The 59,821-nt window shown below is 56.2% G+C and overlaps 2 protein-coding genes across 2 annotated transcripts; both read right to left on the bottom strand.

Annotated features, from left to right (window-relative positions):
- Positions 1 to 16,444: 16,444 nt before the first annotated feature.
- OPTC (opticin) lies at positions 16,445 to 23,704 on the bottom strand. The gene is made up of 6 exons (XM_088180259.1): positions 22,310 to 23,704; positions 21,587 to 21,719; positions 20,064 to 20,222; positions 19,272 to 19,474; positions 18,493 to 18,588; positions 16,445 to 17,533 (listed from the first exon to the last, which is right to left on the bottom strand). The coding sequence occupies exons 1-6, from the start codon at positions 22,529 to 22,531 to the stop codon at positions 17,363 to 17,365; spliced, it is 984 nt and encodes a 327-aa protein (XP_088036385.1). The 5' UTR covers positions 22,532 to 23,704; the 3' UTR covers positions 16,445 to 17,362.
- Positions 23,705 to 27,400: 3,696 nt separating this feature from the next.
- PRELP (proline and arginine rich end leucine rich repeat protein) lies at positions 27,401 to 37,428 on the bottom strand. The gene is made up of 3 exons (XM_014872700.2): positions 37,295 to 37,428; positions 31,214 to 32,165; positions 27,401 to 29,092 (listed from the first exon to the last, which is right to left on the bottom strand). Exons 2-3 carry the CDS (start codon positions 32,148 to 32,150, stop codon positions 28,914 to 28,916), a joined length of 1,116 nt encoding a protein of 371 aa, XP_014728186.1. The 5' UTR covers positions 32,151 to 32,165; positions 37,295 to 37,428; the 3' UTR covers positions 27,401 to 28,913.
- Positions 37,429 to 59,821: the final 22,393 nt, after the last annotated feature.

The raw sequence follows: 59,821 nt of genomic DNA, 5'->3' as shown, positions 1-59,821 counted from the left end.
GGATCCCAGGCAGCCTCGCTGACACCAAACCCCCCCCCCCCCCCGGCCACATCTCCGGCTCCGCTCTCCCCAGCGCACGAGCCCCAGCTTAATTAACTCCTCAATTGCTCATTAAGAAGTCCCCAGGTTGGAATCCTCGAGCAGAGGCACCGGCAGCCAACGGGAGCTCTCCCAGCGCTCATTCCCTAAATCTGCTCCTAATTAGGAGTAGACTCACCCCTACAATTAATTGCTGGAGTTATTCACCAGCGCCTGGATACCAAAATCTGTTTGGGAGCGGAGGCAGCAGGGTAATTAATCAGGTTGTAACTAACGAGGGGAGCGTCCAATCCCGCGGCAAAGTCCCTGTACCTGGCCGGGGGACAGCTGGTGGCTTCCAGCGGAAAGTTGGCTTTGGGACAAGCGGGATTTTGGGCATTTTTTCCGGGCTCTGGCGGTGCTGCGGAGCCGTTGTTCGTGGGCGCTGGCAGCCCCAGGGGCTGGAGCTTGGCGTGACACAGCTCCGGTGTCCCCGCTCGCCCCGGCCCCGTGTCCCCGCCTGCCCGCTCCTTGTCACCGCGCCTGGAACTGGAACTGGCGGCTCTGATTCCTCTCCAGGAGCCTTTGGGGCAGCAGGATCCAGTTTTCCCCATTTTCCCCCGTGATTTTTTTCCCCCATGATTTTTTTCCCTGTGCCCTGTGTGTTCTGCAAACCTGGGAAAATCCGCTCGGGGAAGGACAGGGAATATTTATTCCCCATCTTATAACATCTCCATCACCCTCAGAGCAAACACAAAAGGATCTCAACGCTTTCCAAAACCTCCTTAAATCCATCTCAGCCCTCCCGTGCCTCAGTTTCCCACCCCCGCAGCCTGCACGAGGCTCGGGGCACCCGCTGAGCCCGAAAGCGCTGCGTGCTATAATTAGGATTTAGGGAAGTGAGAGTCTTTCTGTGCCTCAACGTTTTCATTTTCCCTCAGCATGGAAAGAAAAAAAAAAAAAAAAAACAACCCAAAAAAAGAAACCCTCCACGTACACCCAGACCCCTCAGGAAATCACCGGTGAAATCATCTGGGTGAAGTGCAGGGTCATTCCCGGGGGTTCGGAGCAGCTTCCAGAAGGTCAAAGAGGCTCTCGGGGCTTTTTTTTTTTGGCAGCACTTTGGCCATAATTGGGCTGGTTTGGGCAGGCTGGGCTCCCGCCTCTTTTGCCGGGTCGTGCTGAGGGTCCCAAAAAAACGTGAGGATTTTGCTACCAAGGCGAGATATTTAGGGGGGAAAAAAAACCCGGGGGAAATGTAAGAAAAAGTTGGGGGAAAAATTAGGAAAAAAAACCGCTGTGAAGTGAAGGAGGGGCTGAGCTGCGTTCTGGGCTAATGGCTGGTGAAATTACATTAAAAACTGGAGCAAAGCAGAGCCTGGAAGGCAGATCAATGCAAACAGCACGAGAATCTGGGACGCGGCTCCTAAGCCGGAATGTTTATGGCTGGATGGCGGCGAGGCCGCCGTGACTCACGCTGGGATCGCCCAACTGGTCCCAGTCCTCCCGGGGACTGGTGCAGCTCCAGGGAGGGCTCAGATCTCGGTGCTATCCTCACAAAACTGCGTTTTCCCTGTCAATATTCGGATTTTTCCAGCCGGGATGGGGTGCAGAAAATTCCCTGGGGCGGGCGGGCTCTGCAGGCCGTCCCTGAATGCTCGGGGAGGATCCCAAGGAGGGATTTCCTTGGGTCCTGAGGAGGGTGAGGATAACCCAGGAGAGGGAGAAATGCCCTAAAAAATCCCTTCTTTATGGGAGGATGCCTTTGGGATAGGGGGGCAATGAGAGGGATAAATGCCAGGAAATCCATGGACAATGGGCACAGCTGGGCACGGGCAGGCAGCGATGGATGTGCAGGGTGCCAGGGCCAGCGGGACGGTGCCAAAGTCGCCTGAGAGCCACTGATGGCCGTCATTGCCACGTATTCACGGCCATAATTGTGAATGTGATAATTGCCATCGTGCTCACCGCGAATTGGGATAATTAACAAACTCCGGGGCTCAGCAGTGCCGGGCTCAGCGAACAAGGTCGGTCCAGCCCTTTCTGCTGGCCCGGGGCCACCGGCAGCCCCGGGGCCACCGTGACATGAAGCTGCTGTGCCACCAGCGGTGTCGGGAGGCTCGGAAGGACAAGGAGCAGCTCCCGACAGCTCCGGGAATTCCCAATTCCCGCAGCCCGGCCGGGAAGGGCTGGGGGTGGCAGCGCCCGGGTCCGGCCGAGGGAGCCGGGGAAAGTTTCCAGTGGCGCTCCGTGCCCTGCTCGGGTGTCACCCGTGTGTCCCCGCAGGACATCCCGCTGGGAATGGGGCTTTAAGGACATCCTCTCCCAATTCCTGCCTCCCTGGAGCTCGCCCAGCCCGCCTGTGACCGTGCCCTGGTTGAAGAGCAGCCAGGCTGGGACAGAATCTGTCCCAAAACTCCGCTCCAGAGCCCCAAGTGATTCCGGGGATTTCTCTTCCCTTTCCTCCTCTTCGATTTCCCCCCTTTGGCTTCTCCTCCTGGGATCCCTGAGAGAAGGGGGAGCACCCACCCCTCACCCCCCTCCTCCAACGAGACCCCCCAGTTCCCCCCGGAGCCCCCCAAATCCAGCCTCTTGTGCCTCTCGGGGGAATTTGGCAGCAGGCGCCCGCTCTTCCCGGATTAATCCCGCTCCCCGTCACGGGCCAAGGGCTCCGACAGGAATAAACACATCCCAAATGCCTTTCCATAAGGGGAGCGAACCTGCTGGCCGAGGTGCCGCTCTCCCGGCTCCTTTCCAGCCCGGCGCTCACCGCGGGACAGGCGGGGAAAGGCTCCGCCAGATCCCGGCAAATCCCGAATTTTGGGATGTGCCCAAAGCCCCAAACGTGGGAAGGACGAGCTGGGGACAGCCCGGAATGCGGAGAGGCCGTGAATTAATGGATGAGTGTTAATTAGCGATAAGGGGGGGGTAGGAGCTGGCACTGAAGGGCACCCCCTGGCACCGCGCCGGGGCCACGCTGAGGACAAAGCAGGGGGTGGCTTTGTCACCGCGGGTCCCGGGTGCCACCTCAGCCACCAGCAGGGATTCCCCCGCTCCCAGCAGCTTTTCCCGTTCCCGTCTGTTCCCCCATCCTGGGGCGGAGATGCCTCCTTACATGAACCCCGCTAAGTAGGGCAGGGTTGTGGCTTTCATCTCCTGCTGCCACCGCTGCCCCCGCTGCTGCTGGCCCCGGGTCACCTCACCCAGGTCACCTCACCCGGGTCACCTCACCTGGGTCACCTCACCAGGGTCACCTCACCCGGGTCACCTCACCCGGGTCACCCCACCCGGGTCACCCCACCCGGGTCACCCCACCCGGGTCACCTCACCAGGGTCACCTCACCCGGGTCACCTCACCCGGGTCACCTCACCCGGGTCACCCCACCCGGGTCACCCCACCCGGGTCACCTCACCCGGGTCACCCAACCAGGGTCACCTCACCCGGGTCACCTCACCCGGGTCACCTCACCCGGGTCACCCAACCAGGGTCACCTCACCCGGGTCACCTCACCCGGGTCACCTCACCAGGGTCACCTCACCCGGGTCACCTCACCCAGGTCACCGCTCTGTCCCCTCTGCCTGCCCGGCAGCCCAGGAATGAGCTGGGATGCCCTGGTGCCCCTCCCCATGCCATGGATTTGGGGTGGCTTTGGGGACAGGCTGATTTTTGGGTGACAGTGGAGACAGGCTGATTTTGGGGTGGCAGTGGGGACAGGCTGATTTTAGGGTAACAGAGGGGACAGGCTGGATTTGAGGCGGCAGTGGGGTCAGACTGAATTTGGGGTGGCAATGGGGACAAACTGAGTTTTGGGTGACAATGGGGACAGGCTGAATTCGGGTGACAGTGGCACAGGCTGACTTTTGGGGTGACAGTGGGGACCGGCTGGATTTCGGGTGACAGTGAGGACAGGCTGATTTTGGCTAACAGAGGGGACAGGCTGATTTGGCTGACAGTGGGGACAATCATTTTTTGGGGTCACCCCCAGCCCGGCCACCAACAGGTCCTGGAGGGCCCTGGGATGGCTTTGGGGCAGGAATGTGGGATTGGGAATTCAGTGGAGTGGCTGCACCCTCCCCAGGGTGGGGGGACAGAGCAGGTGGGGACACTGAACAGGACTTGGTGGCACTGCCACACTCGGGTGGCTTTTGACCCTGTGTGGGTCCCATCCCCAGGACATCCCCCTGCCCACGGGACCACGACATCCCAAATTCCCGATCTTTTATGGCTCCCTCTGTCCTGTCCCCTCCCCGCTGTCCCTGTCACACATCTCTGTCACCAGCAGCTCCGGCGAGGGTAAATTTTTGATGAAGCAGGGATTAAATATTTGTGGCTGTGGCTCGAGATTTCAATAATTCATCAGGGAAGGGCAGGCGAGGCAGGGCCAGCTCCGGCCGTGTGGCACCCGAGGACACGGTGGCCACGTGGAGCTCGGATGTGCCTGGCTGGGAATCCTGGGCAAACCCAGAGAGAGGGAAAAACCTCCAGGAATGAAACTGCTTCTCTGGAAAACCATTGGAATTGCCAGGAAGGATCTCCCAGGGGAGTCACTGGAGGCAGGGAAAGCCTCGCTGGGATGGAGGGAATGCTGGGACACGCTGCAGATCCGAGCTGCTCCCTGATTTCCACCCTCACAGGTTCCCTCTGCTCCTCAGATTTTTTTTCCTAGCTGGATTTTCCTCCCCACGGCACCCAGGACAACCAGGGCTGCTCTCGCTGGGCTGGGAAAGGGGGAAAGCCAGGATTTGCCCAGGGTCTGGATTCCACCTTGGAATATCTTTGGGATCCGCTTCCACCCCAAAGCTGCGCCCCTGGGGTCAGCTCAGAATCCAGGGCAGCACCCAGGGCTCCGTCCTGGTGCCGCACCGGGATTGTCCCCAAAACAGAGAGGTGGGGACACGGGTGGGGACTGAAAGGAACAACCAGCGATCCCAAACGGGAGGACAGCCCTTGGAATTCCGCGCTGGATCACCACACGGGAATGTGGAGCAGGAGCGCGGGGCTCCCCCGCTCCTCGGGATGGGTTTGGGTTGGAATTTTCCCGGCGTGTTTGGGTGATTTTGTGTCCTTGAACACGCGTGGGAGCGGCGGCAGCAGAGCCTGAGCTTCCCACGGGGCTGTTCCCGCATTCCCAGCGCATCCCACGGCTCTGATCCCATCGCATCCCATGGGGCTGTTCCCGCATTCCCAGCGCATCCCACGGCTCTGATCCCATCGCATCCCATGGGGCTGCTCCCGCATTCCCAGCGCATCCCACGGCTCTCATCCCACCGCGGCCAGGAGCACAGAATTTTTTCCCTCGGAAGAAAGCGAAGCCGAGGATTATCCCGGCTCTCCCGTTGCCACGGCCACCCGCAAACTTCCATCGGGACAATCGCCCGGGGCCCGCGTCCTGCTCCGCTCCCCACCGCGTTTTCCCTGCCCTGTCCCTTCCCGGCAATTCCAGGGTGTCAAATCAACTCCAGGAGAGGCCAAGGAATGTCCCCAACACGCTCCTGTCCCCAGGAGAGCCAGGAAAAGCCTCCCGGGGGACAGGGATGCTCTCCCCATCTCCATTTTTAATACCAGGGGTATCCATCCCCCCTCTCTCTGCAGCGACTTGGCGGAAGCCGTGGTGGGAATGAAAATCCATTTCCAACATTTGATGATTATTCTTGTTAATAATAATTTTAAAAATTGGCTGGGAGAGGTGTTGCTGACCTTGGCACAAAGAGTGCGCAGGGGCTCATCACCGGGTGGGGTAAATGGGATTTTTGGCCTCATCCCAAATCACCAGCTCCTCGGTCATTAATCCCAGGAAACGCCCCGTGCCTCGGGGCAGCGATGATTTATTGCTGCAGGCTCCGTCCCCAACATCCCGGGGCCAAATCCTGGAGCTGTTCCAGGCAGAGCTGCCCTCGCGGGGCCGGGCTGGGGCTGAGGGGGCAGCGGGATGGGGGTGCTGTGGGGTTTGGGTGCTGTGGGATGCTGGAATTGTAGGGATGGGGGTGCTGTGGGATGTGGGTGCTGCAGGATTTGGGTGCTGGAGGATTTGGATGCTGCAGGATTTGGATGCTGCAGGATTTGGGTGCTGCAGGATTCAGATGCTGCAGGAATTGGGTGCTGCAGGATTTGGGTGCTGCAGGATTTGGGTTCTGCAGGATTTGAATCCTGCAGGATTTGGGTGCTGCAGGATTTGGGTTCTGCAGGATTTGGGCGCTGCAGGATTTGAATCCTGTGGGATTTGGGTTCTGCAGGATTTGGGTGCTGCAGGATTTGGGTTCTGCAGGATTTGGGTTCTGCAGGATTTGAATCCTGCAGGATTTGGGTGCTGCAGGATTTGAATCCTGCAGGATTTGGGTGCTGCGGGCGCTGCCGAGGCCGGTAGAAAATCACCCCTGCCTGGATCCAAGGATAAAATTTCCTTGCGGATTTGGATCATTCCATGACCAGGAACACCCTGTGGGGTGAGCACACCCCTGAGCAGTGCAGCACAGCGCCCCAAAAACGCCTGGAAACCCCCACACCTCCCACATTCCCTCCATCCCTGCAAGGAATCCTCAGCATTCCCTCCCTTCTCCCCCTCCCTCCCTCACCCCACCACATTTATCCCACAATTTTTCCCAAATGGAGAACTCAGCACCTCCTTTTCCCTGCTCCTTCCCGTGATCCCGCTCCTTAAAAGCGAAATAAACCCCATTTATCACCGTAACGATTTTAATTTCCCGGCTCTCGGGTGATTTATGGAGCTGCTTCCCGGAGCTGATGAAAGTTCAGGGATGGGCTGGGGGTGGCGGGGAGGGACACGCAGGGACACCGTGGGCTCCCGGAGAGTCCCGTGGCAGCACGAGCCGGGAAAAATCCTAAAATAAATCAGGGAAGGGACATTTCACCATCCCACAGCACGGAATCAAACCCTGGATGTGGGAAAATCGTGGGAGCAGCCGGTGCCACCCGGACTGTCCCCTGCAGCTGGCGGTGCCACCCGGCCACGCTGGCACTCGGTGACAAAGAGACCTCAAAAAAAACCCCAAAAAAACCCCAAAACCGGAGGGGTTTGAGGCCATAAATCCAGGTGGGAAAAGCTCCAAGCAATGGCACCCTGCCCTGGGCGTGCCCATGGTGGGCAGAGGGGATGCGGGGATTAAAAATCAGCGGGGTTTGGGTCAGGGAATGCCACCGGCTCCACCCCACAGCCCTCAGAACCTTTGGAACCTTTGGAAAAGCCCCTTTGGGGACAATTCTCACTCCAGGCCCTTCCCAACATTCCCATCCTTCGGCACATCCAGGCTGCCTGGATGTTTCTTTTTGCCTGCATTCATTATCCCACATCTCTCTTTATTTCTTCATCTTATTCCCCTTTTCCCCTTATTTTATTCCTCTTTTTTTCTTATTTTATTCCCCTTTTTCCCTTATTTTATTCCTCTTTTTTTCCTGATTTTATTCCCCCTTTTTCCCTTATTTTATTCCTCTTTTTTTCCTTATGTTTTTTTTCCCCTCTGTTTGTCCAAAGTCCCGGCTCCATTTCAGGACTTACAGAATTTATAAATCATTTACTCCATGCTCCACTTTCCTGAAGGGATCAAAGGCATCTCCCAGGAATCTCCGTGTCCCCCAGAGGAGGGAGGATTTACATCCCTCACCATTCCCACTTCATCCCTGCAAACCTTCCCGGGAAAGCCAGGCAGAGACTTTGGGCTGCTGATGTCACAGCCAGGACTTGTCCCTGCGGAATTTGGGGACATCCCCCGCACCGGGATCTGATGTTGGGAATGAGATGGAAAAAGGAATTTTTGGGGAATTGCCACCTCTGCTCTTGTCACCCCTTTTAAGGCTGTGCCTGCTGTCCCCGGAGCTTTCCGTGGAGCAGGGCTGGGAGCAGCTCCAGGAGTCTGGAATTTTGTCCCCGTTGCTCCGGGATATCCACGCTGGAGATCCGGGATTGTGCCTTTCCCTGCCAGCTTCCAGCTGGGATCGCCCCGCCCGAGCACCCTTGGGTGCCCCCGCTCAAGCCAAAGGTGCTGCAAGAGCAAACATTCCCAAAAAAAAAAAAAAATATCCCGAAACCTCCCTTCCCTCTCCGAGGCCTCCGTGGGTGCTCCCAGACAATTCCCAGCTGGAAAAGCAGCTCCTGATCCCATTTCTCCTCGGGCTGGGTGTTCCCACAATCCCAATTCCTGGAATTCTGGGGCTTCGTGGGGACAGTCAGAATTTAAATCACATCTTTGCCTCTCCCAAAAAATCCCCTTCAATCCTCGGATTTCAAGGTCCCCGATGCCCAGAATCCAAAGTTGGGATCTGGGATGGATCCCGGTGTGCCTAAAACGGGAAGAACCCCAAACCTCCAATATTTTCTGCAATTTATTTTCCATCCCCTCACCCCTCCCATCCTGCTTAAAGCCACAAACTCCCTGATTTTCCCCCCAAAAACAGGGACACCGGGGAAAACACAAGTTTTGCTGATTTGGGGTTTTTTGGGGGAAGTTTAAACTTTTTTTTTTTTTTTTTTTTTTTGAGGGAGGGTTGGTTCCTTCTCCCTCTCTCTCTGTCCCTGCCGGGGATGGAAAGTTTTGTTCCAGCTCACCCTTGTGACTGGAAAAAAGAGCCAGAGCAACCTCGGAATAAGGGGATGGTTCTTCTTTCCCAATTTTATTTTTTAATGTGGCAAAGTTCTCAGGAAAGTGATTTTGAAAGGAGGTTGAGGGCGAAAAACGGGAGTGAAACCCATGGGGAAATCCCTGGAAAAAAAAAAAAAAAAAAAAGAAAAATTGGATCCAGAAAAGATGAGGATTAAAATATGGAGGGGATTCAGGGGGAAAAGGGTTTGGGATGGGAACAGAACGATCCCACAGGAAAACCTGGGAATGTGTTTGGGAACGATCCCAGGGGTTTGGATCAAGGCCTGGAGCTGATCCCAGGTAAAATTCCCAGAGGGGTTGGAGGAATCCCTGAGGGTTTGGTTGTGCAAATGGGGCAGGGAATGGGATGGGATTGATGGGATTTATGGGATGAGATGGGATCCATGGGATGGGATGGGATTTATGGGATTTATGGGATTTATGGGATTTATGGGATGAGATCCATGGGATGGGATGAAAAGCTCTCCTGGAAAAGAAAGGGGTGACAAAAGTGACATAGCTGGAAAATCCCAGAGCCCAGCATGGAAGGAGTTAATCCCGGCCTGCCTGGGATCCTCCCCGGCCGTTCCCAGCAGGATTTCAGGATTTCAGCCCCTTCCAAGGGGATTTTGCAACACCCACACCAAAATGAAAGAGAAAATTTCGGGAGCTGAGGAATGGATTCGGCTCCAGAGGGGAAGTGCCCGCCTGGGATCTTTGGGCACTTTGGGAAGTTTTCCTTTCCCCCCAAAAAAACCCCCAAAATCCATTTGGAAGCAGAAATCTGTTGAAATTAATGTTTTGTTCCGTAAATACGGTGGGGTTTGAGCAAATCCCAATTTTCCCAGAAAAAAAATCCCCAACAATTTGGTTTTGTATTCCAATCTCTAAAAATTGATTTTCCCTGGGTTTGGTCTCCTTCCCGTGGTTTGATTTTTCCCCCCAAACCTTCCTGCTCTTCCTTGAGCTCCATCAGGCCATTCCCCATCTCTGGAAGCACTTCCAGGATTTTCAGCTGGAAAATTTTGGGGATTCAAGGTGGTTTTATTTTGCAATTGGAGGCTCCTGCTTCAGACCTCGCAGCTCCTACTTGATTTAAGGAAAAAATTCCCGTTTTATTTAAGGAAAAATTCCCTACTTTTCACCTGAAAAGTGCTGGCACCGTTCCATAACCCCAGCTCTGGGATTCTCCATCTGCTCCCAGTGCAGGGAAGAGCAGGAACAGCACGGATCGATGTGGCCACGATTATAAATTGATTTTTATTTTTTTTTCTCTCCCTTAATGGCACCGGAGCTTCCCCTCCCTCCTGTCCCTGCCACTCTCAATCCCCTCAGGAAAAAATCGGGATGGGTCAGAGCGGGAATTTCCCCTCATAATCTCAATTTTCACATTTTCTTCCTGCTTTAGGGCGGGATAAAGAATCCCCGTGAATCTCAACCCCTCTCCCATGTAGGGACAGCACCCACGAGATTCCCAAATTCCCATTAATTAAGGATTTGAAGCCAAATTTTCCAATTTGACGGCGAGCAGGGGGGAGGGGGATGCGTCCCCGCCATGGCTCTGTCCCCACATTTATCCCATTAATGGGGATTTTATCCCGATTCCCGGATATTTATTGATTTGGATTTCATCAGGAGGGGCGGCACAGCCGCGGTGACAAGGACAAAACGCGCGGGTGACATCGGGGGTGGCAGCGAGGGCCACTCGAGAGGCTGAATTTCCCCCAGATTGATGGAATTTTGGGGGGAGAAAATCGGCTTTAATTGCAGAGATAATTGCGGGGAATGACACTCGGGGGTCCACCAGAAATTCCTGATTTATGGAGCCCTTCCCAAAATCCGCCCCTCCCAAAAAACAGCGCCCGGCGGGAATCACTTCCAGCAGCTCAAACGCCAAACAAATCGACTTAAAAGACAAATAAATTGACTTAAAAGAGAAATAAATCGACTTAAAAGATAAATAAATGCAAGTTCTGGAGGCGCCGGAGCTGCACATTCCCGGCCCTTCCCGCTCCATGGGGAATTCAGCGGGAATCGATCCCCCAGGGATCAATAACTCGTGAGCGCAGCCATCGATTCTCGTCTGCCACGGAGGGGTTGGAGCAGCCCCGGTGACTCCGGGAGGGAGGGGACAGGGCTGGGGACAGAGGGGTGCCACCTTTGGTCACCTCAGGAGGGAGGGGACAGGGCTGGGGACAGCAGAGAGCCATCCTTTGTCACGTGGGAAGGGAGGGGACAGAACTGGGGACAGCGAGGAGCCAGCCCTAGTCACCTCAGGAGGGAGGGGACAGAGTTGGGGACAGAGGGGTGCCACCTCTGGTCACTTAGGGAGGGAGGGGACAGAGTTGGGGACAGTGGGGAGTCACTCCTGGACACCCCGGGAGGGAGGGGAAGGAGGTAGGGACAGAGGGGAGCCATCCTTTGGTCACCTCAGGAAGGAGGGGACAGAACTGGTGGCAGCTGGGAGCCACCTCTGGTCACCTCAGGAGGGAGGGGACAGAGCTGGGGACAGGCGGAGGATGAGGATGAGGATGAGGATGAGGATGAGGATGAGGATGAGGATGAGGATGAGGATGAGGATGAGGAAGGAGCGATCCCTGCGGGACGTGTCGCGATTCCCGCGGGGCCACTGCTTTAAAAAAAACCCTCACGGCCTCATGGCCACGGCCCGGAGCCCTCGGGGATGGCGACAGCGGGGCCACCGCGGTGTCACCAGCGGCCACACCACCCGCGGTGGGAAAAATCAATGTCCCGGCGGTCCTGGAAGGAAAATCCTCCGGGATGTGGGAATTCCAATTCCCCTCACCCTGCTCTGGGTGTGCAAAGGAACATCCCATTCCCCCCCAAAAAAAACCAAACAGCAAAAAGGGAACTCCCGGGGCTGGCAGTGCCCCTCAAATCCTGGCAGGGAATTGCATCCCAAAGGGCAGGGCCAGGAAAAGCAGCTGGAAGCATCAGGGCAGGGCAGGGCAGGAATAATTCCCGGAGCAGAAATTTGGGCTAAACGTGCTCTGCCCTCCCACAATTTTCCCTGTGGGGAAGGCGAGCCCTGGAGAAATGAGATTTCTCCTCAGCCAGGTCCTTTCCCAGCGATCTTCCAGCTCCAGCATTTCTCTGATCATAAATTAGCGATCCTTGCACTCGGCTCGCTCGGAGCTGTTTTTCTCTTCCCCCTCTCCAGGTTTTCCACATCCTACAGAAAGGGAAGATCCAGGCTCGGCGTGGTTATTTTAAAAGACGCCGATCAATCAGAGCTCCCCTCCTCCCGTTCGGCTCCCCCAAATCCCCTCCTGAGCAGAGCATCCCCCCCCCCCAAAACCAACCCAAATCCCGCTTGGAAGAGCTCGGATTTAGCTCAAATTAAAAAAAAAAAATCGAATAAAAATAAAAATATATATTAAAAAAAAAGAGGGAACTCTGAATTCCCAGTAGGGGAGAGCCTCGTGCCTATCGGGATGCTGGATGTTGGAAAAATCGGGATTGTGGCATGGAAAAGCCATTTTCCACTCGCCATTTCTCCATGGCCAGAGGGAGATGATCCCCCTGGGAATGGGGCTGGAGAGAATTTTCCCTGTTCCAGGACGCCCCAGAGCAGGATCCGGGAGCCCTTGAGTTGGGAGCACAGCAGGGTGGGAGAATATTCCCGATTTTGGGGAGCCACGTGCTGTCACCCCCCCCAAGGAGGTGACAGAAATTCCCGATTTTGGGGAGCCACGTGCTGTCACCCCCCCAAGGAGGTGACACTGCCACTCCTGGCTGCCACCTCTCGCTGCTGGGCGTCCTCCATCCCACCCCAGCACCCCTGAACCCCCTTTTCCCAAACCCAGCCCCTCCCGGAGCCGTTCCCTGAGTTGGAGCCGGGTTCATCCAGGGCCCCCATTCCCGGGAATTCACGCTTCTCTCCCGGAGCCTTTCCCAGGCGGCTCCTGTTGACAGCACCTAACGCGTCTCTGCTAAAAATATCGGCGTGGCGATCACATCTCCCAGCCCGGAGCCGCTCAGGGCACGGGATCCCGAGCCCAGAAAAAAATCCAGGAAAGCCCCGAGATGCTGCAGGAACCCCCAATCCCTTGGGAATGCAGCAGGGAGGGGGCTGAGGAGAAATCTGAATTTCTACGGATTATTTTTACACAATTCGAGGGGGAAGGGGAATGTGGAAAAAAAAAAAAAAAAAACAACCAAGGAATGTGTTTGCTGCATTTTGCTGCGCTTTGCTGTGTTTTTCCCTCCTCCTTTTTTTTTTTTTTTTTTTTTTTCTTTTTATTTTGTTTGTTTTTCCAGTGGAGAAGGGGGAAATGGGGAGAAGGGAAGCTCAGGCTGTTCCCCCCCATCCCGTTCCCATTCCCATTGTTGAATTTCCCTGGAGGGACCCCAGAGCTGTCCGCACCTCAGGGATAATTCATGGGTGGCTCTTTCATCCCCAGTCCCACCTAATCAATCCCAGAGCTGGGATATCCTGGGGAAAAAAAAAAAAAAAAAAAAAAAAAAGGAAAACTCCGGAATTGGAGCAGCACCATTAACAATCAGAATAATCTGTTAATTCCCAGAGGGAATTAATGATTCCAGCAACCACCCCAAAAGATCCCATTGGGATTGAGGCAGGGAAATGAGGTTTTGGTCATTCTGGGGGATCTTCCCAAATTTTCCAGGGCCCATGAGGATGAAAATTCCATCCTCCCTCCCTGTTCACATCCCTGAGCCAGCCCTGGGACAAACGGACACCAGGGGACGGCTCTGTCCCCACGCGGTGGCCAAAGGACACAGGGGGGTCCTGGTGGGGGGAAAAGGGAGAAGAAATTTGGGTGAGGAGCAGGGGAGGGAATTGGGAATGCGGGACTTGGAGATGGGAATTCCTGGACACACACAGGGTCCCCAGAGATGTCACACAGGGTCCCCCAGGGATGTCACACAGGGTCCCCAGGGATGTCACACAGGGTCCCCCAGGGATGTCATACTCTGTCCCCCAGGGGTGTCACACAGGGTCCCCCAGGGGTGTCACACAAAATCCCCCAGGGATGTCACACTCTGTCCCCCAGGGGTGTCACACAAAATCCCCCAGGGATGTCACACTCTGTCCCCCAGGGGTGTCACACAAAATCCCCCAGGGGTGTCACACTCTGTCCCCCAGGGGTGTCACACAGGGTCCCCCAGGGGTGTCACACAAAATCCCCCAGGGATGTCACACACTGTCCCCCAGGGGTGTCACACAGGGTCCCCCAGGGGTGTCACACAAAATCCCCCAGGGATGTCACACACTGTCCCCCAGGGATGTCATACTCTGTCCCCCAGGGGTGTCACACACTGTCCCCCAGGGGTGTCACACACATCTCGCTCTCCAGGGCTCGGAAAATCTGGAAAATTCCCCATCTGTGTTTTGGTGTCGGGGCTGGGAGGGGAGCGGGGAGGGCGGGATGGAGGAGGAGGAGGAGGAGGAGGATGAGAGGAGGAAGAGGAGGAGGAGGAGGGGGAGGGGGCCCATATGGAGCCGCCGGGAGCTGCAGGATGCGGAGCTGGCGGGGGCTCGGCCGCGCTGGCAGAGCCGGGCGATCAATAAGTGACAATCCAGCCCTGCCGAGGGAAGGTGACCTTGAGCGGCTCAGCCAGCGGGGAGGAGGGAGGCAGGGCCAGGAATTCCACACGGAATTGCTCCCCGGGAGAGGGAGGAGGGATGGAGGGGAGGACAGGGATGCAGGAGGGCTCAGTGCCCCCCCTGACTGCTCCAGGGCAGGATCTGTTTGCTGGGGACGGTCCCCAAGAGGGGTGGCCCTTCCCAGCATGGACACGATCAATAACTGCCCCAATAATCAATAACCGAGCCCCAATAATCAATTAACCGAGCCCCAATAATCAATAACCGAGCCCCAAACCAGCCCCAGCTCGGGGATCCCCTCAGGGTCCCTCCTGCCCCGTCCTGGTCCCTCCTCCCTGAGGGTGACAGGGACACAAAAGCCACCCAAGGCAGACCCTGAACCTCAACTCTGCCCCTCCAAAGCCGCTCCTTGCTCTGGGAAAATTTGGGATTTCTGTCAATCCAGGAGCCATCCCTGCCCTGCTCCCACCCTCCTGCAACTCCTCTGAACCCTTCCCTGATAATTCCGGAGCTGTCCCCAATGCCGGGGACATTCCCAAAGTCCCCCGGAGCCAAGGGAAGCTCCAGGCATTCCCCGCACTCTGCCTTTGCCCTCTAGCGGGACGAACGCGAAGGACCCGCTCGGGAAAATTTGGCCAATTCCATCCCGCTGGAGCCTGGTTTGCACAAATCCCAACTTTTCCAACAGAAACGAGTCGCTCTGAGGGGGGATTCGCTGGAGCAGAGTGGAGATTTAGGGGCGTTGTTTTGCTTTGGGTGGCTTTGGGGTCCCCTCACCCCCGAAGGTGGGATGGGGGGGGGGGTCCCACATTTTCCAGGGCTGGATTTGGGTTTGGGGGCTCCATCCCATGGGATCAGCTGGATAAAAGCTGGTGGGAAGGTGTTGGAAGGGTGGATGGGGATGGAGGAGGATGCAGGGACAGCGGAGGCAGAGCTGTCTCAAGGCTGACACGACAACAACAAATCCTGGAATTTCAGCTAAAACAACCCCAAATTCCCATTTCCCAAGGAATTTGGGACAAATTTGGGACAAATTTGGGACAAACCGAGCTTGATTTTGGACACAAAAGGGGAGAGGGGAGGTGACCACGCTCCTCTCCAGCCCCGTGGGCTCTGGATCCCCAGGGATGAGGAGCAGGATCCTCTTCCCAGGTTTTCTCCAGCCGCCTTCGGATCCCTCCCAGGTTTTGGGATGTGGGCTGAGCTCCGGGGATTGGGCTCAGGGGTTTGGATTCTCCGGGGATGTGTCATCCCCTCGCGGTGTTCCTTCCATGTGGATAAAAATACCAGGGACGAATGCGTGGCATGGAAAATATCCCACACCGCTGGGCAGCTCCTGCTGCCTCGGCATGATCCCAGAAATTGGAACTCGGGGATTCTCCTGCTGCTCCTGGAGGGGATGTGGGGCTCCAGGATCTCCAGGTTTCTCTGCAGTTCCAAATCCATGGATGCCATCCCAAATCCATGGATACCATCCCAAATCCATGGGTACCATCCCAAAACCAGGAATACCATCCCAAATCCATGGATACCATCCCAACCCATGGATACCATCCCAAATCCATGAGTACTGTCCCAAATCTATGCATATCATTCCAAACCCAGGGATGCCATCCCAAACCCATGGATACCATCCCAAATCCATGGATACCATCCCAAATCCATGGATATCATCCCAAATCCATGGATACCATCCCAAATCCATGGATGGCATCCCAAACCCATGGATACCATCCCAAATCCATGGATATCATCCCAAATCCATGGATACCATCCCAAACCCATGGATACCATCCCAAACCCATGGATACCATCCCAAATCCATGGATGCCCTCTCCCCCAGGGGTGCTGGAGATCCCACCCCGAGCCAGGCCAGCTCCCAGTCCCCATTCCCAGGGTCTGGGATCAGGGGATGGAAGATTCCAGTTCCCCACACGGGGTTTTCCCGTTTTCTCCTCTTTGGGAGCACACGGGGACAGCCCAGCTGTGCCCAGAGGTCACACCTGGATGTGCCACACCCCCCTGGGGACAGGTCACACCTGAGATGGCTCCAGTGTCACCTCCCTGGGACAATCCAGCTCCAGACCCCGGACCAGGACACCCTGGAGAGGATCTCGGGATCTTCCTGAGGCTCTGGAGGAAGAAAGGGGACACAGGGAAATCCCATCCTTGCAAATTCCAGCAAATTCCTGCTGGGCTGGGGCTGGGCCAGGCTCTCACTGACAACAACAAGGCTTTGAATGCATTTTAAAAAAAATCTTTATTTGATTTAATTTTATTTAATTCCTCCCTGCTGCGTTTGCCCCAGCCCCGAGCTCACACTGGGGGTGAAACACCTCAACTTTAACCACATTGAACCAAATTTTCCTCCACTTTAACTACATTGAACCAAATTCAATCACATTTAATTAAATTTTCATCCACTTTAACCACATTTAACCAAATTGAACTACATTGAACAACATTTAACCAAATTTTCCTCCGCTTTAACCATATTTAACCACATTTTTTTCCACTTTAACCATATTTAACCAAATTTTCCTCCACTTTAACCATATTTAGCAATATTTAACCACATTGAACCAATTTTTCCTCCACTTTAACCACATTCAACTAAATTTTCCTCCATTTTAACCACATTCAACTAAATTTTCCTCCACTTTAACCACATTTAACCACATTTTCCTCCCCTTTAACTATATTTAGCAATATTTAACCACATTGAACCAAATTTTCCTCCACTTTAACCACATTTAACTAAATTTTCCTCCACTTTAACTGCATTCAACTAAATTTTCCTCTACTTTAACCACATTTAACCACATTTTCCTCCACTTTAACCAGATTTAACAATATTTAACCACATTTTCCTCCACTTTAACCATATTTAGCAATATTTAACCACATTTAACCAATTTTTCCTCCACTTTAACCGCATTCAACTAAATTTTCCTCCACTTTAACCACATTTAACCAAATTTTCCTCTACTTTAACCACATTTAACCACATTTCCCTGCACTTTAACCACATTTAACCAATTTTTCCTCTACTTTAACCACATTTAACCACATTTCCCTGCACTTTAACCCCATTTCCCAGGGAGCAGCAGGTGTGGGGTGGGATGTGGGAACACTTGGGTGCTTCCCCAGCCCGGGGGCTCAGGAGAAGTGGCCGGTGGGCAGGCGGGGCAGGCAGAAGAAGGCGTTGGGGAAGAGGCTGAGGCTGATGGGGTTCCCGTCCAGGCGGATGTCCTCGAGCTCCCGGCGGATCTGGCCCTGCTCCTGGCTGTCACAGAACGTGTCCTCGTGCATCGTCCCGATGTTGTTGTTCTGGGAGGGGAGGGAAAGGGGAGAGCTCGAGTCGGGGTGGGGGGACAGGCGGAGGAGGAGGAGGATCAGGACCAGGACCAGGAACAGGAACAGGAAAAGGAGCAGGACAAGGATCAGGACAACAAGGACAAGAAGGAGGAGGAGGAGGAGGAAGAGGAGAAGGATCAAGACCAGGACAAGGAAAAACGACCAGGACAACGACCAGGACTAAGGATCAGGAATAGGACAACGAGGATGAGGAAGAGGATCAGGACCAGGACCAGGACAAGGACAAGGACAAGGACCAGGATCAGGATCAGGATCAGGATCAGGATCAGGATCAGGATCAGGACCAGGAAAAGGACCAGGACCAGGACAAGGATCAGGATCAGGATCAGGAAAAGGACCAGGACAAGGATCAGGACAACAAGGACAAGAAGGAGGAGGAGGAGGAGGAAGAAGAGAAAGAGGATCAAGACCAGGACGAGGAAAAAGGACCAGGACAACGACCAGGAATAAGAAAAGGATCAGGAATGGGACAACGAGGATGAGGAAGAGGATCAGGATCAGGACCCGAACTAGGATCAGGACCAGGACAAGGCCCAGGATCAGGACCAGGACCAGGACCAGGACCAGGACCAGGACCAGGACCAGGACAACAATGAGGAGGAGGAGGAGGAGGAGGAGGAGGAGGAGGAGGAGGAGGAGCAGGAGGAGGAGGAGGAGGAGGAGGAGGAGGAGGAGGAGGAGGAGGAGGAGGAGGCAAACTCAGGTAAACCCCATCCCACCTGGAGGTGCAGGAAAAGGGACAAATCTGAGCCAAAGGGATAAGGAGGAGGACCTGGCCCAGGCCTAGGCCCAGGATAAGGAGGACCAAGACCAGGACCAGGACCAGGACAAAGGCCAGGACAGGGAAGAAGAGGATGAAGAGGATGAGGAGGAAGGAGAGGAGGGCTCAGGTACAGACAAACCCGCCCCACCTGGAGGTGCAGCGAGCGCAGGCTCTCGGGAAGGGGCACTGGGATAAAATCCAGCTGGTTATCAGAGAGATGGAGGAACTGCAGCTGCTTCAGGTCCTGTGGGGACAGGGCAGAGGTGAACCCCTAGAGATGAACCCCTAAAGATGAAGCCCAATAGAGATGAACCCCAATGGGGATGAAACTTCTAGAGATGAACCAATGAACCTCCCTAGAGATGAATCCCCTAGAAATGAATCCCACTAGGGATTAAACCCCCTAGAGATGAACCCCCTAAAAAAAAACAAATAGAGATGAACCCCCTAAAGATGAACCCAGAGACAAACCCCTAGAGATGAACCAGTGAGCCCCTAGAGATGAATCCCACTAGAGGTGATCTCCCCCAGAGATGAACCCCCTAAAGATGAACCCAAATAGAGATAAACCCCCTAGAGATGAACCCCAATAGAGACAAACCCCCCACAGATGAAATCCCTAAAGATGAATCAATGAACCCCCTAAAGATGAACCAATGAACCCCCTAGAGATGAATCAATGAACCCCCTAGAGATGAATCAATGGATCCCCTAGAGATGAATCCCAACAGAGATAAACCTCCCAGAGGCGACCCCCTAGAGATGAACCCCCTAAAGATGAACCCATAAAAATGAAACCCCTAGAGATGAAACCCGTACAGATGAACCCCACCAGACACAAACCCCCTAGAGATGAACCCACCCAGACCTGACCCCGCCTAGACCTGACCCCCACCCCTGCCCCCTGTCCCGGGGTCCCACACACACTCGGAAAGCCTCGGGGCGCAGCCCGGCGCTGGGGATGCGGTTCCTGCTGGCGTCCAGCCGGACGAGGCTGCGGGGCAGCTCGGGCAGCGCCGTCAGGCGGTTCTCGGGCAGCAGCAGCTCCTGCAGGCTGGGCAGGAGCCGGAACGCGTCCGCATCCACCCACGAGATGGAATTGCTGCTCAGGTCGATGCGCTTCAGCTTCTCTGAGGGGAGCGGGAAAAGAGAGGCAAAGCCGGGCTGGGTTTCCTTGTTGGTCCCATGCCCCAATCCCACTCTTGTGACACCCCCATGCCCCCCAGTAATTGGTTTCTGATACTATTTCCCCCGCCCCAAAACCCCCATGAGCTTAACCTAAACTCTCAGAGCAGCCTCGGCTTTTGCTGTTTGAGCTCCGGGGCTGTGCACACGCACGGCTGAAATAAAGATTTCCATAAAACACCAGCAAAGGCCCTTCCTGCTTCTTTACCTGCTTCTCCTCAACCACCACCCCCAGCTACAACAGTTTATTCTCCTCATTCCCCATCCAAATCTTGTTTTATTCCTTAAAAGACCTTGTAGCAGTTGCCTCTGGGGCCATTTTCCCTCCTCCTAGCAAGGAGCTGGAAACGCTGTTGAACTCTCTGTACTTTCTGATCAGATATAATAAACAACCAAAAAAAGAGAAAAATCTGTTTCAACCGTGTTCCTCTTAACCCTGGCTCTGAGAAGAAGACAGATTGATTAACAAACCACTAATTAAGTGCTGCAAAGCCCCTGCACCTCTGCCCACACGTCCAGGTTGCCCAAACTCACCGAGGCCGGAGAAGTCGCCGGCCCGGACGGCGCCGATGCGGTTGAAGCGGGCGTAGAGGAACGCGGTGTCCGGGGGCAGCGCCGGGATCCGCTCCAGCTCGGCGTCATCGCAGTACACGGAGGAGCCGAGGCACAGGCACAGCAGGCAGCAGGGCAGGGCTGGGGTGGAGAGACAGCCTGGGCATGGAGAGCGCCCCTGACCCCATAAAACATCCCAAAATGATGGGGTCTACCCACCCTGCTGTGGGGTTATGGAGCTGTGACACCCAGGGATGTAACAGCTCCCTCATCCCATAAATTATCCCAGAATGGTGGGATCTACCCACCCTGGGTTATGGATTTGTGACACCCAGAGATGTCACAGCCCTCTGACCCCATAAAATATCCCAAAATGGTGGGATCTACCCACCCTACTGTGGGGTTATGGAGCTGTGACACCCAGGGATGTAACAACTCCTTGATCCCATAAAATATCCCAAAATGGTGGGATCTACCCACCCTACTGTGGGGTTATGGAGCTGTGACACCCAGGGATGTAACAACTCCTTGATCCCATAAAATACCCCAGAACAGCAGGAGGAGCCAACCCTGATGTGGGGACGTGGATCTGTGACACACGGAGGTGTCACAGCCCCCTGACCCCATAAAATACCCCAGAACAGCACAGGGACATGCCCGCACTGTGGGGACACAAAGTCTATGGCACCAGAGCTGTCACAGCCCCCTGACCCCATAAAATACTCCACAACAGCAGCAGGATGTGCCCACCCTGCCCACACTCTGGGGACACGGGGTTGGTGACACCCAGAGCTGTCCCAGCCCCAGAAACTCCCACCCAAAAAAATCCTATTAATAAATCAAGAGCCCAAAGTCAAATCCTTCCTGCAGGAGCAGAAGGGGAGAGATTAAAGCTCCCAAATTCTGCTTTTTACACCCAAATCTCTCCTGGACCCCATAATTTTTCCACTGGAGGAATCAGAATTATTTTGGATCAAGAAAAATCTGTCCCACCTGCCCCAAAAATCAAGAAAAATCTGTCCTAGCTGCCCCAAAGACCCCAGCAGGAGGGGCAGGAGGGGTAAAACCGAGCCCACCCCCCACATCTGATTCCCCTCCTCTCCCCCAGCTCCATCCCGAGGTTCCCCATCCCTTCAGGGGGGCTTCAAAGCAGCTCAGCACCGATTTCCTTTCGCCTCCCACTTAATTTGTCCGGGTCTGGAGTGACAGAAAAGGAATAAAGATATTTATCCTCGCTCCAGGATTTTAATTGCCTCTAATCTAATTGCCACCGTCGCAAAGTCTCTGCTCATTAAAGCGTCGCTGCTTTGCTGGAGTTCATTTTTTTTTTTTCCCCAGGAATTTCTCTCTCTGCAGCTCTCCTGCTTCACTGTGTGAGCAGACTCAGCCCCAAAACCCTGCAAAGAGCTGCTGGCAGCACAAGAATTCCCCTTTTTTTTTTTTACCCCCTCCAAAAAAAAAAAAAAAATCTCCACCCCCGTGACGTGGGGACGAACACAACTCACCCTGGCCGGGGATGGGCGCTGGGGGCACAGCAGAACTCGGGGGCTGCAGTTTTGGGGTTCCAGCCGTGGTTTCACCCAGCTCCGGGAGGGTTTTGGGGTCCCTGGGGCGAGGAGCCAAGGTGCCGACCTCGATCTGCAAGCACAGGTCGGGGTGAGGGATTGTCACTTGTCACCTCTGGGGTGGGTGGCACCGGTCAGGGCACTGGGTTGGCGTCTTTAATTCCTTCTTGGAGAACTTTCCAGGATCTCCAGGGAACCCCCCAGGCCCTCCTTGAAGGGATGAAGGAATCCCTGAAGGATGAAGGAATCCCTGAGGGATGAAGGAATCTCTGAGGGATGAAGGAATCCCTGAGGGATGAAGGAATCCCTGAGGGATGAAGGAATCTCTGAAGGGTGAAGGAATCTCTGAGGGATGAAGGAATCCCTGAGGGATGAAGGAATCCCCAAGAGATTAATGAATCCCCGAAGGATGAAGGAATTCCCGAGGGATGAAGGAATCCCTGAGGGATGAAGGAATCCTCACATCCAGGCTCTGGCAGGGGACAAAGAGCTCGCAGAGCTTTGGCTCCCTCAGCTCCGGGAGAGCTGCCAGGGCTGCTGCTGCCAGGGCTGCTCCTCCTGCGGTGCCACATCCATCCCTGGCACCAAATCCCTGTCCTGGGATGCACCCAGGGGCTCTCCTGTGTCCCCCCTGTCCCCTCTGACTCCCTGTGTCCCCCTCACCTTCGGGACAAGGTCCCCGTAGTCGTAGAGCTCCTCGTAGTTGCTCAGGTCCAGGATGTCCCCGTAGTTATCCAAGGTCAGGTCGTAATTGTCCAAATCCAGGTTTTCATAGAGGGTCGGGTCAGCCTTGGGCTTCTCCACTTTCCTCCTCTCCTTGGCTGGGACAGCCCAAAGTGTCCCCAGGCACAGGCTGGTCACAGCCAGCCAGCCCAGGGGACACATCCTGAGCCACGGCAATGGCCTGGAATGGCCACCAAGAGCTGGGTGTGATGCCTTGGGGTTCAGCTTTTGTGTTTTTCAGGCTCTCTGCTGCTCGGTGTGTAACTCTGAAACTCCACGTGAGGTGTTGGTAAAGTGTCAGTGAGTTCTGTTCACAGGGGAGTTGGACAAAACAATCCCTTCCCAAATGGAGAATCAAGGACACCCAGCACCCAAAAATCATAAAAAAAGTGCCCAAAGTGCTTTTATGATAAAGCACCCAAAAATGATAAATAACAGTGAGGGAAAGGGGGCAAGCCAGGGGCTGAGATTTCATAACCTGGAGCTGTAATTGGACAATTAACCCCGATATGTAAATGAACCAAAACTTTTAAAAATGTAAAAACTCCTGACCGGGATCCATCTTCAACCTGGGTGCAGCCCTGGCCGGGCTCTTGCACTGCCCAAGGTGGATCCTTCCAATAAATATCGATTTTAATCCTTTCAATAAATATCGATTTTATTCCTTTCAATAAATCCCGATTTTAGTCCTTTCAATAAATCCCGATTTTATTCCTTTTGCTCTGCCTAGTCTCTGTTCCAGGTCAGATTTAGGCCGGGATGTGGCAGAGCCAGTCCCGGGGGGTTGGGGACATGCAGCCGCCAGCCCTGGGGACATTTGGTGACACATTTGGTGACCCTTTGCAGCCCATTTCACGCTCGGCTGTGCAGGAGAGGCCCCGCCGCCGCTTCCCGGCTTTCCCAGCCCCGGGGAGGTGATGAGGGGGTCAGGAAATGGGGAGGGGGTCGGGGTGGTCACTGGCCCAGCAGGGCAGGAGAACGAGCCCCAGGAGCTGCTGCTCCCACATCCAGGTCTAAATCCCGAGATTCTCCAACGTTCTGGGGGACCGGAGGCAGCAGGACCCGTGTGACAGCACGGGGACACCCAAAATCCTGGCAGCTCCACATCCAAAGCCTCCATTCCCGCAGAATTCCCTCCCATGGCACAGAGCAGGGGGAGGGTCCCGTCCCCCTCCAGCCTCTCCCAACCCAAATCCCAAATCCCAAATCCCAAATCCCAAATCCCAAATCCCAAATCCCAAATCCCAAATCCATCAGCCAGCCCTGAGTTGTTCCACTCCTCCCTGAGGACGCTGCTCCCAAATTCCCGCTGTTTTCCCCCAGATCCGCCTTTTCCCAGTGCGCTGAGCCCCCCAACACCCCCCAAAATCCCAAACCCTCCCATCCCCGAGCTGCCCTAACCCAGGCTGGGGGTCTGGAGCCAAACGGAGCCGGCACGGACGTACCCCCTGTCCTTCCTCCTCCTCCTCCTCCTCCTCTGCTCGGCTGCAGGGCTGGGGGAGGCTGGGGAAGCGCTGCTGGGTTTTTGAGGCACGGAGAGGAGGAGGAAGAGGAGGAGGAGGAGGAGGAGGAGGAGGAGGAGGAGGAGGAGGGGGCTGCTCCGGGGGTCTGGCCGAGGGGACAGGCGGGATGCGACCAATCAAACCCTCGGTCCCCTGCTGGGACCTCACATTGTCCCCAGGGCCAGCCGGCCCCGGTGGTGGCTCTGCTCCAACAGGGGCTGAGAGGGGCGGGCTCGGAGCGCGGATCCCCCCCCTGGGGTCCCCATGGGGGTTGGGGACACGGCCCTGGGCAGGGGGACAAAGACAGCGCCACCCCTGGCACGGCCACACCCGGTGGTGCCACCAAAGAGGGACCCGGGGCTGTGTCCGGCCCCAGGGATGTCCCAAAACATCGGGGAGACCGGCCCGGGGTTTGGGGGGGCTGCACAGACGTCCCTCAGGGACCCCCAGTGACCAGCCCGGGGTTTGGGGGGGCTGCACAGACCCCCCCGGGGGTGGAAGGATGGGGACATTCAGCTGACTCAGCCCAATTCCCCTCCTGGGGGGGCTCAGCACCCCAAACCCTCACACTCTGGGGTGGTTTGGGGTTTTTTTGGGGAGGGGGAGCCGTTGTGGGTGCAGGGGGGCTCAGTACCCCAAACCTTCACACTCTGGGGTGGTTTTGGGGTTTTTTTGGGGAGGGGACCCTGTGTGAGTGCAGAGGGGGCTCAGCGCTGCTCCCCTCATTGGGGTAGGGTGGGAAACACCCCCCACCCCCGCCGTGTTCCCCCACCCCGGGGACAAAGCTCAGCTCGGGGGACCCTTTTGGGGGGCTGGGACACCCCAGGAGGGACAGGGCGAGCAGGGAAGCCCCCCCCCGAGCAGCCTCGTGCCCACCCACCCACCCACGGCCGCCAAAACGTTCCAGTCGCCAGCAGCGCATCTCCCCCCCACCCTCCCACCCCCCCGGATCACCCATCTGCTCGCGGGGACACCCCCGCAGCCCCCCCAGACCCCCGTGGGCACCTCAGCCCCCGTGTCCCCCCCTCGCCGGGACAGCCCCGGCCCCGCTCAGCACGGAGCGGCCGCTAATGTTCATTAAGCCGCTCATTAGGCGGCTCGGTGGGCACCGAGACGGAGGCGATGTGGCAGCTGGGGAGGTGTCAGAGCGGCTGGGGGGGGGGATGGCGGGGGTGGGGGGGGCTGGCCCAGGGTCCCCAGGGATGCGGGGTCCCCAGGGGTGAAGGGTCCTTGAGGGGTGAAGGGTCCCAAAGGGTAGTGGGGTTCCCAGGGATGAAGGATCCCAAAGGGATGAAGGATCCCAAAAAGGTGAAGGGCTCCCAGGGCAGTGAGATCCCCAGGGGGTGAAGGGTCCCAAAGGGCAGTGGGGTTCCCTGGGGTGAAGGGGTCCCCGGGGATGAAGAAGTCTCCGGGGATGAAGGGTCCTCAGGGGGTGAAGGGTCCCAAAGGGTAGTGGGGTTCCCTGGGGTCCCTGGGAGTGAAGGGTCCCCAGGACAGTGGGATCCCCTGGGCAGTTGGGTCCACGGAGCTGAAAAATCCCAAAAGGCAGCGGGGTCCTCAAGGGTGAAGGGTCCCCAGAGGGTGAAGGGGGTCCCAGGGATGAAGGATTCTCCGTGGATGAAGAGTTCCCAGAGGTGAAGGGGTCCCAAGGGGGTGAAGTGTCCCCAGGGCAATGGGGTGTTTGGGGTCTTTGCTTTTCCCATGAATGATGTCCTGTCCTTGTCCCCACAAGCAGCAGCCTCCCCTTGTCCCCCCTCAGCATTCCCTGCACCGTCGGTGTCACCTGGGCGGTCCCTGGGTCCCAAACGTCGCTGAGTGCCCAAAAGGGGCACTGAGAGCGGGAGGTCCCCGCTCAGCACCCACAAATGGGGTTGGGGGGTCACCACTGCAGGGGGGGATTGACTGGAGCCAGAATTCCCCCCGATCCCAATCCCTGAGGGTGACCCAGCACTGGGAACAGCAGCTGAGGAGCCCCCACCCCTCTAACCCCATTAATGAGGGGGGTCCCCGCGACCCCACAGCAGCAGCTTCCCACAACCCCAAACCCCACGGCGGCACCGAGGGGTGGCAGGGAGCAGCTTTGGGGTGCTCAGCTCTCCCGGGGGATGGCTCTGACATCCCTAGGGAATGAACCCCCCCCCCCGGCAGTGGGGGATTCACGCTCTGGTTACGAAACTGCGGGATTTGGGAGGGGTGGGCGCGTTCCTGCGCCTGCTCCGCACACCACAAACACACGGAGAGGGGCTCAGCCCCTCCCGGGAGCGGCCCCCCGGCTCATCCCACATCCTCACACCTTCCCCCACAGCCGTCCTCCCCCTCGGGACGGATTCACGTGGGGAGAGCGGCTCTGGGAGCGGCAGCGCCTTCGGGGACGCGCACAAGGAGAAGCCGCTGCCGCTGCCGCCCACCCCGCCCGTGGGGGGACACGCGGGGCCGAGCCGGGGGTGGGACAGGGGGGACAGGGACCCTGGGGACGGGATATGACCCACGGGGGTGGGTACAGGATTTTGGGATGGTGTTGTGCCTCATGGATGTGGGTACAGGATTTTGGGATGGGGATGTGCCCCATGAGTGTGGGTACGGGATTTTGGGATGGGGATGTGCCCCATGGGTGTGGGTACAGGATTTTGGGATGGGGATGTGCCCCATGAGTGTGGGTACAGGATTTTGGGATGGGGATGTGCCCCATGGGTGTGGGTACAGGATTTTGGGATGGGGATGTGCCCCACAGATACGGATGAAGGATTTTGGGATGGGGATGTGTCCCATGGATGTGGCTGTGAATCCCAGATCTTACAAGGAAAGGTGCAGGATTTTGGGATGGGACTGTGCCCCATGGATGTGGCCCTTGGCCCCAGATTTTGTAGGGAATGATTTGCGATGCTGGAATGGGGCTGTGATCCCATGGCTGTGACGCTGCATCCCAGATTTTAGATCCCGGGTTGGGAGAGTGGTCCTGGGGATCTCCACGCTGCTCCCAGCGGGAAGATCACCCCAAACCAGGGAGGTTTGTAGGGTTTCCCCTGGTGCCATGGGGCAGCTCACGGTTGTCACCCGCCCCGATGTTCGGTGTCACCTTCTGCCGGTGTGACAGCGGCGCTGGGAGCTGCAGCCAAGGTGAGGCTCTCCTAATTATCAGGGATGCTCATTAGGGAGAGCAGGAACCTGGCCTGCAGGTGTGACACCAGGGCAGCGAGCCCAACCTCTCAAACCCCAGTTTGGGGTCAAGGGACCTTGAATCCCTTAAATCCCTTAAATCCCTTAAATCCATCCCATTCCATGGGCAGGGACACCTTCCCCCACCCTGCTCCAACCTGGCCCTGGACACTTCCAGGGGATTCTCTGGGAATTCCATCCCAGCCCCTGCCCACCCTCCCAGCCAAGAATTCCTTCCCACATTCAGCATCACTCCAACCAAAACTCCCCAAACCCACCAACCCCCCAAAAACATTGTGAGAATTGTTCCCAAGCAAGGAAATTTTGCTGCTGGTTGGAGGAAGGCGAGGATGGATCAGGGAGAAGCTCGAGGTCCCTTGTGAATGATTTTATTTCCACTGCTGCAGGGAGTGGGAGTGAAAACCCCATAAAGTTGCCGGGTCGGGAGGTACACGTGGCTCTAGGAATATCTGTACATTCTACCAGTCTATATACACATCAGATATAAATATATATCAATCCAGGGGGGGAAAATTCGTCCGGGTTTAGGGTTGAAACCTGTCCCATCCAACTGCAGGGAGAGCTGGAAAGGAGATTTTATCGTCAGAAAAAAAAAAAAAAAAAGAATAAAAATCATTAATTAGCACGAGGTTTTAATTAATGGGGAAAAGGGGAGCATCCCTGTGCCAGCCGCAGGGGGAAGGACACGGTGCCCGTCCGTGGCCACCCCAGGAAGGGTCAGCTCTGCTGGCTGGACACAAAGGAGCTTTCTTTGGTTTATTTAATACTCATTGCAGTTGGATTTTGATTTTTTTTTTTTTCCCTCTCTAATGCTCGGCCTTTAAATCCAAATCCTGAGACTCAGGAAGAAAAGAAGAGAATAATCCCCCCTAAACCCGGACACCCGATAAATGCAGGTACAGCTACGGAAGGGGAAGCAATACATGTGAGGATGGGGAAGAGAAGGGATAAAAATAGCTCTTCCAAAGGATAATTCTTCCCTTTTCTTTCCCCTTCCTTTTATTTCTAATAAAAAAGGCAAAACCCAGTCGTGTGTGATTGGCTCCAGAGAGAAACTGAGCCGTGGATGTGGCCCTGAATCCTCAGATCTCAGAGGGAAGGATTCAGGATTTTGGGATGGGCTGTGACCCCACAGATGTGTCCCTTTACCCTCAGATTTTACAGGGGAGGATTCAGGATTTTGGGATGGGGCTGTGACCCCATGGATGTGTCTGTGTCCCCCCCAGCTCAGAGGGAAGGATTCAGGATTTTGGGGTGGGGCTGTGACCCCATGGATCGCTGCTGGGATGGGGGATTTGAAGCCGGGCAGGGCCTGGTCTTGCCCAGGGGGGTGTGGGAAGGTGTGGCCCACACAGGATCCAGGATCCCCTCCCTGCTCCATCCCAGCAAATCCCCAGCTCCAGGAGGAATTTCGATCCTCCCGCTCCAGAGAAATGCGGAGCCAAAGCTCTCCAGAAGAGCCAGGGTGACAGGAGTGTCCCCATCCCCTGTGATGGCCACATTGTCCATCCTCCTTCCACTTCCAGCTCCAAAATCCACCGGGAACCGTCCCCAGGAGCAGGGACACGCCCCGAGCCCCATCCGGACCGAACCCAAACCCCCCGAACTCTGCCGGGTGCCAAGGGAGAGACGGAGCCGGCTCCGGGCTTGGCCTGGGGGACAAGGACAAGGGTGGCAGCCGGGACAGGAGTGTCCCCAGGGAGCCACGAGTGTCCTGCAGGGGAGGAAAAGGGACGGGGAGAGGGATGGAGGAGAGCAGAGAGCAGGGGGAGAGGGAGGAGAGAGGGTCCCACGTGTCAAACGCCGCCGGGGGATGGTGGGGGGAAATGTCCGAGTTAAGCCGGGCCTGGAGAGGCAGGACGGGACTAAAACACCACGGACTGGAGCAGGCGGAAACACAGCATGAGATCCAGAGGGATGGGAGGCTTGAGCAGGTTCCCGTCCAGCCGCAGGTAACGCAGCCGGGGCACGCTGTCCAGGTCGGAGGGCGAGAAATCCTGGATGGACATCAGCGAGGTGGGGCAGATCTGAGTGCCGTTGATTTCTGTGGGAGAGGAGGAAGAGCGGGAATGGGGGTTAGGAAATTGGGAATGTCGGGAGGAATAGGGAATGTGGAGAGGAGGAACAGCAGGATGAGGGAAGAGGGAATGTGTAGAGGAATGGGGAATGTGGAGAGGAATGGGGAATGTGGATGGGAGGAAGAGCGGGAATGGGGGTTAGGGAATGGGGAATGTGGGGAGGAATAGGGAATGTGGAGAGGAGGAAGAGGGGGAATGGGGGTTAGGGAATGGGGAATGTCGGGAGGAATAGGGAATGTAGAGAGGAATGTGGAATGTGGGGAGGAATAGGGAATGTGGGGAGGAGAAACAGCAGGATGAGGGAACAGGGAATGTGGAGAGGAGGAACAGCGGGATAAGGGGATAGGGAAGGGGGAATGTGGAGAGGAATAGGGAATATGGAGAGAAGGAACAGCGGGAATGGGTGTTAGGGAATGGGGAATGTGGATGGGAGGAACAGCGGGATGAGGGTTAGGGAAAAGGGAATTTTGGCAGGAGGAACAGTGGGATATGGGTTTGGGAAAAGGGAATGTGGAGAGATGGAACAGCGGGATGCAGGTGAGGGAACAGGAAATGTGGAGTGGTGGAATGGCAGGATGTGGGTTAGGGGAAAGGGAATTTTGGCAGAAGGAACAGCGGGATACAGGTGGGGGAAAAGGGGAATATGGGCAGGGATTTTTGAACCCCCGCTGTTATTGAACCCCAAATTTGGGTTGTTTTGCCACCAAAAGGGACAATCCCAGCCTGTTCCCAAAGCCCCAGAGAGAGGGAAAATCTGGCTTTTGATCAGGAGCGAAGTAGGTCACGCTCCTCCGGAGCTCGGCGAGGGATGCGGTGACATTCCAGAGAGAAAAGGAATCATCCCGCTCCCGGAACCTGCCGAGCCGGCCCCGAGCTTCCCAAAAAAACATCAAGGAATCCCGCTCCAGCCCCGTCACACCGGAGAGAACGTCAGCACCCGGCTCGTTGCTCTCCTCTGGAATTCCACGTGTCCCTGCCCAGCCGGGAATGGAAAATAAACCCCGGGATTCTGATGTCAGCACCCGGCTCCAGGGATGGGAACCTTCTAAAAACCAGGCTGAGGAAAAGCTGGGTCAGGGCGTGCACGGGATTTCTCTCCATGGAAAACGCCGGCAGGACCTGGATACCGGGGATGTGGGAAACCACCAGGAGTCACCACCTGCACTCCAAGGTCCCCCCAGGCTCAAATTTGGTGGTGTTTAATTAAAATTCGGGTTAATGAGCATTGGAGCCAGATGTGATCACAGCAGGAGCTCCAACAGCGGAAACATCTGGGGAGACCTGGAATCCTGGAATATTGGAATCCTGGAATGGTTTGGGTTGGAAGGGACCGTAAAGATCACCCAGGGACACCTCCCACTGTCCTAGGGTGTCCCAGCCTCAATGTCCAGCCCGGCCTTGGGCACTCCCAGGGATCCAGGGGCAGCCACAGCTGCTCTGGGAATTCCATCCCAGCCAGGAATTCCTTCCCAATATCCCATCCAGCCCTGCCCTCTGGCAGTGGGAATCCATTCCCCGTGTCCTGCTCCTCCACCCCTCATCCCAAATCCATCTCCAGCTCTCCCGGAGCCCCTTTAGGCGTTGGAAAGCTGGATGGGAATTCGGTGGGATTCTGCCTCCTCCTCTCTCTGTTTCACACATCCCAGGCTCCTCTCCCGTGGAATTGCAGCTGGATTTCCCTGGAATGGTGTGGAACAGCCCTGGCTGCTCTGCCTCCATGGCAGCCGTGCTCTCCCCGTTCCTTCCCCGCTTCTGGAGCAGAGCTGGGATATTCCCTCACCACCCCCAGCTGCGCCTTTGGCATCTGCCCCTAAAACACGAGCCCAGGCTCTCCTCGTTAAATATCCCGATTTTGGCCAGGGAAAGAGCTCTTCCAAGGGCAGCTGGCCCCAAAGAAGACAACCAGGAAAAATCCTGCAGCACCGGGAGGGATTTCACTCTGCTCCTCCCCTTCCACCCTTGCAGCTCCCACCTCGTCCCTTTGAAGGGATCACATCCCGCCGGGTGAGAAACGGCTGGAAAACCTTTCCAAGGTTTTTCCTCCCCCCCCCAAAAAAAACCTTCCCCATCCCAGCCGTGGGACTCACTCTCGATGGAGTTGTTGTTCAGGTAAAGGTGCTCCAGCTTGGGGCTGATGAAGGGCACGTTGGTGAGCTTGTTGTGCGCCAGGTGCAGCACCAGCAGGTTGGTGAGGTTGAAGGAATTTTTGGGCAGCCCCTTATCCGAGATCTGGTTGTAGTTGAGCCGGATGAAGGCCAGGTTGGGAAACTCCTTGAAATAATCGCTGGGGATGTCCTCGATGTTGTTCCTGTCCAGGAAGAGCTGGTGGATGGCGCTGGGCACGCCGGGGGGCATCTTCCTCAGGATGTTGTGAGCCAGGTTGAGCTGCATGAGGTTCTTGAGCCCCTTGAAGGTGTTCTTGTTGAAGACACCATCGCTCAGCTTGTTGTGGTGCAGGTCCAGCAGCACCAGGTTCTCCAGCTTGTTGAAAACACCGGCGGGGATCCTGGAGATCTGATTCCTGCTGAGCCGCAGCTGCTCCAGGTTGGGCGGCAGAAAGGCGGGCACCTCCTTCAGCTGATTCCTCTCCATGTAGAGGAAAATGAGATTTTCCAGCTTCTCCAGCACCTTCCTGTCCACCTTGCGGATGCGGTTGTTGTCCAGGTTGACCCATTTGAGGCCGGTGGCGTTGCGGAAGGACTCCTCGGGCAGGTCGGCGATGAAGTTGTTCTGCAGGTACAGGTAGTGGATGCGGGGCGGGATCACGGGCACCGTGCGCAGGTTGCGGCTGTCGCAGTACAGCGCCGACGGGAAATCGGGCGGGCAGTAACACTCCCGGGGACAATCGGGGAAGATGGAAGGAGGGCCCGGAGGGAGGGGAGGGGGCAGCTCCGTGGGCTCCGCGGGCTCCTCGAAGGGTGCGGGAGGCCGGGTGGGTCTGCGGGGGGGTTTCCGGCGCTGCCCGCTCGCCACCGGTGCCAGGGCGAGTGCCAGAGGGAGGAGGAGCGCCAGCGCCGCCTTCATGGTCCGGGTGTTTTCCTGCAGGGACACGAGGAGAGGGGGTTTGGGAAGGGCTTGGTGGAGGAATTGGGGTTGGGAAGGGCTTGGTGGAGGAATTGTCACCTCCCCACCCTCATCCCCTGTGTTCCTCTTCCTGTTGGAAGTCGCCTTCAAATCCAGCCCCTCTCCAGAGCAGGAGTCCCTATCCCTGTTATCCATGGAATTCCCAGCCCTGCCTCACCATTATCCACAGGATCCCTTTGGCTCACCATTATCCATGAGATCCCTCTCTCGTTCACCATTATCCATGGGATCCCTCTGGCTCATCACTATCCACGGGATTCCTCTCCCTTGCTCATCATTATCCATAGGATTCTTCTCCCTGCCCCACCATTATCCATGGAATTCCTCTCCCTGCCTCGCCATTATCCACAGGATCCCTTTGGCTCACCATTATCCATGAAGAAAATCCAAGGAAGAAGTGAAATGGACTGGGAAGTGCTGCTGATTTTTTGACACTTTTGGAGGGAAATCCAGCACAGCAGAGTGGGATTCTCTGCCCCTCCTCCCTTTCCAGCCCATTTCCAGCTCTCCCTACACCTGGAACCCAAAATTTCCATCATCCCTGGAGAGGGAAAAGCCCCCACCCAAGCCGGGAGCAGCAGAAGCAGCCCACACCAACCCCTGCTGCTTCCCAGCGGGATCTGCATCCCACCCTGCACGGACCACCCTCTTCCAGGGCCACCTCTGCCAGCTCCAGCTCCCTTTGAAGAGATCCCTCTCTTTCCTGAGGCTCCAAGGAATTGATTTTCTCCAGGAAAAAAAAAATCCCGTTTTCACCCTCCCCTGCAGGCCCAGCCTATTCCTCCCGGCTCCATCTGGCTCTGGTTAACCCCGAGCCGGCTGCTTTCCATCAGGGCTCTGGCATCTCGCTGGGGGAAGGGAGGAGCCCAGAGCTGCCGGATCCTGAGCCCAGCAGAGCTGCAGCAGGTCCTGCTTTGGGATGGATGTGATCCTGTCCCCCACATTCCGGATTCAGTGTCTGGAAAACGGGAATATCGGGATCTGCTGTTTGTGCAGTGCTCTTCCCATTCCGTCAGCATCCTGCTCCTTCCCCGGCCACAGCACACGGATCTCGCTCCGTGTTGTTCCAGAACTTCCCATGAGGTCCCAGAAATTTCTATGGGGTCCCAGAGCTTTCCCTGAGGTCCCAGAGCTTTCCCTGAGGTCCCAGAGCTTCCCATGGAGTTTTTCCTCTGCTCCAGAACCTGGATTTTAACCCCCACAAACACCCGAGGTGGGCTGAGGTCTGAGCTTGGATGCAGAGGTGGGGAAGCAGCTGGGAGGTGACATTCGAGCTGGGAGGTGACATTCGAGCTGGAAGGTGACATTCCATCCAGGACACAATATTCCAGCCGGGACACGCTGTGATGCAGGCGTTGGATCCCCGCGGGCCACCCAACAATGTCCCAGCAGGGTGTGGGGACAGGGCAGCGCTGTCACCCCGTCCCCTCCACACGAGGATTTGACATCCCAGATGTTTGGGGACTCGGCACGGAGCGGGAAGAGCCACCAGAGCCAGGAATCCCGGCTGGAGGGTGACAACATCCTGTGGAATTCCGTCAGCACGAACGGGCAGGGGTGGGAGGCTGGGGCCGCCCCTTTTATCCGCCCCACATCCCCGCGGGGACTGTCCCTGCCCCGTGGCACTGCCACCACCCTTCCCCGATGCCCGCCTGGGGAAAGAAGGACTCACTTCTAAGAAAACTGCAGGAAAGCAGTGACATTCCCCCCCCAAAAAAACGACCAAAAAACGGGGATGCAGCAAGCCCGAGGCCGCCACAAGCTCCACGATCTCCTCCAACCCGCTGGAAGATTCCAAGCCAGCTCTCCCTGGATGTGGAAAAGCTGGAAGTCTGTTCTCCATCCAGTTGGATTTACTGGCATTGAATGCCAGGAGCTGAATTCCCAAATCCCACTCCCTGATCCCCAGCACAGCCCCAGCCCTGCCAAGCTCCCCTCCCGAGCTTCACGGCCGGGACAGCTCCAATTCCAGCTGCCCACAAGGAATCCGCGCCACTGGAACAAAGTTAAGTCATGGAGCAACGGAGGAATTCAGGAAACCGACGGCCCTGGAGTAGAAAAAAGGCTCAATTCATGGATAAAACCAGTCCTGACACCTCCCAAGCCGCTGAGCTCGGCCTGGCTGCAACACCAAGGCACCCAACAAATCCCGAGGTTTTTCCCAGAAGGAGGCAGCTGCTTCCTCAGCCGTGCCGGTTACAATGGACAAAAAAAAAAAAATTAAAAATAAATCAGCGCAACAGCTGGAAATTCCAGCCCTGAATGCCACTGGGGTTTGCTTTGCACATAGTTTCTCTTCCCTGCATCCCACTAAACCCCCAGCTCCCAGCAGCGCTGGCTGCCAGCCCCGGGATGGGCGCCAAGGGCAGGGAGAAGCCGCCACCCCGGGGCGAGAGGGAGCCGTGCAAAGGTCGCCGCAGAGGGGGATTTGTCACCGGCAGAAGCCCCCGCGCTGTCCCTCGGGTTCCTCCCGCAGCGCTCAGGGCAGAGGGAGCAGCTGGATCCGGATATTTGTCCGAGATCCCGCTCCTGCAGAGGGATAAAGGGAATTTTAACTCTGGGAGAGGCAGGAAAAGCCTGGATGGTTGGGGTAGGGCCCCTTTCCAGCTCGTTGTTAGCTCCTCTCGCACATTCCCGCAATTCCCGATACCCCTGGTGGGGGAGAAGCCCCCTTGCAGCCTGGGAACGGGAATGTCGGGGAGCGAGATAAAAATAACCACAAGGATCGGGCAAAGCTCCTTCCTTGGCTTCCCTCGCGTCCAGCACCGCTCGTGTCTCTGCGAGAGCCCGACCCAGCACGGAGCTCCTTATCCAGCGGCTCTGGAGCGCCGGGAATCGTGGAAAAGGGGGAGGGCAGCCGGGCTGTCACCCAGGCGTCGCCGGGGTCCCTTGGGAAGCGCAGCCCTGATGTAACAACCCCGCGGTTCTCGGCCTTTCCCAGCCCTTTCCCAGCCGGCAGTGGAGCCGGGCTGGAGCCGGGACATTCCCGCTGGGAATGCGCTGGGTCCAGGCAGGGATGGGTGACACCCGCCAGGACTCGGCCAGGACACGGCGACAGCAGCGCGGGGCTGTGCCAGGAGGGTCCTCGCAGTCCCCGGGATTATTCCCAAATCCTCATCCCGTCCTCTGCTCCCAGATCCCCACATTCCTCGGGATTATTCCCAAATCCTCATCCCGTCCTCTGCTCCCAGATCCCCACAGTCCCCAGGATCGTTCCCTGGGTCCTCTGTTGGTCCCTACAGTCCCTGGGATCATTCCCGAAGCCTCATCCCCTCCTCTGCTAATCCCCACAATTCCCAGGATTATTCCCAAAGGTTCATCCCGTTCTTTGCTCCCAGGGCCCCACAGTCCCCGGGATCATTCCCAGAGTCCTCTTCTGGTCTCTACAGTCCCCGGGATCATTCCCGAAGCCTCATCCCCTCCTCTGCTGGTCCCCACAATTCCCAGGATCATTCCCGAAATCTCATCCCCTCCTCTGCTCCCTCCTCCCGCAGCAGCTCCCTGCCCCTGGCAGGGCGCATTTCCCGCTGCTCCCTCGGTGTCAGCAATTCCTCCTTCCCTGCGTGTCCCGACCCTTCCCAGCGCCGCTCCCGGCTCGGATCCCGCTGCCTCACGCAGTGGGAACGGCTGGACAGGGACAAAAGCGGATCCTGGCAGGAGCCGCTGCCAAAGCGCCGCCGGCCCGGACCCCACACACGCCCCGCTCGCCCCCCCAAGCCGCTGCCTCGCCCCGTTCCTCTTCTCCCTCGGGCTGGGAAACGGCTCCGACGCCTCATTCCCTCCTCTGCAGCCTCTTCCAAGGGCACGGGAAAGCTCCCACGGCTGCGCTTTGATCTCTTCCCGGCTGGAAGCGCTGATCCCTCATTCCCCGGGGAGCAGGGACAGCATTCCCGCATTTTGGGTGTCCCAGGGAAGGACGCTGCGCTTCCCGGGAGGCGGCTCTGGGATGTGGTGGGAGCCACACTGGGATCCCAAGATCCCAGAATCGCAGGATCCCAGGGAAGTTTCCGATCCCTCACGTGCCAGGGGGATGGATTCCCATGTTTCCCTTTGGAGCTGCTTTTCCCTAAACCTCTCCAGCCGGCGGGGAAGGGCAAGTTTGGGACGAGCCTTTTCCAAGTAACAAAAATTCTTTTTTCCCAGGATTTCGGCGAACATCGCTTCCCGCTTCTTCCTCCCATCGTCTCCTGGCGGAGCGGGGACAAAGAGGGGGCTCCAAACGGGACCCCCGAGGGGGGCGCGGGGAGGGGGCTGCACCTCCCCACCCACCTGGAAAACTGGGATTGCATCCCCTGGGAATGTTCAGTGCGATCCCGGCAGGAAAGAAGGGCTTTACCACCTACATTTTGGGCAGAAAAGCAGCGGCCCTGGAGCTGTCGGGATGTTCACTCCCACCCCACTCCGGTCCCTTCCCAAATTCCCTGTTCCCATTCCGGCACAGGGAGATGGGAGCAGCCCCCCAGAGCCCCCCCCCACCAGCTCCGTGCTCAGCCCCAGGCAGGACAAGGTGTCCCGATGTCCCCAAAGTCCCGATGTCCTGGTGACATTCCTGGCTCCGGAGGGGTCCCTCCTCCTCTCAGCCTCTCCCTTTCCTCCTTTGTTTTCCCATGGCTGGGGATGTTCCTGGCCATGGCCGGGGCTCTGCAGCCCCCACGGCTCCCCCAGTTCCGGCCCCCGGCGCCCCCAGTTTGGGCTCTGCAACCCCCGCCCCCCCCCCCCCCCCCCAATTTGGCTGCAGAGCCAAAGGTGCTGGGGACACACAAAGGGCACCTCAGCGTCCCCCAAAAAGCGCCTGGCAGCGCTGTCACACCCCCCGGGCTTCCCTGTGACCCCACAGCCCCCAAATCCCCCCCTCCTCCACCCCACGGCGAGAGAAACTCCTGGAACCGGAGCGGAGGGAAAGAACAAAGACTCCAGAGCGCTGCGGGACAGAAGAACCAAGAGGAGAGGGGGGAGAAGAGGAAGAGCAGATGTTTTTGGGGATGGGAGGGAGGCTGGAGAGGGCAGAGCATCGTGGCGTCCTGGGTGGGAGGCTCAGGCAAGGTGAGAAGAGCCTGGGGGGGAAACACCTGCCCAGAGCTTACCTGTGTGCACCTCTCCCTCCTCCTGCCTCCTATTAATCCCCAAGACAAGTTTCTCTCTGGTTTCTCTCTCTCCCTCCTCCTCCTCCTCCTCCTCCTCCTCCACCTCCTCCTCCACCTCCTCCTCCTCCTCCTCCTCTCCGCTCCGCCACGAGCGAGCCCGGCCGGGGCGCGGGGGTTTTGTTGCTGGGAGCGGTGGGAGCTCGGGGGGGCGGAGGGCTGGGAGGGCTGGGAGCACTGGGAGGGAGGGCTGGGAGCACTGGGAGGGCTGGGAGCGAGGCACGGTGACAACAATCACGTCTTTCTCTGGCAGCCGGGCGCGGCGGGCTCGGCGCACACGCGGCTCTGGCTCTCGGCAACAATTCCTCCTCCTCCTCCTCCTCCTCCTCCTCCTCCTCCTCTCGCTCCTGCTGCTGCTGCGGAGGCAGCTCCTTGTTTCAAAACAAAGCTAATTAATCACGGAATAAGCCCTGCCCTCGCCGCCGGCTCCGCTTTCCCAGGAGCGGGCTGCAGCTTTCCCGAGGGTGGGTGTCCCCTGTCGCCACCCACAGGGACTCCCGGCTGTCCCCACATCCCGATTTCGCGGCCCCTCAGATGGAACCTGGAAAAATGGGGTGCAGGGGTTGGTTGGAATGGTTGGAAAGCTGGGGATGAGCTTTAATTCGAATCCCGGTGGCACTTCGAGAGGACAGGGAGCGGGTGGCACAGTGGTGGCACGAGCTGAGTGTCCCTTCCATAGGGACACCGGATTTTCCTGGCTGGAAAATAGCGAGGCACGGAGGGGACACGGCCAGGAAGGGTCAGGGGGGACATTCCTGCTCCAAAAGGGACATTCTTGTGCACGAGGGGCTCAGAGGAACCCGGGACCTGCTCCATGTTCAGAGCTCTGAGGGGTCCCGGGGGGGCACAGCAGCCCCCCAACCCTGAAAATCTGCCTCCCACATCTATCCCGATCCCGGAATTCCTGGGGTTTTGGATCCAGGGGGGCACAGCTGTCCCCCAACCTTGGGAACCGCCCTCCCACATCTATCCCGATCCCGGAATTCCCGAGATTTAGGATCCAGAGGGGCACAGCAGCCCCCCAGCCCTGGTAACCGCCCTCCCATAGCCATCCCGATCCCGGAATTCCCGGGATTTGGGATCCGGGGGTCTCCTCCCTCTCTCTCTCCCCACCATCCCCCTCTCTCCATCTGCAGCAGGACCGGGAAACCTGAGCTGCTCTGGCTCCTCGAAATCCCAATCCCGACCTTGCCAGGGGCTGGTAGCGGCTGGCAGCTGAAACCGGAGCTTTTCCCAAAATCCCCACTCTCCGGACTGCCCCGTTTCGCCTTAAATGCATTTATTCCCTACACGGGAATTCCTTTTACCCCAAAACCGGGGGATTGCTCCTTGCTGAGCGCCTGGAGCAGGACGATCCCAAGGCACAGCCTCTCCTGGATCCTGAAATCCAGCAGGTAGATGGAGTGGGAGCCAGGAAAAGGCATCGAGGGGAGGAATTTCAGGCCATTTAAACAAAAACTCCCGGCACGGAGACGAGAGTTTGCCAGCTGGAAAAGGACCAGGATCAATAGGGAAAGGAGATGATGTTTGGAAGGAGATGCTGCTGGAATTTGATGCTAATTCCTTTCAAGACCGATCCAAAAATCCCCAAATCCATGGGGACGTGTTCCGTGGATTGTTTGGTTTTTTTGTGGGTTTGTTTTTTTTTTTTTCCTGCTAATTTACTGCTCAGCCGGGCACGGAAAGGGAGAAATTGAGGCCCAGAGCGGATGCCAGGCATGGAAAGGTGGCACATCCCAGACCTTTTCCATGCCCTGCCCGACCTCTGGAGCCGCTCCCACCCCAGGAAAGCTCCAAATTTGGGAGGCACCGACCCCTCCCAGCGGCTCTGGTGGTGACAGCGAGCGCTGCTCCCAGCCAGGGGGACTTTGTTTGTTGAATTTTCTCCCTGCAGGAATTCTTTCCCCGCCACGGCCAAGTTTCGGATCCACCTTCAAAGGCGCCCTTTTACATTTTTCAAACCTCGGACGTGGCTCCGGGCACCGTTTTTTTTCCATGTCTAGAGCAAAATCCGGCCCTGCTTTTGCAGGGAAAAGGGGAAATGAGGGATGGCTGTGGTGTCCCCAACCTTGGGGACATCGCGGTTCTGGTGGCCTTGATGCGGATTTTCAGCCATCCCCGTGGTTGATCCCATTTTCCCGGTTTGTCCCACTGGGATTTAGAACCAAATTTTGGTTCTGGGTCTGGCAGAGATGGGAGAGGGAATGTCCGGGGTGTGGAAATGCCGAGGGAGCAGGGCCAGGACAGCGGGGACAGCCGGGAGGGGACACACCAAGGACAGCTCGAGGGACAGAGGTGGGGATGGAGGAATTTTGCATCCTGGTGGATCCCAGCGTGTCCCACCGGGAACGGGGAGGTTGCAGCACTGGTCAGTCCGGCCATGTGCTGGTCACTTTGGCCATTCCCTGGTCACTCTGGTCATGTTCTGGTCACTCTGGACATGTTCTGGTCACTCTGGACATTCCCTGGTCATTTCAGCCATTCCCTGGTCACTCTGGTCATGTTCTGGTCACTCTGGACATTCCCTGGTCACTTTGGACATTCCCTGGTCATTTCAGTCATTCCCTGATCAGTCTGGACATTTCCTGGTCACTCTGGCCATGTTCTGGTCACTCTGACCATTCCCTGGTCACTCTGTCCGTGTTCTGGTCACTCTGGCCATCCCAAGTTTAGGAAAGCAGGACAAGAGGCAGCAGAGTGGAAGGGGAGGGTGGGAGCAGAGAATTCCCATCATAACCTGGGACTCCATCATTCCAGCTGGCAAACAGGGAGAGCCTTCATCCTCTTCATCCTCTCCATCCTCTCCATCCTCTCCATCCTCTCCATCCTCTCCATCCATCCTAAACCCCTCATGGATCACGGTGCCACTGGCTCCTACCAGGTGAGCCCTGGAACTGATTTTCATGGATTTCCTGCATGGATAAACTACTGGGAAGACCACAGGACACCAGAAATTCCAGATCTCAGTCCTGGGGGACACCACAGGACCCCAAGAATTCTGGATTCCAGTCCTGGGGGTGTCAGGAGCTCTCAATCCCAGCCCTAAGAGATTCAGGAAAGGGAATTTTCTGGAGCAAAGGGCTCTCCCCAAACCAGGCTCACCTTCCCCACATCCCAGCCTGGATTTCTCAGGAATATTGGCTTAAAAAACGTTGATTTGGCCCCAGGGAGATGATTCCTGTCCCTGTCCCAAGCTGAGCCTCCACTCCATGCCACACAAACCCAGGGAATTTCTGGATCTTTCTGAAGGCCAGATCTTCAAAATTCCTTTTGGAAAGCTAAAATAAATTGAATTTCAGTAAGGCAAAGAGGAAAAAACAACAGGAGGAAAAGCTGGAAAATGTCAAATTCTGGGAGTTTGGCAGCAAAACCTCCGAGCTGCCCATGGGAGGGGAAGGCAGGGCAGGGAGCAGGAGAGTGCAGGGATCCCCCAAAAGGATGTCTGGCAGTTTGGGATGTCTCCATTTCCTCAGGATGCTGTGGGAAGGGGCCGTGCCGCCCTTCCCGGGGCTCTGCCGGGCGTTCCCGGTGGTGCCAGGCTGGAAAATCCCGGTCAGCTTCCCCCAAACCCTGCCGGGATCCAGGCAGCGGCTCCTGCCCTGCCCTGCGGCCCCCGCACGCCAGAGCCGCATCCAGAGGGGCCGGGACGGCGTCACCGGGAGCCCGGGAGAAGATCTTGGCTCCGGGAAAAGCTCTGGAGTTGGGAATGAGCGAAGGGGAAAAGAATTCCGGGATGTAACGCGCGGACCGCGTCTCACGTGGCGGGAATGGGGCCGTTGGGAGAGGGAGCAGATCCCTGGTCCCACTTTTCCATCCTTAAAACAGCGGGAATGGGGTGTGGGGAGGGGGAGCAGATCCCTGTTCCCACCTCTCCATCCCTAAACACCGGGAATGGGCCGTGGGGAGGGGGAGCAGATCCCTGTTCCCATTTTTCCATCCCTGAAATAGCGGGAATGGGATGTGGGGAGGGGGAGCAGATCCCTGTTCCCACTTTTCCATCCCTAAAACACCGGGAATGGGATGTGGGGAGAGGGAGCAGATCCCTGTTCCCATTTTTCCATCCCTGAAACAGCGGGAATGGGGTGTGGAAGGTGCTGGAGCAAAGCTGGCCCGGTCCCAAAGAGGGGCTGGGATTTGGGATTCAGCTCGGGCTCGGTGTGCCTTGGGTTATCCCAGCACAGGCATCCACTGGGAGGGAGGAGGAGGAATTCCAGGTGCATTCCAGCCTTCCCAAATATCCATCCCTTCTTCCCTGGCCTCTCTCTACATCCCTGAGCAACCCTGATCCTGGAGAAAGATCCTTGAACCTAGAGCAGGATCCCAGAATCTGGAAAAGGATCCCTGAAGCAGGAACAGGATCCCTGAGGATCCCAGAACCTGGAGCAGGATCCCTGAGGATCCCTGAGGATCCCTGAGGATCAGGACGTGCAGTTTCCCAGCACATCTGGCCAGAGGCCGGGCCAGGCTGCACAGAACAAGCTCTGCTTCCTTCCAAGCAGGAAAAGCAGCCAAAGGAGCTGATCCCGGTCCAGGCCAGGTGTTTAAAGGAAAAAGGGAAAACAAGGAATAGCCCTGGATGGAGCTCAGCTGCTGCTCTGGGCATTAAATCCACGGGCAAAGCTCCCAGGAGTGCGAGCCAGGGACAGGGGAGGAATGGGAATGGGAATAGAAATGGGAATGGGAATGGAATGGAATGGGGAGGTTTAGAAATGAGGGGAAGGGGTTTGAGGTGGAAGTGAAGGGTTTGGGAATGGGAGGGAAGGGTTTTGGAATGGAAGGGTTTGGAAGTGGAAAGGGAGGGTTTGGAAATTGAAGAGGAAGGTTTAGGAATGAGGGGAAGGGGTTTGGGAATGAGGGGAAGGGTTTGGGATGGAAAATTCAGGCTCACACCCCCACACTCCCCAGTCTGAACCCCGGCCTGGGAGCGCTCCCCTCCCATTTCCCCCTGAACCCCAAACTCTCCATGAACCCCCCAAACCCTTCCTGAGATCCCCCAAACCCTCCCTGACCCCAAAACTCTTCTTGAGACCCCCCCAAATGCTCCCTGACCCCCCCCCCCAAACCCCGCTGAACCCCAAACCCTTCCTGAGATCCCTCAAACTCCCCCAAACCCCAAAATTTCCCTGAGCTCCCTGAACTCCAAATCCCCCCTGAACCCCAAACTCTCCCTGGCCCTCAAATCCCCCCTGAACCCCAAACCCTCCCTGAACCCTAAATCCGCTCTGAACCACAAACTCTCTTTGAACCCAAATCCCCCCTGACCCTCAAATCCCCTCTGATTCCCAAACTCTCCCTGACCCCCAAACCCTTCCTGACCTCCAGACCCTCCCTGAACCCCAAACCCTCCCTGAACCCCAAACCCTCCCTGAACCCCAAATCCCCCCTGATTCCCAAACCCTTCCTGAACCCCAAATCCTCCCTGAACCCCAAACCCTCCCTGAACCCCAAACCCACCCTGAACCCCAAATCCCCCCTGATTCCCAAACCCTTCCTGACCTCCCAAACCCTTCCTGACCTCCAGACCCTTCCTGACCCCCCAAACCCTTCCTGAACCCCAAACCCTCCCTGACCCCCAGACCCTCCCTGCACCCCGTCCCCGTCCCCGTCCCCCTCCCCGCCGCCCCCGTGGCCGCTTTAAGCGCAGGGAGGGATCCAGGCCTCACCAAAGCTCGCATTTCTGGCAGATTAAATCATCCTGCTCCAGCTCCCAGCCACTCCAGGCCACAATCCCGAAGTTTTCCAGTTTTTTATCCCTGCAAAGCCCAGCAGCCGCTCTGGAGCTTCTGGAGAGGGACAGGGACAGGGACAGGGACACGGGGACAGGGACACGGGGACAGGGATGGGGACAGGGACAGGGACAGGGATGGGGACAGGGATGGGGAAGGGGACATTGGTTTGGGGCCACTGTGCTGCGGGCAGAGCTGGGGCTCTTCCCTGGGATTATTCCTTGCTTGGGATCCTTCCCTTGGGATCCTTCCCTTTTCCTGGGATCTTTCATTCCCTTGGGATCCTTTTCCTGGGATCCTTCCTTCCCTGGGATCTTTTCCTTGGGATAATTCCTTGGTTTTTGGGATCCTTCTTTCCCTTGAGATATTTTCCTTGGGATCCTTTTCCTGGGATCCTTCCTTGCTTGGGATAATTCCTTGTTTGAGTTCCTTCCTTCCCTTGGGATCCTTCCCTTGAGATCCTTCCTTCCCTTGGAATTCCCTTTTCTCAGCCCCAGGCTTTGCCTGAAAATGGGGCAGCAATAAGTTCAGCCATTCCAGAGGGAAAGAGGCACCAAATTCCTGTGTGGAATTTCATCACCTCCTGTGTGGGAGCAGCAGCACTGGGAGCTGGGAAATTTGGGAATCACCACTCACAAATTGGGGAGAAATCCCACAAAATTCCGTTTATTCAGCCCCAGGCTTTGCTTGAAAATGGGGCAGCACTTTCTGGGGGACAGAATTCGGCCAAAATCCTGAAATCCCCCAGCTCCCACCCCAGGGAATTGAGTGCTGCGGATGAAACCTCATCCCTAAAAATTCCAGTGAAACCTCATCCCTAAAAATTCCAGTGGTATCTCATCCCAAAAACAGCCTTCATTTCCCACTGAGGGCTTTGCTGAAGGTAAAAATAGGAGGAAAATGTTTTGATTGTATTTTTAAAAAAACCCTGAAATCTGTTTCAGCTCCGAAGGGAGATTTTTCCAAAGGTTTTGTTTGCCTCTGTTTTTGTATCATTTTGGAGCAGGAAAAAAAAAGCAGAATATGGGAACTTTCCAGCAAAAATGAAACCCCGGGGCTTGTCCAGCTCTGCTGCTCTCGCCCTGCTTTTCCAGGGATTATTTGGGAATGTCAAAGGCGGGACGTGGAGCCTGCTGGGATGGGGATTTGGGGATGGCTGAGCTGGAAATCACAGCTGGAAGTTAAAAATCCCACCTTGGTCCAAATTCCGGATGCCCCAAAGGTTCTGATGGTCCATCCCAGGTCGGGATCCAGGTTTGTTTTCCTGGGAATGGTTTTGCTCCAGCTCTGGCTGCAAACTGTTCCCTGGAAAAGGGGAAGGAAAGGGAATGAAGGGACACAGCAAATAAATGAAGCTCCTCCCTTTTTTCCCACCTCGTTTTGTTCCATCCCCGCCCTTTCCTGGCACCTCTCCATGGGCACAGCTTCCCAATTCCCACTTTTCCTCTCTGCTGGAATATCTTTCCCGTCTTTGCTGGATTTTCCAGGTGATTTGAGGTGAGAGAGAGCAGCTGGAGTCCCTTGGGAGCTGCCCTGGGAATGGGAATGGCTGGATTTGATGTCCAGCAGAATTTCGGGCTCTTCCCAGGAATTCCAGGGCAGCTCGGGTTCTCTAAGTGATTAACTCCACTCAGCAGCTTCCAATGATTCCCAATATTCCCAATTATTCCCCCGGATGGGTGCAGGAACAACCCCAATCGTGGGAGAGTTAAGGATGGGAATGATGGGGGTGGCACCGGAGCCTCCATCCTCAGCAGGGCTGGGGATGTGTGAAGGATGGGATAAAATGGGAATTTCTTTGAGTTTTCATGGAGAATCCGGGAATGCAGATCCCTCTTGGTCAAGGCCTGCACCCAGGCAGGGATCTGGCACTGGAGGGAGCAGGGAGGGATGGGATTCATCCCCCATCCCTCCACCCCTTCACTGCCGGGGTACAAACACAAAGTCTGGAGACAGAACCTGGATCCTCCCTCCCCTCCAAGGGGACACCTGGCAGCCTCCAGGAGCCGGAGGATTTCATCCCTGAATTGGGATGTATCCCAATCCCAATCCCTGAATTCCTGCATCCCAACATCCCCATATCCCCACATCCCTGTGTCTCTGAATCCCCTCATCCCTGTGTCCCTGCATCCCCACATCCCTGCAGCTCTGAATCCCTGCATCCCTGAATCCCTGCATCCCTGCATTTCTGCATCCCTGAATCCCCCCATCCCAACATCCCCGCATCCCCACATTCCTGTACCCCCACATCTCCCATCCCTGTATCCCCACACCCCCACATTCCCTGCATTCCCACATCCCACATCTCCCCATCGCCGCCTCCCTGCGGCACATCCCAGCTCCGGGGTTAAGCCCCGCTCCCGGAGGCGCGGCTGGCCCAGATCCCGGCCCAGATCCTGGCCCAGATCCCGGCTCAGATCCCGGCTCAGATCCCGGCCCAGATCCCGGCCCAGATCCCGGCCCAGATCCCGGCCCAGATCCCGGCCCAGAGCCTGGCTCAGAGCCCAGCCTAGATCCCGGCTCAGATCCCGGCCCAGATCCCGGCTCAGAGCCCGGCTCAGAGCCCGGCCCAGAGCCTGGCTCAGATCCCGGCCCAGATCCCGGCCCAGATCCCGGCTCAGATCCCGGCTCAGATCCCGGCCCAGATCCCGGCTCAGATCCCGGCTCAGATCCCGGCTCAGATCCCGGCCCAGATCCCGGGCCAGAGCCTGGCTCAGATCCGGGCTCAGATCCCGGCCCAGCCGGCGGAGCTGGGTAATGGCTCAGCCGCTCTCCCCGCAGAGGTCACCGCGCTCCTCCCGCTCCTCCCGCGGCTCCTTCCCCCTCTCCCTGCCGGAGACCAGCCCGGACCCTTCTCCCCGCTCTTCTCGGCACCGTTGGTATCGTTGGTATCATTAATTAATCTAATTACTGCCGTTCATTGCGGCAGCTCCTGCCTGCCCTCCCCGCCGGCTCCCAGCTCCATCCCAGGGAGCCAAGGCCGCCTCTGGATCCTCGTTCCCTGCCCTTCCCACACATCCATCACTCCCTGCTCGGGCTGCGGCATTCCTGCTGGAAAAAAAACCTGGATTTATTCCCCACAAAGCCGCGGAATCCCTGAATTCCGTGCCTGTCCCTCTTATTCCAAGCTCTTGGCACTCGGGCTGGTGCTACAGTCAGGATTGTCGTGCCAGGGTCAGGGATTGTCGTGCCAGGGTCGGGATTGTCGTGCCAGGGTCAGGATTGTCGTGCCAGGGTCAAGGATTGTTGTGCCAGGGTCGGGATTGTCGTGCCAGGGTCAGGATTGTCGTGCCAGGGTCAGGATTGTCGTGCCAGGGTCGGGATTGTCGTGCCAGGGTCAAGGATTGTCGTGCCAGGGTCAGGATTGTCGTGCCAGGGTCAAGGATTGTCGTGCCAGGGTCAGGATTGTTGTGCCAGGGTCGAGATTGTCGTGCCAGGGTGTCCCCACAGGTGACAAACAGGGACCAGGGCAATTAATCACGGCCAAATCAGCGTTTAAAGCACGCCAGCTCCCGAGGAATCAGCATTCCCAGACTATTCACAGATTTTATTCCCAGGTTCCTACAAGGCACCGGGGCAGCCACGACGACTTCGCTACCTTTAATCAAATCCCTTCATTAGGTTGTTTAATTAGCAAGGGAGCTCTGGGAGCAGCTCCCAGAAGGAATTTGTGGCAGAGCCATTAAGGCCCAATTAATCCGACTTTAATCTTATGGAACCGACTTAAACCTTCCCCATTTCCCCCTTTAAATCTTTCCCTGATGACCCCACGGCAGGGGACACTTCCCTGGCAGTGCCCAAAGGGTTGGGGATGATCCAGGAGCACCCCAAGCTCTCCCATTCCAGGGAATTCCTGCATCTGATCCTGCAGGGATTGGAGAGGGAAAAGCTGAGCCCCTCTGGGTTTGTGGGGCACAGGAAAAGGATCAGGAGAGAGATTTATTAATTAATTTTCTTTAAAAAAAATATTAAAATAAAATTAATTGTGGTTTGCCCAGCGAGGAGCAGGTTCCAGCTTCCAGATTCCACCAGGAGCTGCAGCTGTTTAATTCCTTGATTTTTATGGATGATTTATTTCCCACCCCTCTGCACCCCAGGACTGTGAGCCACCCTCCACCCCCGAGGTGCCTCCGTGGCCCCGGGGCTGGGCTGGGAGCCCTGGGGCAGGGCCGAGGGAACTTTTTTATCCCGGGAATTGCAATCCCAGCTGGCACCCGCGGGATAGCGAGGCTGCAGCCAGAGACCGACATCAGCTCGAGGGGTTTGGGCAGAGGTCAGCGCTCACCGAGGCACTTCCAAAATCCTTGGAAAAGCTGGGATTAGAGCTGACAGAGCCCCTTCCCCCCCCTCCCCAAAAAAAAAAAAAAAAAAAAAGGAAAAAAGGGGGTCTCTCTCTCAGCTCTGTTGCTGTTCCAGGGTCCCTTCCAGATGGATTCGCTTCTCATTTTCCGAACTTCTGGGCCTTTGCTCTTCCTGCGGATTTTTCTAACCCCTCTGTCCTCTCTGGAATTTGCAAATCCTCCCAGCCCGGCATCCTTGGAGGGTTTTGTGTTATTTCCTCCCTCGTTCCCCAAGTAAACAGCTGGTCCTGCAGGCCACCTCCAGACCTGCACTTTCCATCTTCCCGGGATTTCAGAGCCCTGAAAATCCTCGGATGGGGGCACAAAGATTTCCACAGCAAATCCCAGCTCACGGACCCCTGGCATGGCTAAAAACCCTTCAGGCGAGACTCAAATCTCACCTGGAGCCACTCCCTGCCATGCCGGGTGTCCCCAAATCCCAGGAAAGCTCCAGCCTGGAGTGAAAACCTTCCCTGGGTCATCACCACCTCCCCCAGGCTTGGAATTTGGCTGGAATTTGTGGCTGAAAATGCAAATTCCCATCCCAAAGGAGTTTGGTCACTCCCTGGACAACGCCATCGTTTTCCCTCAGGTGCTGCTCATCCCACACCTGGGAATTCCAGGGTCAGGGGCCTGAGGGGCCTTTCCTTGGATGTCCCCAACCTCAGGCACATCCCCTTTCCCAGCTCCCTGCATCCCCCATCCCTTGGGAATTCCCTCAGCCTCCAAGGAAACCTTGGCAAGGTGTCAGAGCCACCTGCACCTGCCCCATCCCAGCTTTCCCCTTCCTTTCTCCCTTCCCAAGGGACAATCCCGGCACTGTTCCTCACCTCATCCTGTCCCCAGGAGCCGGGATCAGGCAGGAATTTCCTGGTTGTTTTTTCCCTGTCCTGCTGTGTTCCGTGCGAGCTGCAGCCTCAGAGCCCTGCCAGCCCTTCCACCCCAACATTTCATCCCAAATCCATCACTGCAGGCTGGAAAAGGAACATTTCCCTGCTTCCCTGGGGGAACTCGGCTCATCCTTCAGCTCTGCACAATCCCTTTGACTGAGGGAGAAGCGGAGCTGCCAATCCCATAAAAATCACATCAGGATCCTTCCCGGGAGCTGCTGGCCTCCAGCCGTGCCCATCCCGTGTTTTCCAGAGGCTGGAGCAGATCCAGAGCAAATCCCGGGGGCCCCAGCACCCCCTGCTGCAGCGGCACCATCCCAAAATCTGCTCCAGCATGGAAATGCCAAATTGCAGCAGGGCCAAAACGGGAATTAACCCCGAAATGGGGACATCCCACAGCCCTGGGGGCTCTGCTGGAGCTGAGCAGGAGGGGACAGCCCCGCTGGTGTCACCTGGGGCGTTTGGGGACAGGGACAGAGGGCCGGATGGGGAAAGGAGCACAGAATATTCCAGAGACCCCTGGCAGGGACCTCCCCGCGGGTGGCACAGCCCGTGGTGCCACCAGGGCCATGGGGAATGGGTGCTGAGCACCCACCCAGCCCTGGAGCCAACCCAGCCCGGGCTGGCCCGGGATAAACTCCCGGTTCTGGGATAAATTCCCGGTTCTGGGGATAAACCCGCTGTTCCCGGGACAAGAGCAGGGCTCGGCTCCCGTCCAGGCTGTCCCGGAGCCGCCGCTGCCCCGACACCGCCTCCCCCTCCCTCCCTCCCTCCCTCGCCGTTCCCGTGACGGCTCCAGTGAAAGGAATCTGGAAAGCTCCCGGGAGCCGCGGCTCCGCTGTTCCCAAATGTCAGGTGGAGGTGGAGGCGCAGGAAGTGTTTTCATCCCCGAAGCATCCGCGCCGCCGCTTCCAGATGCTCCGGGAGCCGCTCCCGCGGCCTCCCAGGATCAATCCCGCCTGCCTGTGGATGCTCCAGGCCCTTTCCCGCAGCCCCCAGACTGGAGAAAGGGATGGAGCAGCAGGAAAAGCATCGCTGCTTCCTGTTCCTTATAAAAACTACCCGAGCCTGCCCGGAGCAAGGAAGGTTCTGGGAGGAAAGGGGAGGCACCAGCAGCTGGATGGATGAAAATTTGCATCCTTCTCCCTCTGGAAAAGGGATCCAGCATTCCCTGGAGGGGTTGTGGGGCTGGGAGAGGGAAGGAGAAGGGAGGGGAGAAGGCAGCAGGTGCCCCCGGGTTGTTTTCCAGCACTGGGGTTTTGCTGGAGCTGGAGGAATCCATCCTGCTGGAAGAGCCTTGTTTTTCTCTGCTCTAATAGGAAATCAAAACACATCGGATGAACAGAGAGCGGGACACGGGCCTGGAAAAAGCAGAGCCAGAGTCCAGCTGTGTCTCGCCAGCAGCCCCAGCCCTGCCAGGAGCCCAGAGACTGCACGGCCACGGTGCCCTCGGCCATGCCCAGACCCCAACAGGAAAATCCCAAAGATCTCCAGAGGGATTCAGTGCCCTCCCTGCCCCTGTGATCCCCTTGTGGGGTGGGGGGTGATGGGGGGAGAGGGAGGGAGGGAGGGAGGGAGGGAGGGAGGGAGGGAGGGATGATGGAAGGATGATGGATGGATGGATGATGGATGGATGGATGGATGGATGGATGGATGATGGATGGATCCATGGATGGATGATGGATGGATGATGGATGGATGATGGATGATGGATGGATGATGGATGATGGATGGATCCATGGATGGATGGATGGATGGATGATGGATGGATCCATGGATGGATGCAGGGATGGATGCAGGGATGGATGGATGGATGGATGGATGGATGATGGATGGATGATGGATGGATGCAGGGATGGATGCAGGGATGGATGCAAGGATGGATCCATGGATGGATGGACAGACAGATGAGTGACCACATCAGCAAATCCAGCTCCAAGGAAAACCACTGATGCTCCCACCCAACTTCCGGGCATTTCCAACAAGGAACAATTCCTGCCTGGCTCTCACAAACTCCGCAGGGTTCTGTGGTTTCCTGCAGGATTGGGAATGAACGTGGACACAGGGAAAGCTGGACCTGTCCGAGCCCTCCTGGGGCAGGAACCAAACTCCTCCCAGAGCTGTGGAAGCCAAAGCTGGAGCAAGAGATGGATCAGGGGAGTTTTCCATGATCCAGCCCCATCCTGGCTGTCCCTGGGAGCTGCACCCCGGCTTCAGCCACGCAGGAGGGACTGGGAGCTGGAATCTCGGCCTGGAATTCCCTAAAAAAGCCTGGCTTGTGCCGTGCCTTTGTTATCCCTGTGCCCATTCCCGCATTCCTGCATCCGCCCCGGAGCTCCAGCAGCTCTGAGAGCAGAGAAAGCCTTTGAAGATCCTGCTCAGAGGAGACCTGCTGGGATTTCTGGAGCTGCGGAGCTCCCAGACCAGCTCGCTCGGAAGCGTTTAATTGGGAGGGCTGGGAAGGAGCGAGGAGGGAGCCCGGGGAAGGGAGGAAAGGCTGGATAAGAGTTGGAATCACAGGGACTTGGGCTTTTGGGTTGTCCCGGTGATGCTCCAGCGCCCTGGGATCATGTTCGGGATAAATTGGGAGAAGGAGGGCAGGAGGAGAAACCTGGCAGGAGATTCCAAATAATTCCCGCCGCCTTTTTCCCGACAAAAAGCTCCTTCAGCCGCGCGCGGGCGGCCGCGGCCAAAGGCAACATTTGCGCCTCTGGAGCTGCAGGAAACGCGGAGATTTTCCAGCACATTCCCTGCCCCGCTCGGGGGGGAGAGGCAGCGCCCGGGGAGGCTCCGGGGGCTGCTGGGACCGGGAAAAGTTTGCCCTGGATCAGCGGGATCAGTGCCTGCTCCGAAAGCCACCCCACAGCCCATCCTAATGACCTCGGGGGGTTTTCCAAGCGAAATCATCCTGGGATTCTTCCTCTCTGCTGTGGGACAAGCCCAGAATCCCACGGGACATCAGTGGGGACACGGCTGGGGGCCTCCACCCTGGTGTCCCCTACAAGGAGAGCGGGATTTTGCTTCCCAAATCCTGCAGGGCCCTGGCAGAGCTGGAATTGGGGTGCCCAGGGGGTCCCCTCGCACCCATGGGTGCTGAGCTCGGGTGGGGGGACAGGCGAGCCCCCCATGCACCGGCCACGTCACTGCGCGGCTGCTTCCTGGCCGAGGGGACCCGTAATTAATACCAGACCTCGTTAGGCTGCTCGCTAATTAACCCCGAGCCTCTGCGGCTTTCCCTGCCAGCACGGCGGGGATTTCCTTATGGATTTAGGGGGCAGAGGCGAGAAAAATGAGGGGAACCCCCCCCAGGGAGTGAGATGAGACCCCCTAAGATCATCCCTGGCACCATCCGGGGTGAAACTTTTATGGGAAAAACCCTTCCCAGCCCCTCCGAGTGACAGCGGGAGGAGGATCCAAAATCCTGCCAGGATTTTGGGGGGTGATTCCCAATCCAACACCTGGGGGTCGGTGTTTGCTCCTGGCTCTCTGTTCAACACACCTGGATGGAGACATTTACCCAGGACCTCCCGTTATTGAACAGCCGCGGCTGGAAAAGGTCGGGAAAAGCAAAATTATTTCCCAGAGGAAAAGCTCGGGGATCCTGCGGGGGTTTTCCTCCAGCAACTCCATAGCAAAAGGGAATTTTCCCCTTTTAAAACACGCGGAGAAAAAAAAAAAAAAAAAATATCGCCAGAGGGAATGACCGGGGTGCGTTGCTGGAATATCCCGGAGCCATCAGCGGGGCTGGGATGCTCCTGGAGCATCGCCGGGAGCCGCTGGCATCATCCCCACCCATCCCCATCCCTCCGCAGCCCTCGGGGGCGTTCCGTGAGAGGATTCATTAAATTCTACAGCGCGGGGCTGGGTGTGATGGTGAATTATTCATCCCTCCAATAACGCGGCTGATTTATTAATGAAAAGGTCAGACTCGCTGGAAGCGGAGAATTGTTGGAAAAGCGCTTTGGGATTGGGAGGATTCGCTGCTGGAGAGGGGATGATGGGGCGGTGGGAGCCGAGCTGTTCCTTGCAGCCCGAATCACCGCGGAGCCGCACGTTCCCGCTGGAAAAATGGGAATATCGGAGCAGGGAGACAGAGGGAGGAGGGAGAGGAGGGAGAGGAGGGAGAGGAGGGAGAGGAGGGAGAGGAGGGAGAGGAGCGGCCGCCGCTGCCTCCTCCCGGCAGGAGAACCTGGGGAGCCGAGCAGACCCAGAGCTTCCACATCAGCAGGGCAGCGATCCCTCCCTGCGGCTCCGGCAGGGAACAAGCGGGAGCTCCCGAATTCCATCGGGAATTCAGGAAATCCCGGGAGCAGGAGCGTTTTTCCCTTGAGGTTATTCCTGGGGGGGTTCGCAGCTCACCCAGCGCTGAGCTCCGTGTTTGGGTTGGCCTCGATTTGGGCACCCCCTTCCCTTTCCTTGCCTTTCCAGAGGGATAAAAGCAATCGGAGTGGCCTTTCCTGGGAATTTTAGGAATATTTCCGGGGTTTTCACACCTCGAGGTTGTCCTGTGGCCCTGACACGGGGCTGTGACAGAAAAGGGAGGGCACAGAGCATCCCAAATCAGGGTTCAACCCCTCCTGAATTCCCGGGACAGCAAAGGGAGGGCACAGAGCATCCCAAATCCGGGTTCAACCCCTCCTGAATTCCCGGGACAGAAAAGGGAGGGCACAGAGCATCCCAAATCCGGGTTCAACCCCTCCTGAATTCCCGGGACAGCAAAAGGAGGGCACAGAGCATCCCAAATCCAGACCCATGGCCCGGGTTCAGCCCTCCCCGCATTCCCGGCACAGCTGGGGCCGCGTGTCTGGCTCGGAGGGTTCCCTCCGGCTTTGAAGGGAGAGATAAAACCGAGCCCGGGAGCCAGGGAGAGGCTCCCGGACACAATGTGCTCCATTGTGCAATTCCAGAGGGGAGGATGGAGAGGGGGAAAAGGGGGAGACACCCCCGGGGGGGGGTCTGGGGGCTGGGATGGAGCCGAGGCACAAACCCTGAGCAGGTGGAGGGGTCAGGGCCGCGCGGTTGCAGCTGTTTTGGGGGGGGGGGAAAGGGCTTTTCCAGATGTTTCTGCGGGCAGGCATTTGCCATGGATTCGTGCGTGAATCCAGGAAGGAGAAGGAGCTGAACCCCTTTTTTTTTTTTTTTTTGAAAAGCTTTTCCCACCCCTCGAGGGCAGCAGGAGCCAGCGGTGCCCGCTCGGAGTGAGCTCCCAGCCCTGAGAGAGGCGGAAATCCTGGGAAAACAGGACGGGAATTTCTCCAAGGCCACCCTGCACGGATCACCCCAATCCCCGGGAATGGGAATGGGAATGGGAATGGGGAATGGGGATGGGAATGGGGAATGGGAATGGGGATGGGGATGGGAATAGGAATAGGAATAGGAATAGGAATAGGAATAGGAATAGGAATGGGAATGGGGAATGGGGATGGGAATGGGAATGAGAATGGGAAGGGGAATAGGAATAGGAATAGGAATAGGAATAGGAATAGGAATAGGAATAGGAATAGGAATAGGAATAGGAATAGGAATAGGAATAGGAATAGGAATAGGAATAGGGCCGGGATGAGGGAGCTGAGCTCCGTCCACCTCTGCCTGCAGTCCTGGGATGTCCCGCCGGGATAATCCCACCCGTGAGAGGGACAGAGGTGACGCGGCCGTGGGGACAGCCCCGGGCAGTGCCTGGGCTGGCCTGGCCGCTGTCCCATCGCCCCCTCTTCCATTTCCCGAGCAGATTCCAGCTCCTCAGATCCCTCTTTTTGACTCGGCCCGTGGGGCTCTGGACACTCCGCAGCTCTGCCCAAGGCAGCAGCCCCTCCCAGCCCCCCAAAATCCCCTGATATTTTTTTTTTTTGGAGCAGCTCAGCCAGCAGCGGGGGTTGTTTTCCCCCTGCCAGCAGCCGGGAGATTTCCAAGCATCCGCATGCAGGGGAAGGAGCCGCTTTGATCATGGCTGATGATCGCTCACGGGCTGACAGCCCCCGCCCGAGCGCTGCCCACAGACCCCAAATCCAGCCTTTCCCAGCTCCAGAGAATGATCCCATAAATCCCAGAGCCCACCCCGGCCCGGCTGCGCTGCCTATGGACCCCAAATCCAGCCTTTCCCAGCTCCAGGGAATGATCCCATAAATCCCAGAGCCCACCCCCAGCCCGGCTGCTCCAGCCTCTCCCAGCTCCACAGGACCTAAGGAATGATCCCACAAATCCCAATATCCATCCTCAGCCCAGCTGCAGCCCGCAGCCCCCAAATCCAGCCAAATCCAGCCCCATAGGGCTGAGGGAATGATCCCACAAATCCCAGATCCCACTAATCCCAGACCCCAACCCCAGCCCAGCTGCTCCAACCTCTCCCAGCTCCATGGGGCTGAAGGAATGATCCCACTAGTCCCAGACCCCAATCCTAGCCCGGCTTCTCCAACCTCTCCCAGCTCCATGGGGCTGAAGGAATGATCCCACTAATCCCAGACCCCAATCCTAGCCCGGCTTCTCCAACCTCTCCCAGCTCCATGGGGCTGAGGGAATGATCCCACAAATCCAAGATCCCACAAATCCCAGACCCCAATCCTAACCCGGCTGCTCCAACCTCTCCCAGCTCTATGGGATCCAGGGAATGATCCCACAAATCCCAGAGCCCACTCCCAGCCCGGCTGCACTGCCCACGGACCCCATAAGCCCATCCCAGCTTCAAAGGGTCCAGGGAATGATCCCACAAATCCCAATACCCATCCCCAGCCCGGCTGTGGCTGCCCACAGACCCCAAATCCAGCCTGTCTCAACTCCATAGGGCTGAGGGAATGATCCCACAAATCCCAGCTCAAGCGGGAAAGGGGAGCAGGGCTGCACCCCAAATCCCGGGGCGTGGCACAGGGACACCTCCACCTCCTCCCAGATTTTCTTTTTCTCCCCAAAATCGCTGCCAGGACCCCCCCAGTCCCCCCCAAATCCTCCGTTCAGCAGCAGCAGCAGCAGCGCCGCCCACGCCCCGCTCCTTCCTCCTGTTTATCTCCGAGGAGTTTTATTTCTTTCTTTCTTTCTTTATTTTTTTTTTCCCTTTCATAGAAGAATCCCCCAAACCTTCTGCATTTTTTTTTCCCTGAGGAATTTCGCAGCTCGGCAGAAGCTGGAGCAGGGCAGGGAGGGCAGAGGTGGCTGCGGTGCCCCGGCAGGGCTCACCCTGCTCTGAGAAATTGGGAATTTTTTGGGATGCCAGGTGGCAGGAGCAGGCAGGAATGCTGATGGCTTTCCCAGGCAGCTGATGTTTCTCTTTTCTCTTTGTTGTTTTTTTTGGGTTTTTGGTTTTTTTTTTTTTTGGTTCATATTTTAGATGTTTTGCAGACACAAACAGCCTTTTTGGGAGGGCAGCTCCAGGCCGTGACCTTCCCGGAGCTGGGGGGATCCAGGAAGGGCAGTTCATAATTAATTAATCTCTATATGGAATTAATTTATCCTACATGGATTTGTGCTCATCCTACATGGATTTACATTTGTCTTATAGGAATTTTATTTGTCTTATAGGGGTTTTATTTGTCTTATAGGGGTTTTATTTGTCTTACATGGATTTATTTTTCTTAGATGGATTTATTTGTCCTAGAGGGATTTTGTTTGTCCCATAGGGATTTATTTTTCTTAGATGGATTTTATTTCTCCTGTATGGATTTATGTTTGTCCTATAGGGATTTTATTTGCCCTTGATGGATTTACTTTTGTCCTATAGGGATTTTATTTCTCCTATATGGATTTATGTTTGTCCTATAGGGATTTTATTTGTTCTTTATGGATTTACATTTGTCTCATAAGGATTTTATTTCTCCTATAGGGATTTTATTTCTTTTATAGAGATTTTATTTTTCCTAGAGGGATTTTATTTTTCCTATAGGGATTTTATTTCTCCTATAGGGATTTTATTTCTTTTATGGAGATTTTATTTCTCCTATAGGGATTTTATTTGCTCTTTATGGATTTACATTTGTCCTATAGAGATCTTAATTGTTCTTTATGGATTTACATTTGTCCTATGGGGTTTTTATTTCTCCTATAGGGATTTTATTTCTCCTATAGGGATTTTATTTGCTCTATAGGATTTTATTTGTTCTTTACGGATTTACTTTTGTCCTATAGGGGTTTTATTTCTCCTATAAGGGATTTTATTTCTCCTATAGAGATTTATTTGTCCTACAGGGATTTAAATGGAAACACTGCAGGCTGTGGAAATCAGGGATTGGGGATCTGAGAATGGGAACCCCCACAGTTTTCCTGCTGCTCTGTGCACAACTGCAGGGAGCACCTGGAGATTTTCAGAGCCTCGGTGTCCCAGAGGGGAGAAATCATGGAGCAATTCCCCCTGGAAAACCTCCTGGAGCTTCCTGGGGCCCTGCCAGGGACAGGGAGGTGCTGCCACATCCCATTGGGGATGGAGATCAGGGTCGGGACATGGGATCAGCATCCCAATCCTGCTGGAGAACCCCAGAGCTCCGGGCACACATCCCAAACCTGACCTGGGATGGGATGGGATCTATGGGATGGGATGGGATGGGATGGGATGGGATGGGATGGGATGGGATGGGATGGGATGGGATGGGATGGATGAGATGGGATGGGATGGGATGGGATGGGATGGGATGGGATGGGATGGGATGGGATGGGATGGGATGGGATGGGATGGGATGGGATCCATGGGATGGGATCCATAGGATGGGATGGGATGGGATCAGCATCCCAATCCTTCTGAGATTGGCCCCAGGGATCCCCAGAGCCCTGGGCACATCCACATCCCAAACCCGACCCCTGGGCTGTTGGGAAGGAGGAGACTTTAAGGGAGGAGCTGTGCAGGTATCCAGAAGGTTCCATGGGAAGGAAAGCAAGGTTTGATACAGAAAACCAGAATTGCTGGGCCAGTGTGACCGGGTGACGAGAACACAAAGAGCAAAGGGAGCTGGGAGGGGCTTTTATGGCTCAGAGCAAAGGATAAACCCACCCCAAACAAAAGATGGTTTTACCAAACAAAAAGATTTTCACAGGCAAACAAGAAAGCCAATGCTGCAAGTAGAGAAAAGATCTCAAAAATTTCCACTGCAGAACAAGTCCCAAAGTTTAACATGTGGCTACTAACTGCAATGATTGGCTAGTCACTGATACAATGTGGTGATTTCAGCAGTTGGGATGGGTTATATGTAAATGTAAAAGGTGTTGGGTGTGATGGTGATTGGTAGCCATGTATTAAAATGTAATAAAAAGTGTATAATGATTGTAACCAGAACTGGAGGGGTTTCAGGACACACGGCTTGCCCAAAGCCAGCAGCTCTGGGCTCACCCACGACCCACAACTGCTGTAACCTGGCCAATAAATGAAATAAACAACATTTATTTTATTTTATTTTATTTTATTTTATTTTATTTTATTTTATTTTATTTTATTTTATTTTATTTTATTGTATTGTATTGTATTGTATTGTATTGTATTGTATTTACTGTATTTATTGTATTTATTTTTAAATTTTAAATTTTATTTTATTGTATTGTATTGTATTGTATTGTATTTATTTTATTCATTTTTAATTTTTTATTCTTATTTTATTATATTTTATTTTATTATATTTTATTTTATTTTATTTTATTTTATTTTATTTTATTTTATTTTATTTATTGTATTTATTTTTAATTTTTAATTTTTATTTTATTTTTATTTCTTTTTAAAATTCATTTTATTTTATATTTATTTCATTTCATTTTATTTTTGTTTTATTTCATTTTAATTTTATTGTACTTAATTTTATTTTTATTTCATTTTATTTCATTTCATTTCATTTTTAAAAAAAATTTATTTTATTTTATTTTCATTTTAAGAGCCAGCTGAAGCCTCCATCTCTCCATCAGGCTCTTACAGGTGGCCTGTGCAGCTCCCTGCCCTCCTCCCAGCAGGATTTGTCCCGGGATAATCCCGGCAGGCTCCTCTGGAAAGCCCCAGATGTGTTTGGCCGCGTATCCATGGAGGTGTGGGAGCAGTCCAGGGACACGAGGGAACGTCCAGGGATGAGGAAACGCTTCAGAGTTTCCAGCTCTGCTCCAAATTAATCCCTTAACCTTTTCCAAGGCCTTTTTTTTTTCCAGCGGCTGCGAGGAGCTCTGACCCTCCCTGTGCCGAGCCCGCCTCTCCCGGCACAGCCCGCGGGGAGGGGGGGATTTAGGGGATTTAGGGAATGGGATTTGCAGGGAAGGGGATGGAGCCCACACACTGAGGCCAGAGGGGATCCAGAGGGGATCCAGAGGGGATCCAGAGGCATTTCCGTGGGGCTGGGAGTTTGGGATGGGCTGTAAGGATTCAGTGGGATTGGGAGTTTGGGATGGGCTGTAAGGATTCCATAGGGCCAAGAGTTTGGGATGAGCTCTAAGGAGATTCCATAGGGCCAAGAGTTTGGGATGGGCTGTAAGGAGATTCCATGGGAAGTTTGGGATGGGCTGCAAGGATTCCATAGGACCAAGAGTTTGGGATGGGCTGTAAGGATTCCATGGGGCTGGGAGTTTGGGATGGGCTGTAAGGACATTCCGTGGGGCTGGGAACTCTCAGGACCGAGCCCACCCCACAACAACCCCGCAGACCCAGAGACACCAGGCAGGAATCAGATGAGATCCCAAGCGTGGAATTACGGCAGGATGGGGAAAACTCTGCCCCAGCATTTCCCAGCATTTCCCAGCATTTCCCAGCATTTCCCAACATTTCCCAACATTTCCCAGCACTTCCCAGCACTTCCCAGCATTTCCCAGCATTTCCCAGCACCCAGCCGGGGACGGGGAAGGGCCAATTGGGGATTTTTTTTGTCCCTCTCGGAGCACGGGAAGCTGTGGAGCAGCTCCCGTGGAACTGCGGCGATTCCAGGAGCTCCGGGAGCAGCCGGGGCTGCCGGCCGGGCTCGGGGCCGGAGCTGCCCCGCTCAGAATTTCCAGCAGCGCTCGCTCGGCTGTTGCTCCGTCTCCGGGTGACCGAGTCCCTCCAGATTCCCTCAAATCTCCATCCAAGAATGTTGTTTGGGCTGAAGAATGCGTGGCTGGGAAGGGGAAAAAAAAAATTAAAAAAAAGGGAAAAGGGAGGCTCGGGGTGAGCGGGGAGGTCGAGGCAGGGTTGGCTCGGCTCTTCCTCGCTGACTTTTCTGTCCCAGCCACATGTGGGGCTGGTGCCTCCACCCCAAAGGGATCCCTGATCCCTGAATCCCTCAGGATTCCCTTGCCCTGCCCTTCCTCCCGCTGCCCTGCTCGGGTCGTGGCCCCGGCAGAGCCCCGGGGGATGTCCCGGGATGTGAATCCGTGGGGATGTTCCATGGAGGAGGAAGAGGAGGACGAGGAGGAAGAGAAAGGCTCCCTGTGTGGATGGAGTGATCCAGAGGCACCTGGAGAGAGGAAGGAGAGGGAAACGAGGAAGAGGATGAAGAGGAAGAAGAGGAGGAAGAGGAAGAAGAAGAAGAAGAAGAAGAGGAAGAAGAGGAAGAAGAGGAGGAAGAGGAAGAAGAAAGAAGATAAGGAAGAGGA

The sequence above is a fragment of the Sturnus vulgaris genome, chromosome 29 (genome assembly GCF_052056855.1).
Source record: "Sturnus vulgaris isolate bStuVul1 chromosome 29, bStuVul1.hap1, whole genome shotgun sequence".
Lineage (NCBI taxonomy): Eukaryota > Metazoa > Chordata > Aves > Passeriformes > Sturnidae > Sturnus > Sturnus vulgaris.
The sequence above is the reverse complement of the archived record's forward strand: the minus strand, read 5'-3'. Positions and strand labels throughout refer to the sequence as shown.

What these genes read in the sequence shown, in the direction of transcription:
- PRELP (XM_014872700.2), bottom strand. Translation starts at nt 32,150, where the DNA reads ATGAAGGCGGCGCTGGCGCTCCTCCTCCCTCTGGCACTCGCCCTGGCA. An exon ending in GAACAACAACTCCATCGAGA is followed by an intron (nt 29,093 to 31,213) that starts GTGAGTCCCACG and finishes CCTCTCCCACAG; the next exon opens with AAATCAACGGCACTCAGATC.
- OPTC (XM_088180259.1), bottom strand. Translation starts at nt 22,531, where the DNA reads ATGTGTCCCCTGGGCTGGCTGGCTGTGACCAGCCTGTGCCTGGGGACA. An exon ending in CGGCGACTTCTCCGGCCTCG is followed by an intron (nt 19,475 to 20,063) that starts GTGAGTTTGGGC and finishes CGCTCCCCTCAG; the next exon opens with AGAAGCTGAAGCGCATCGAC. An exon ending in TGCGCCCCGAGGCTTTCCGA is followed by an intron (nt 18,589 to 19,271) that starts GTGTGTGTGGGA and finishes CTGTCCCCACAG; the next exon opens with GACCTGAAGCAGCTGCAGTT.